Genomic DNA, 70,028 nt, shown 5'->3' on the forward strand with positions numbered 1-70,028 from the left:
CTAGCTCAGGCAGGAAAGCCCCAGGAGATTCTCCAATTAACTATTCAAAAACTAATTGGGAAAAAAAACTAATTAGAGCCAAGCATTGGTGGCTCACACCTGTAATCCTAGCTACTCAGGAGGCTGAGATCGGAGGATCGTGGTTCGAAGGCAGCCCAGGAAGGAAAGGCCATGAGACTCTTATCTTCAATTAGCCACCAGAAAACTGGAAATGGTACTGTGGGTAAAGTGGTAGAACACTAGCCTTGAGCAGAAGAGATCAGGAACAGCAAGCGCCCAGGCCCCAAGTTCAAGCCTCATGACCAACAAAAACAAAAACCAAACCAAAACAAACAAACAAAAAAGCCATAAGTGGACCTGTGGCTCAAAGTGTTAAGAGTGCTAACCTTAAGAAAAAGAACTCAGAGGGTACTGTGGCTCAAGTGGTAGAGTGCTTGCCTTGAGCTGAAGAGCTCAGGGACAGTGCCCAGGTCCAGAGTTCAAGTCCCACGACTGACCAAAAAAAAAAAAAAAAAAAGAGCTCAAGGGCTGGGAAGGTAGCTCAGTGGTAGAGTGCTTGTCTTGCACGTGTAAGGTTCGATTCCTCAGCACCACATAAGCAGAAAAAGCTGGAAGTGGCACTGTGGCTCAAGTGGTAGTCCAATAGCCTTGAGCTGAAGAACTGAGGGACAGCGCCCAGGCCCAGAATTCAGGCTCCACTACATGGAGAAAAAGAAAAAGAAAAAAGCCCTGAATTCAAGCCCCATTACTGACAAAAGAAAAAAGAAAAGAAAGAAAATTTGAAAGGGGAGAAATTTCTAGGCTTAAACATGAAAAATGAAATTTCAAAGAAAGCAATAGGGAAAGTGACATTATGTGCATATATGAACATATCAAAATGAAGTCCTTTTTTTTTTTTCTTTTTCTTTTTGTCAGTCATGGGACCTGAACTCTGGGATGGGGCACTGTTCCTCAGCTCTTCAGCTCAAAGCTAACGCTCTACCACTTGAGCCATAGTGCCACTTCTGGCCTTCTCTATTTATGTGGTACTGAGGAAGTGAACCCAAGGCCTCATGTATGCAAGGCAAGCATTCTACCACTGAGCCATCTTCCCAGCCCCCAATAAAATCCCTTAGACAGCTAATTGATGCTAACAAAAATATGGAGAGGCTGGGTACTAGTGGCTCACACCTATAATCCTAACTACTCAGGAGACTGAGATCTAAAGATTACAGTTCAAAGCCAGCTTGGGCAGGAAAATCCCGGAAACTCTTATCTCCAATAAGCCACCAGAAACCGGAAATGGCACTGTGGCTCAAGTGGTAAGAGCACTCACCTTCAGGTGAAGAGCTCAGGGATGGACAAAAAAAAATTTTTTTACGGGGGGTGTGGGGGTGGGGAAGGGGGAGGGAAGGAGAAGGATTGGGATTGGGGGGGAGAGGGGAGGCTGGGAAGGGATGTGAAGGGTAAACAAGGGAGGAGGCTGCAATGCTTGGTAAGAAATGTACGCATTATCCTGCCCATGTAATTGTAACCCCTCTGTACAGTATGTTCACAAATAAAATAAAATTAAATTAAAAAAAATTTTTTTCAAATTAATATTGGGTTGGATGTGGTGGTGCATGGATATAATCTCAGTACTTGAGGACGAGGACAGCTTGTACTACAGAGTGAGTTTGAAGCTAACTTGGGATATGTGGCTAGATTGTCTCAATAAAAACAAACAAACAAAAACAACAAAAAACCTAAACTGTGAAGTAATAGGCACGGGGATTGGGAGGGATCATTTGCATGAACTGAATACTGCTGGAGGTCCTCAATATTTTGGAACTTGCTTTGTGATTAGTGTTCATGAGTAATTAATGGCCTCCCAGAGGACTCTTGTGTTAAAGGCTTGGTTATTAATTGGTAAATCCAATCACTGACAAGCGACTGGATCCTACCCAGTGTATTAATCCCTTAATGGACTCATGGTAGGACAGCATCATTGGGAGGAGAGCACTTGGAGGACATAGGTCACTAAGAATGAGATTCCATCCTGTCAGCCCTGAGTGAGAATGTTCTGCCTCCCCATAGCCCAGAAGCAATGAAGCCAACCAACCACAGACCTCGCAACTCTGAGCCAAAACACATCTTCCTTTCTTTTAAGTATTTGTCACATTGATGGTAGAATTAACTAGATAAATATAATATTTTTTTAAAAGTTTGTACTGGGTGCTGGTGGCTCATGGCTGTAAGCCTAACTACTCAGGAAGCTCAGATCTGAGGATCGTGGTTCAAAGTCAGTGAGACTCTCATCTCCAATTAATCTCCAGAAAACAGGAAGTGGTGCTGTGACTCCAAGTGGGAGAGTGCTAGCCTTGAATGGAAAAACTCAGGGACAGCAACCAGGCCCTGAGTTCAAGCTCCATGACTGACAAAAAAAAAAAAAAAAAAGTTATATGTTGCCAAACAATGCATTCTTTTCTTAGGAATTTGAAATGTCAAAATCCTCTCTAAGCTTGGAAAATTCAAGGCTCAAACTTTCACTTTCCTTCTCTTAGAATTCTGACATCAAATCCACCCTGTGTGCTGGAATCTATGAAACCTGATCTCCACTATCACCCCTCTTCTGAACTCACCCCAAACCCACATTTACTGGGGAAGCACTCACTATAACAGATATTACACTAAACACTTTAGGGTTACTCAACAAGTTTTCAAGAATTATGTGCAACAATTCTATAAAGTATTTGTGAGTGTGTGTCCCAACATCCTCTGTCTCCTATTCAAAAACAATTAATTGTATGGAGGAGTATTCTCTTTACAATAAACTAAAGGATTCCATTAGTGTTGGCACATTTATGAAACCATTGTCACAAATAAGCAATGGAGTATTCTCATTACCCCTAAATGTTCCTTGGTACTCTTTTCAATCTACCCCTTCCTCTATGTCCAGGCCCAGGTAACTGACCTAAATACATATTTCCTTTATAAACTCTTATCTTTTTTTGGGGGGAGGGGTGGTCATGGGGCTTGAACTCTGGGCCTGGGTGCTGTCCCTCAGCACTTTAGCTCAAGGCTAGCGCTCTACCACTTGAGCCACAGCACCACTTCCAGCTTTTTCTGTTATGTGGTGCTGAGGAATTGAACCCAGGGCCTCATGCATGTGAAGCAAGCACTCTACCACTGAACCACCTTCCCAGCCCCTATAAACTATTTTATAAAAGCCATACAGCATGTTCTGTATGGACATACTTTCATTTCACATTGATAAATACACATACTTTCACTTCACATCAATAAATCTAGGTAACAGATGGGCTTTATGGTAAGCAAATATTAATAAGAAATTGGGCCGGGCGCTGGTGGCTCATGCCTGTAATCCTAGCTACTCAGTAGGCTGAGATCTGAGGATCGAGGTTCAAAGACAGCCCAGGCAAGAAAGTCTGTGAAATTCTTTTTTTTGGGGTCCGGTCGTGGGGCTTGAACTCTGGGCCTGGGCGCTGTCCCTCAGCTCTTCAGCTCAAGGCTAGTGCTCTACCACTTGAGCCACAGCGCCACTTCTGGCTTTTTTTTTTTTTTTTCCTTTTTGCTTATGTGGTGCTGAGGAATGGAACCCAGGGTCTCAGGCATGCAAGGCAAGCGCTCTACCACTGAGCCACCTCCCCAGCCCAGTCTGTGAAATTCTTATCTCCAATAAACCACCAGAAAACCAGAAGTGGCGCTGTAGCTCAAGTGGTAGAGTGCTAGCCTTGAGCTGAAGAGCTGAGGGACAGCGCTCAGGCCCAGAGTTCAAGCCCCATGACCGACAAAAAAAGAAAGAAAGAAAGAAAGAAAGAAAGAAAGAAAGAAAGAAAGAAAGAAAGAAAGAAAGAAAGAAAGAAAGAAAGGAAGGAAGGAAGGAAGGAAGGAAGGAATTGTCTACAAGCCAGTCGCCGGTGGTTCACGTCTGTAATCCTAGCTACTCAGGAGGCTGAGATCTGAGGACTGAGGTTCAAAGCCAGCCCACAGGGCAGGAAAGGCTATGCGATTCTTATCTCCAATAAACCACTAGAAAACCAGAAGTGGCACTGTGGCTCAAGTGGTAGAGCACTTGCCTTGAGCTGAAGAGCGCAGGGACAGCGCCCAAGCCCAGAGTTCAAGCCCCACGACAGACCCAAAAAAAAAGAAAAAAGAAAAGAAATTGCCTACAAATCACTGAGTGCTGGTGACTTACATCTGTAATACTAGCTACTCAGGAGGTTGAGATATGAAATCATGGTTTGGAAGCCAGCCCAGACAAATTCAAGAGACTCTTAATTGCAATTAACTAGTAAAACACCATAAGTGGAGCTGTGGGTCAAGTGGTAGTGCCAACCCTGAGTGAAAAAGCTAAAGGGAAAGCATGAGGTCCTGAGTTCAAGTCCCGGTATTGGCACATACATGCAAAAAAAAGGGTAAAATTATTTTTACATATACAATGCATAAAATTACTGTGTCAAGTTAAGAAATGGAAACATCTAAGCTGTTTTCCAAAGTGTTTACATTTTTTAAAACCTACTAGCAGAGCCGGGCGCTGGTGGCTCACACCTGTAATCCTAGCTACTCAGGAGGCTGAGATCTGAGGATCGCGGTTCAAAGCCAGCCCGGGCAGGAGAGACCGTGAGACTCCTATCTCCAATAAAGCACCAGAAAACCGGAAGTGGCGCTGTGGCTCAAGTGGTAGAGTGCTCGCCTTGAGCTGAAGAGCTGAGGGACAGCACCCAAGCCCAGAGTTCAAGCCCCATGACCGACAAAAAAAAAAAAAAAAAAAAACCTATTAGCAGTAAATGTTCCAATTTTTCCATAACTTTGCCAGCACTTGATGTCAGTCTTTTTCATTTTAGCCATTATAGTGTTTATTGATATTTTCTTGTGATTTCTTGATTCACAGATGACAAATGATGTTGAGCATTATTTTACATTCTTTTAAAAATATGGGGTATATATTGGAAGTTGTCTTTTTTTTTTCAATGGTATGAATTTGGGGCCTTGAGCTTGTTAAGCAAAGGACTATACCACTTGAGCCACATAGCTAGTCATTTCATGTTCTTATTACCAAGTGTTAATCTTCTGGGGTGGAGTGTCTGTTAAAAACATTTACATGGGGCTGGGAATGTGGTTTAGTGGTAGTGTGCTTGCCCAGTATGTATGAAACCCTTGATTCCTCAGTACCACATAAGCAGAAAAAGCCCGAAGTGGAGTTTTGGCTCAAGTTGTAAAGCACTAGCCTTGAGCAAAAGCAGCTCAGGGACAGAGCGCAAGCACCCAGTTCAAGCCCCAGAACTGGCAAAAACAAAAAACAAGTTTACCTTCTGGGCACTGGTGGCTCATGCCTATAATCCTAGCTACTCAGGAGGCTGAGATTTGAGGATCGTGATTCAAAACTAGACCAAGCAGGAAAGTGGTGAGGCCAGAAGTGGCAGGAGGCAGAACCTGTTTTTTAGTTGGTTGTGGGGCCTGGACTCAGGGCCTGGATGCTGTCCCTGAGCTATTTTCCTCAAGGCTAGCACTCTTATCACTTGAGCCACAGTTCCACTTACAGCTTACAGACTTTGCTTCCCCAGGCTGGCTTAGAACTGTGATCCTCAGATCTCATCCTCCTAAAAAGCTAGGATCACAGGTGAGAGCCACCATCGCCCTGCTTACATGTTTTTTTGTTTTGTTTTTGTCTATTGTGGGGCTAGACCTCTGGTCCTCCACATGAGCTCAAGGCAAGTGCTCTACCACATGAGCCACATTGCCACTTCTGGATTTTTTTTTTTTTTTGGTAGTTTATTGGACATAAGAGTCTCAAAGACTTTTCTGTCTGGGCTGGCTTTGAACTGCAATCCTTAGATCTCAGCCTCCTGAATAGCTAGGATTACAGGCGTGAGCCACCAGCGCCTGGCAAAACTCTGATTTCAGCCTCAGTGGCCTCCTTGCTGTCTTTTTTTTTTTTTTTTAACCAGTCCCAGGGCTTGAACTCAGGGCTGAGCTTCTTTTTGCTCAAAGCTAAGGTTCTACCACTTAAGCCACAGTGCCACTTTAAAAAAATATATATTTGTTGTTATTGAGCTTTAAGTATTTTTTGTATGTTGTGAACAGACAGCCCTTTGTTAAATCTATAACTTACAGATTCAGGATGAAGAAACTTTTGTCTGGAGAAAATTAATATGACATAGACTCAAATCCAGACAGAGAAACTTCAGTGCCTACAGTTTTAATGCTATTCCAACATTGTCTCTCATTGCACCTCAATGCACAAAAAGTCACAAGGAAACTATTCTCATGATATTAATAGATAAACTTGAAAGGTAGGCAGGGTCGATTTACTTAAGCTTTTAACGTGTTCAGTAGGTAGGAAGACCACAGCAGCTAGTTACTGAGTTATGGATCTGGAATCAAACCCCATTGCCAGCCAGCTTCTCTTAAGTATTCTCAATGGTTTGCGTGTGTGAAAATACCGTACAGAGGGTTACAATTACATGGACAAGGTAATGAGTACATTTATTATCAAGCATTGTTGCCTCCTCCTTTGTTACCCCTTTCCATCCCTTCCTATCACCCCCCTCAACTCCCCCCCCAAAGTTGTAAAGTTCGTTTTTCAACATATCTCATTGTTGCAATGGGTCCACCTGTATCCCCATTTAAATAATGTTTTTTCCCTTCCCCTCCACAAATTATACCAACATCAAATACAGTGAAAACAGGGGTTATACTGTGGGGCAGGGACATACAAAGCAACAAAGAAATCATTTTATAAATATGTTGGAAACAATTCTAAGAAAGAAAAGCATTTGAATACTTATCTTGGGGTTCATTCCCCTAACATCAACTTATCTGACCGTCTCTGCTTGTCTCAGACATATACTAGTAATTGCAAATAAGGGAAACCATGGGACCTATGTTTCTTTGGGCCTGGCTTACTTCACTTAATATGTTTTCCTCTCAATGGTTTTTCAAAATGTGAATCCGGCTGGACGCCCAGTGGCTCACACCTGTAATCCTAGCTACTCAGGAAGCTGAGATCTGGGTATCATGGTTTGAAACCAGCTGGGGCAGGAAAGTGTGCGAGACTCCTATGTCCAATAAACTACCCCCAAAAAAATCCGGAAGTGGCGTTGTGGCTCACATGGTAGAACACTTGCCTTGAGCTGAAGGACAGTGCGCAGGCCCAGAGGTCTTATCTCCCATAAACTACTCAGAAAAGACCGGAAGTGGCTCAAGTGATAGCGCTAGCCTTGAGCAGAGAGCTGAGGGACAGCGCCCAGACCCTCAGTTCAAGCCCCAGGACCGAAAAAAAAAAAAAGTGATCCCGGTCAGGAGTGATGACTCCGACGGCGGACGGACTTCCTCGTTCCAGCCACCCTGCCCAGTGGTATCTGGCTACTCCTCAGATACACGCACAATGCAGCAGGTCTCGGGTCTCCCCGCTCCCCGTCGCCGGCCGGAAGCGCTCGGCCAAATGCCGGGCCCCACCGTCTCCCGTGAGCCACACGCTAGGTGCCACTCTTCCCCACTTCCGGGTACTCCTAGCTACTTCACCCCGGCCGCCGGAGACACAGCCTGGGGCTGTCCCAGCCCCCACCCCGGGAGGACGGCCAGGAGCCCCAAGGTCTCAGTAGAAAGGAAAGATACGGATCCTGCAGAGTACGAGAAGAGCGACCCGCTGCGGACAGCAAGACGCCGCTCGCACCACGCCGCCCCATAGGGCGCAGAAATGACGTCACCTCCGCGCCAGCCGCCGTGGCGAGCGGGTCTTCCGGCCGCGAGGCCGCGGCGGGTGGGGCGGGGCGACGTCATGGGAAGCCGCGCGCCGGAAGCGAGCCGGACTGCGCGGAAGCCGCGGGGGCGGGGCCCGGAGGCGATGGGGGACGGCGGCGGCGGCCGGCGATGAGCGGCGGGAGCGCGTGAGGAGCCGGCGGGCGAGGCTGGGGGGCCCCGGAGCGCGAGCCGCAGGGCGGAGGGCGGGGGCGCGAGCACAGCGGGCGGCGGCGAGGCGGCAGCCGAGAAGATGGCGGACGGCGACAGCGGCAGCGAGCGCGGCGGCGGCGGCGGCGGCGGCGGCGGCGGTGGTGGCGGCGGCGGCGGCGGCGGCGGCGGCGGCGGGCAGGGAAGCTTCCAGCCCGCACCCCGCGGTGGCGGCGAGCAGGAGACGCAGGAGCTGGCCTCGAAGCGGCTGGACATCCAGAACAAGCGCTTCTACCTGGACGTGAAGCAGAACGCCAAGGGCCGCTTCCTGAAGATCGCCGAGGTGGGCGCGGGCGGCTCCAAGAGCCGCCTCACGCTGTCCATGGCGGTGGCGGCCGAGTTCCGCGACTCGCTGGGCGACTTCATCGAGCACTACGCGCAGCTGGGCCCCAGCAGCCCCGAGCAGCTGGCGGCGGGCGCCGAGGAGGGCGGCGGGCCGCGGCGCGCGCTCAAGAGCGAGTTCCTGGTGCGCGAGAACCGCAAGTACTACCTGGATCTCAAGGAGAACCAGCGCGGCCGCTTCCTGCGCATCCGCCAGACCGTCAACCGCGGCGGCGGCGGCTTCGGCGCAGGCCCCGGGCCCGGCGGCCTCCAGAGCGGCCAGACCATCGCGCTACCCGCGCAAGGTCTCATCGAATTCCGCGACGCGCTCGCCAAGCTCATCGACGACTACGGAGGCGAGGACGACGAGCTGGCCGGAGGCCCAGGAGGCGGTGCCGGCGGCCCCGGGGGCGGCCTGTACGGGGAACTCCCGGAGGGCACCTCTATTACGGTGGACTCCAAACGTTTCTTCTTCGATGTGGGCTGCAACAAGTACGGAGTGTTTCTGCGCGTGAGCGAGGTGAAGCCGTCCTACCGCAATGCCATCACCGTGCCCTTCAAGGCCTGGGGCAAGTTTGGTGGCGCCTTCTGCCGGTATGCGGATGAGATGAAAGAAATCCAGGAGCGGCAGAGGGATAAGCTTTACGAGCGTCGTGCTGGGGGCAGTGGCGGCGGTGAGGAGTCCGAAGGCGAGGAGGTGGATGAGGATTGAAACGGCAGCTTTCCCCACTGGCCTCCCCCACCCTGTTACCCGCGCCCCCCACCCCCCTACCCCCCTGGCTAGTTCCCATTCTTGCTCATTCCCCTGTGAGCTAGTGGAGAGGGAGCCCGGGAGGCCACCAAGGGAGAAAAAAAAAACAACAAAATTTAAAAAAAATAATATAGTTAAGAGAAATAACCATAAGACAACAGTCTTGGACAGTGAGTAAAGCAGTAAAGTTCCAGAAATTGACAGCAACCTGCAAAGAGAGGACAACAGCGTCTCCTCACCTGCAAGAGTCTCAGCTTCTATTTCCCACCCGAGGTTCCTAAGCTCATCTAGATAATCCTGAAGGGGATAGATTTCGAGTCTGGGCCCCTAAACACATCTGACTTACCCAGATCCATCTGTGGATAACAGTTGAATTTGTGTTGTACCTGGGTAAATCTAAAGTATCTCTCCAGGCCTAGCCGCCGTTGCAGTGTCTATCCTTCACCTTCATTGTAATCAGCCTTTTGGATCGAGATCTTCACGGAAATTCTTGAGACAGAGAGACCTTTGCAGTTACCCAGTCCTGAGAGTCCAGGTTTATGAAAAGGAATGCAACTTTACACAATCATGGACAAGGCAAAAAAGAATTCAAGAAGCCATCAGCGAATCAAAACAAATTGGATTTTTTTTTTTAATGGTTTTGCATGGAACCTGGCCCCATGTCTTTTCTTTGCAGAATTGTTTTCCGGGATGCGAAAATTCAAAAGCCAATGCTTGAACTAGAGAATTCATTACTAAAATGGTTTAAAAGTTGGGCAAAAGGATTTTTTTTTTTTCAGAAAATAAAAGCAGTTTTACATTGGGGGTTGCTGAGGTAGGCACAATAAGTCAGGCATAAAGCACAAGGCAAACTCGTTGAGTGGATGGGTTGCTGCTCACTAAAGTTCTTCCCTTGATCTCTAAAGGTGGAGGTCATTACCAAGAAGTGGCATTGGTGTGAATGAGAGCCAGATCCCATGGCTCTACCATATGAGCCAGTGAATTATGGCTAATTTGGCTGTTACAGCCACTGGTTGGCTGCATTTTAAACTGTAAAACTTGATGATTTTCTGCAAAAGGAACAGTGTGGCTACAAGCCTGAGCTTTAATGGAATATGCATCCTCACAGAAAAGTTGGAAATAACTAAAACTGAAGTCTTAATTCACCTTCAGTTTAATCTGTGGATTTGTTCAAATACTAAAGATCCTCAGGTTCAGAATTCCAGCATCATTTATTCTTTAAAACAAATTTTTAAGAACTTGATCCATCTTATTAGTACCTCACAATCAAAGTTGGCAAATGATGGATGAATGATTCAAGCAGTGCACCCGGTGGAAGCTGAAATCCATCTGTGAATGGAACTGATGTGAACGTGAATATGCTGACTATATCCTGGAAGCATTTTTATACCATCTTGAAATTGCAACATACTGGCATTGGCCAGTTTATCCAGCTGTCTTTCAAGAATAAAAGTTGGGGTTTTCATGGATCGCCTCTTCTATATTTTAAATGGATTTTCAGTAGAAATGATTTTTATTAATCAAGTTAATCCCACCCCATCAAAAGGTATTTCTAGAAATGTCACAGGCCTAGGAAACTTTGAATTGAATGGGAGCTAATGTTCTTTCCAAAGTTTTCAGGTATTCTTTGTGTGACACCTTCTCAACCAGGAGGCAAGTAACCCCACCTCCACAATCTTAGTATTTTTTTTTAACTGCATGCCTGCCCTTTATTTGAGCTGCCTTTTTAATTTATTGCATATCCTTTTTATTATCTTATTTTGGTATTCAATCTATACAATCTTTTTGTATTTATTGGGAAATAAGTAATATACAAAAAGGTCATTTTCATGTAATTGTGGCTGAGAGGGAGGGAGATACTTGTGTATATAAAATTAGGCTTTTTTTTTAAAACTAGACTATTGATTCAGAATAATGTTGATCTTAGGTTCAAAGAAATAGAAGAGCCACAAACATTGGTGCCCTTTTCAGACTATTTCTCTACTCACATCATTCATAGTAGAATTTTTAAACATTTTTTAAAGCTTTTCTTTTCAATTTTTCTCCGTTGCAAAGAATGTTTCCTAAATTGTATGGGAGCAATAGTATTTTTGATGTTTTAATGACATCCGTATACTTGTACTGTATTTTGTACCACAAGGCAGCTGTTTTCAATAATGTCCTGCTGTATTTACCTATGTGTTTTGAGTGTTTTGTTTCTTTGCTGCGGAGAACAAATTCCTAGTTTTAGTAAAGGAGATGAGAAGCTAGCATTAGGCTTGCAGAAACTGTTTAAGTTTCAACTCTGAGGCAGCAATGAAAATTAAGGTTGCAGCTATTAGTTGATCGCTGTAACTTTTTCATTTTCAAATCATGTACAATTCCTGTATAGACCAACTTGTTTTCTTGCTTCAGTGGTGATTCTGTTGCTCAGCTGCAGTGAGCCAGTTCAATTTTGCAAAGGTGCAGTACCTCTCCTTTTCAAGGGAGTGGTTTATTAATCTTTTTTCTTTTCTTTTTATTTGGCTGAATTGCAGTAACTAGCCTTGCCTTTCTATTCTGTAGAAATGACAGGGTCTTCACAATCCTTTACCAGTGGCTACTAAGCTATAATTAGCTGAATAGAAAGAATGTGGAAGTGGTCTGAGGCGTATAGAGTATATGCCAAGAACACTACCATATATGGCATCAGCTTTGGTTACCAGAGAAATTTTCTTAGTCATTAGACCATATAACAGTTATATATCATATGTAAGTCTTTAGATATCAATTTGAGAATCCTCCAAAAAAAGGAGCAAAGAATGCGTAAGCTATGTGTTGGCAAAAGTAATTTATATTAAAATTTTGACCTGCCTGTGTAAGATTAAGTGGTGAATGTCCTAGTGGTGGGTTTTTAAGTCTTAAACCAATCTCTGAGGTTTATTTTTCCTGCAGGGGTGTTTCATGGCCTCTCTTCCACTATAGGAAGATTGCAGAAGGATGTGGATTAATTGTAGCATTTCACTGATCCTCATTCCAGTGACTAGGGACAATAGAAATCTGCAGAGCATGGAGATTCATTCATTAATACTAGCTTATTAAAGGAAATAGTCTTTGTTCCAGTTAGATAATGGCATTATACAAACGCTGGGAAGCAACTAACTTTTTTGTTTTGTTTTTAGCTGCTTACTACAAACACTTTAGAAGTTGTTTTTAAAATTTGGCAAACATCCCAGCTAATGAAAATAGTTACATTCCTTAGAAATAGGGAACTAAAAGTCCTTTTCAAAAAATTGAGTTTTATTTCAAACTAGCTACAGAGATAAGCCTTTTATTTTTTCAAACAGTCAAAAGAGTCAGTCTCTGTGAAGAGATGTTACTCTTTAGGTTTCTATTGTCCCTTCTCATCATTTCAGCAAGTGAAATGGCAATTCTGGTGAGCAGATCTTTCAGTGCATATGCTGCACCAAACAAAATGTCAGTCTGTATAGCACCAAAAATCAAACTGAAAAGTAAACCAAAAACCCAAATACCCTATGGAACTGTTGGAGGCATATAGGTGGTACAACTGGCTGTAGCTGTGGTACACACATGGCTACTTGTCATGTCACTTTCCATAATTATTTACTGCAGAATGATTGAGAGGCTTTTGGTGCAGGCAGCCATTAACCTCCTGCTTCCTTTGTTACCTCTGGGTCACTTTGCAGTAAATTGCAGGTCTTTTAAGAGATTCAAGCTTCGGTTTTCTCAAAACAAAACAATTATCTTGTCTTATCTGAAAATGCAGGGTTGTGGGCAAAAGAGGCTGGTTATAATAATGCCCTCATATTGAGTGGTCTGTAAATGGCTGCACACTTCAGGCACTGTAGTTGCTGAAGATGCTTAAATATGACCTTGACTGGCTTTACAGGGGTGTAGAATGTAATCTACACAAGGTGACTGTGCATCTACCTTGCTCTTGAGGTGGATAAAATTAAGAAGCTGGAGTGTGTAAGCCATGCACATAAGTATTCTTCACTGTAAATTTTGTTTTCATTTTTAACCCAATTATGGTACTTTGTCCAATGCACAACTGATCTCTCAGTAGATATTCATTTGAAAATCGTGTGGCCTTGATCAGTGAGAAGGGAGAAGAAAGAAGTGACTTTTTGCTTATATGAAAATGACTTGTTTGCTGAGAGTTGTTCTATAACACTCTAGGTATGTTTTTGATTGTATCCTTTTTGATTGGGGAAAGTTAATGTTTTGATCCTGGAGCTAATTCAATTGAGTTTTCTAAGTATCAGAATTGCTCTGATGAATAACAAAGTTGACAGCTTTGATGTCCAATCTCAGGTTTTTAAAAATATAGTGGAGTGAAATCCCCACTATTATGAATTCTTTAAATCAATATTAATTTAGGACACCTTAAAAGTCTTGTGCATAAGTAAGGCCTGTTCAGAGAGCAGACCTTTTTGCTCCTTTTCCACAATTGTACGTCACTTGAAAAAAGTGTCAAGTGATTTTTGCATTGTATATTTCCATTTTATCCCTGACATATTTCTCAAAGATAAAGCACTTTTTGATCATGAAATGCATAGGATCTTTGTGTGATGTGGATCATGGTTTCTCAGGCTCCCCTAGATATTCTGTTTATGAATATTATTCTAACCTTATGTCAGGAGAGTAGAAATCTTTGCTAACGTTAGAAAGTTTGTATTGTTGATTCAGAATACATTTTGCTAGTTTCCAATGGATGGGAGAGTAAAAAATGCTGCATTCACAATTTAATAAGTTACTTTCCCTTAAGCCTTAAGGTAACTTTTTCTTTTCTGTCAACAACAGCACTGAAGTTACAGTAAATGAATGAGATTATCAGTTTTCAGGGTTGTTTTTAGAGTACTGTAAATCAATTAGCTGTCTTCCGAAAGAGTTACAATTCCCATTCAGTATACTGGATAATGGGTGTAAGGGTGGGGGTAGGGCAGGGTGGGGGGAGATAGTTTGTAGAAAAGAAAAAAGAAAAAAAGAACCATGTTTACCTTAAAATACAGACAAGAAAAAAGTCCATATGTCCCATTTGAAATTCCATACGCAAGGTGGAAATGACAAATTACAGCATTTCCTCTGCTTTTAATTTAGAAAAAAAGTATTCATTTTTAATAATAGCCTCAGAAGTTTCTTGAGATAACTGGACTCTTGAGTAGCAGTTTCCATTGCCATATCTGACTTGACTGTGTAAGTCATCCTCAGACCTTATTCTTAAAACCTAGTTTCATTACTGGAACATGTGCAATCCACTTTTCAGTACTGAAAGTTAAGTTCAGAAAATGGAAAAATAAAATTGCATCAGCATTGTAAAGATTTCTTGTCCTGGGGATTCCCAATTGCAATGTGTCCCCCTGAATCAAGCAAGGCCTTTGTGAATGCCTTTTGTATTTCCTAATGCAGTATGGAATATGCTGTCCACTTCTGTTCACAGTCTTACTCTCGTTTGAGAATCTAACTCATGCCTTCTTGGAATTCGACATTCCAATTGGGACAGATAGAACCCTGTTAAAATGAGCAGATGCCATGTTGGTAGCTCTACTACAGTAAACTAGTAAAAGGGAGAGCACAACTTTATTAGAACCTAAGCTAGCATGATAGTGAACGTTTTTAACTCAACTTTTCTAATAGATTTTTGAATCCGGGAGCAATTTTTATTTTCCCCATGCTATATCTGCTATCCACTGACAGATAAGAGAGGGCACACAGTGAAATGAAGGTCCAGAGTTGTGAAGAGAAAGTGATAGATACATTAAGTGGCCACTAGCATTTTGCAGAAGGCATGAGTTTGTTCTTTTTTCCTACCTTCAGCATCTCTTCAATGGCTAACTTTTTCAAGACTCACTGAGACCATCTCTTAAAGGCAAAATATTTTGTCCTGTGTTGCAGGATCAGGCTGGTCAGAAAAATCTGTGCTTGGAAATAGAAGGGCAAGTGGATTGTTTCTTCCCTTTTAACATTTCTTCTTGGGAGAAAAAAGTACGAGACTCAAAGAAAATGAAAGAACAGGATTTTATCACTAAACACATTTGGAGGTTTTGTTTTAAATTGATAATAAGCATAAATCCTTTTCTTCTACCATGTCACTCTTCTGTGTAAAAAAGCTCTCTGGAGCTGGGCATGGTGTTACATGCCTGTAATCCCAGGTATTTGGGAGACAGAGATAGGAGATCGTGGCCCAAGGCTGGCCCTGGGCAATAAACAAAAGACCCTATCTGAAAAATAAAGCAAAAAATAATACCAATAATAGGACTGGGCGTGTGGCTTAAGTGGTAGAGCATTTGCCAAGCAATCACAAGGCCCTGAGTTCAAAACCCAAAGTTAGGGGGAAAAAACTTGGATTCTTAAAACCCTCTAGATTGGACAAAAAGTCTAGAAACTGACTTTCAGTTAGTGTAGACACAGTTTTACAGTCTATGGTTTTGCACATTCCAATAGGAGGCAAGTAGTATTTGAGTTATTTTTCAGTGGCGTCAGTATCAAGACTATATCAGTGTATCTGAACTTTTTTCTGAAGTCCTAGAACATCTATATTATTAAACATTTTGTTTTCCTTTTGGACTTTCATACAGATGTCTTTCTAAAATCATTTAAGATCACCTGTTCTGATACAGTGCTACATAGCATGTTTTTGTTCTGTGGGAATCTTCAGAGACAGTTCCATCTATTGGTAGCTTTGTTAGACTTGGCTCTTCACTCCAAAGCGGGGGACTCGTCCTTCCAGTAGAGAATCTACAAAGTTATTTCAATTAAAACCAAATCTTGATAGCAGGAGACAGCTTCCTGATCTAAATGTACAATTAGAGTTTAGGTTGGCAATTACTTTAAAAGGTTGTTTTTTGTTCTTTTTTTTTTTTTTTGGAGAGGGTTGTCTTTGATCTCTGTAAATACCAACAAGCTTATACATTGTAAGCCAAGTGCGTATGCCTATGTATGAATTTGTAGAGCTGATTTCTGCTTCAAGTGAAGCTGCACCTTTCATTTTATAAAGTTCCCTCCACCCAGAATCCTATAAATGTTGTAAATAGAACATGGAAATTGTAGTAGTAGGATCAATTTGAGAATATCTGCTGAGAGACCAAAAAGTTCATTTTTTTAAGTACCTTGGTTAATTAAAAAGTAAAAAGATTATTTCTCTTGCTTATTTTTGAAAAGAAGAATGCACTTTAACATAGAGCTGCATGGGCAATTCAAACAAATCCGTGAAGTGCAGTACCCATCCAGAAATCACACTTCCTGAAAACCGTTCAAAAAGCAGAGTCCAGACGGGCTGTTGATCTCACTGCCTGTAGGTTGAAGCTCAGATTCTGAACAATTTTGATACATGCAGGGCTGCTTCAAAAGAGCAATGTGAATACAGCCAGAAGCTTCGGACAGGTCTGTAAAATAGCGGGTCCCGTATTTACCACTAACTAGCAAAACTGACAGAAAACTCATAGAAAAAGTTAAGAATCCTTCCTGCTGGTGTGCACTCCTTACAATAGCAGACTTTTGCAAATGGAGTTTTACAGTCTATATTTAAAGAATTGTATGTTTGTAACAAATAAAGTATGCGGAAAAGTGAATGACAATCTTGTGCCATTGTCTCTTTTTTTAAGAGTTTGTGTAGCCATTACTGGGGGGAGGGGAATTATGATCTGTGGGGGTCACAAATGCATATGCGTTTGAGAAATTTCAAATCACTGAACATTTCATTAAACTATATAGCCAGTCTTTTGGGCTTTTATAATCCTTTAATAGTGGGGTGCTGGGTGCTCAAGCCTGTAATCCTAGCTACTCGGGAGTCTGAGATCTGAGGATTGTGGCTCAAAGCCAGCCTGGTCAGGAAAGTAATTTATTGGAGACTAATCTCCAATAAACTACCAGAAAACTAGAAGTGGCACTATGGCTGAAGTGGTATAGCGCTAGCTTTGAGCTGAATCACTGAAGGACAGTGTCCAGGCCCAGAGTTGAAGCCCCATGACTGACAAAAAAAAAACAGTGTACAGAATAAATTCAAATCCAAAATAGCTTTATACTTTGGTCTATAATCCAGACCAATCACTTCTATTTTTTTTTCTCACCGCTCAAAAACTGCTGTCCAAGCTTTCATTGTTTATCAACACAACTGTTTAGGCAAATTAGACTAGTCTCCTTTTGTCCTAATGTTAAATCAGGAAAATATAATTTATGTGTCTATATATCCTGGCCCGTAGTCTCAGTATCTCCTTTACACTTAATAACTCAAGGAGAGGCTGAGCACCATTATTTTAAGCCTGTAATCCCAGATGCTTGAGAGGCCCATGGTTTTAGGCCATCCTTGACAAGAAGTTATACTGTATCTGTAACCCTAGATACATAGGAAAATTGCAGTCCAATTTTTGCCCCAGGCAAAAAATTTTGCACTCAGCTCAAAGCAAGACCTCTGCCACTTGAGCCATAGCGCCACTTCCGGCTTTTTCTGCTTACGTGGTGCTGAGGAATCAAACCCAGGGCCTCATGCATGCAAGGCAAGCACTCTCCCACTGAGCCACCTTCCCAGCCCCAAAATGTAAGACTTATCTAAAAAATAAAGCCAAAAGAGTTGGGGCATGGCTTAAGTGGTAGATTACTTACCTAGGAACTATGAGGCCTTGAGTTCAAACCCTACATACAGATGGTAGTGTGAAGGCAGGGGAAACCTCACTACCAAAGTAAGCACAATGAAATTTTCATTCTGGAAAACACTATGGACTTGAGAAAATTAATATGAAAAAGAATTCTGTCATGAACAAAATTTTGACTTCTCAAATTCCCTGAAACCCGGGCATTTGTGGCTCATGCCAAACTAACCAGCAAAGATTCAGGCTACACACTGACTCAAGTGATAGAGCACCAAACAAGCAAGCAAGCACGGCAGGTTAAGTTTGAGGTCCTGAGTTCAAACCCCATAATGGCAAAAAAGAAAAGCACTCCCTAATAAAGCTTCAGGAGGGGCTGGGAAGGTGACTCAGAGGTAGAGTGCTTGCCTCACATAGCATGAGGCCCTGGGTTCAATTCCTCAGCACCACATAAAAGACCAGAAGTGACCCTGTTGCTCAAGTGGTAGAGCGCTAGCCTTGAGCTGAAGAGCTCAGGGAAAGCACGCATGCCCAGAGTTCAGGCACCACGACGGACTAAAAAATAAAAATCTCGGGAACAGCAGCTAAGCCCCAGGGCTGGAACACACAAAGTATAAGGAAAGGGAGCCGGGTGCCGGTGGCTCACCCCTATAGTCCTAGCTAATCAGGATGCTGAGATCTGAAGTTCAAAGCAAGCCTGGGCAGGAAAAATCTGTGAGAGTCTTTTTAAATTTTTTTTATTGTGAAAATACTCTACAGAGGGGTTACAATTACATGGGCAAGATAATGAGTACATTTCTTTCTTTTTTTTTTTTTTCTTGGTCAGCCGTGGGGCTTGAACTCTGGGCCTGGGCACTGTCCCTCAGCTCTTCAGCTCAAGGCGAGCACTCTACCACTTGAGCTACAGTGCCACTTCCGGTTTTCTGGTGGTTTATTGGAGTCTCACAGTCTCTCCTGCCCGGGCTGGCTTTGAACCGCGATCCTCAGATCTCAGCCTCCTGAGTAGCTAGGATTACAGGCGTGAGCCACCAGCGCCCGGCTATGAGTACATTTCTTATCAAGCATTGTAGCCTCCTCTTTTGTTTCCCTTTCCCATTCCTTCCCACCCTCTCCCCCCCCAACCCTCCCCCCCCCCCCGACCCCCAGTCTTGACTCCAATTAACCACCCAAAAGCCACAAGTGGAGCTGTGGCTCAAGGTGTTGAGCATTAGCCTTTTTTTTTTTTTTTTTTTTTTGGGTCCGGTTGTGGGGCCTGAACTCTGGGCCTGGGCGCTGTCCCTCAGCTCTTCAGCTCAAGGCTAGCGCTCTACCACTTGAGCCACAGTGCCACTTCCGGCTTTTTGCTTATGTGGTGCTGAGGAATCGAACCCAGGGCCTCATGCATGCAAGGCAAGCACTCTACCACTGGGCCACCTTCCCAGCCCCTGAGCATTAGCCTTGAGCAAAAAAAGCTCAGGGACAACGTCCAGGCCCTCAGTTTAAGACCCAGGACTGACACAAAAGAAAAGCTTGCAAATGGATTATTGGAGCACTGAGAAAGCTCTGAGGGGTTCTCCATAGAGAACCCCTTCACATGATCCAGTCACTCAGAGCCCAAAACAGATTTCTGAGTGAATAGGATGAATAGGCCTCAGCCAGAGAATTTGCTTTTCTAACAAGTCCCTGGTAATGCTGAAGCTGCCTTGGTTTATGGACTATATGTAAAAGACTTCACCTCACCTGGCACTGATGGATCACGCCTATATTCCTAGCTACTCAGAAGGCTGAGATCTGAGGATCGCAGTTTGAAGCCTGCTTGGGCAGTAAAGTCCTCATGAGACTTTTTTTTTCTCTCAAGGAATATACTTTATTAATCTACCTCTCAGACACTAGAAATTAAAATTCAACTGAAATAGAAGAATCTATATACAATCTATATACACAGTAGTGCCTAAAGGCCAATTGGGGCTGCTCCTAGTTCTTGAACCAACTCCTCTCCAATAAACTACTCAAAAAAGCCTGGAAGTAGGGCTGTGGCTCAAGTGGTAGAGCATTAGCCTTGAGCACAAAGAGACTCAGGGACAGTGCTCAGGCCCAGAGTTCAAGTCTTACAACTGACAAGAGAAAAACAAAAAGAATTGCCACCTCGATTGATAAAATTTGGGTGGGGCAGGGCAGTCATTACTCAGTTGTCATAAATTTGTTTTGTGATTGCTTCAGAAAGACGTGGTCTGGTTCACCTTGAACACCTGTAGGTTGTTTGGCTTCAGCTTTATGAGAAGTTTAAGGAGTAGTTGCAGACAGGCTATGTCCACAAAGAGCTTCATTAGAGCCAATACCTCATTTTGGCCTTGTTGAAGCTAGATTGTATGCCCAAGTGTGTGTCCAAAACTACTAGTGTGAGTCTGGATAAATCATCTTTCACACGTAAAAATCCATCAGGTCTGCCAGGGATTGGAGTACATGCATATAGTTCCAGAATTTTGGAGGCAGGCAAAAGGATCAGAAAACAAAGACAAAAAAAAAAAAATCTTCAGTGAGACTTGACGAAAATGAGAGCCACCTAGTGTTCATTACTAAAGTCTTTTAAGTCCATTCATCCAATTAATGATAGGACAGCTACTGTAGTCCAGGATTGTGGGAGAGATCAGGGACATGATACATGGTTCCATGGCAGGCAAAACTTGGTAAGGAGAAAAAAGTAAGCTTTTAGGAGAAATCAGTCTCCTAACAACCAAATACATTTGATTTACAGTCTCATTCTTGGCAAGAGACAAGTCCAAGTGATAGAAGATATCCTCACAAACTGTACATAACTTCTCATCCTGATACTGGCATCTCAAATAGGTAATTTTATCTACTCAGGTGATCAAGAGGATGGTGGTATAAGACAACCTGGCTAGGAAAGTCCATAAGACCCCATCTCCAACTGACCAGCAAAATGCAGAGTTAAGAGAAGTCCATGTGATGGGCTGGGAGGGTGGCTCAGTGGTAGAACGCTAGCCTTGAGCTGAACTGCTGAGGGACAGCGCCCAGGCCCTGAGTTCAAGCCCCAGGACTAGCAAAATAAAAAAGAAAACTCCAGGGGCTGGGAAGTTGGCTCAGTGGTAGAGCGCTTGCCTTGCAAGCCTGAGGCCCTGGGTTCGATTCCTCAGCACCACATAAGCAAAAAGAAAAAACCCGGAAGTGGCGCTGTGACTCAAGTGGTAGAGCGCTAGCCTTGAGCTGAAGAGCTGAGGGACAGCGCCCAGGCCCAGAGTTCAGGCCCCATGACTGGACGAAAGAAAGAAAGAAAGAAAGAAAGAAAGAAAGAAAGAAAGAAAGAAAGAAAGAAAGAAAGAGAGAGACAGAAAGAAAGAGACAGAAAGAAAGAAAGAAAGAAAGAGAGAGAAAACTCCATAGGACCCCATCTCCAACTGACCAGGAAAATGCAAAGCTGGAGTCATGATCCTTTTTTTTTTTTTTTTTGGTTGTGGGGCTTGAATTCTAGGCCTGGGCACTGCCCCTGAGGTCTTCAGCTCAACGCATGTGGTCTACCACTTGAGCCACAACTCACTTTCTGGTAGAAAGTGAGTCTCGCAGACTTTCCTGCCCGGGCTGGCTTTGAACCATGATCCTCAGAGCTCAGCCTAAGTAGCTAGGATTACAGGCATGAGCCACAGGTGCCTGGCTTCATGGTCCTTTTTATTGGATGCCAGTACTGTGCTTAAAATCAGGGCTTGGGCACTTCCCCTTAGCTTTTTCACCCAAAGCTGATACTGTACTACTTGAATTACAACTCTACTTCCAGCTTTGATACTGCTTCATTGGAGATAAGAATCTTCGATTTATCTTTGCAGGCTGGCTTCAAAAACCACAATCCTCAGATCTTAGCCTCCCTCCTAGCTAGGATTACAAGCGTGAGCCATTATCCCTGGCTCATTATCCCTTTTTGTGGGATTCTCAATTGGCCTAAGTAAGTTTATCAAACTCAGAACCAGCACCCATCTAAGCCTGTTCACTCTTGTGCTGTGAGCCTGGGATAACTCACCCAACCACAGGCTACACTCAAGGCTCTGCAGAAACTCCTGCAGGCACTGAGGAAAGAAAGTAGACTGTGGATGCTGCTAGTTCACGCCTGTAATCCTAGCTACTCAGGGGGCTGAGACTTGAGGATTACAGTTCAAAGCCAGCCTGGGCAGGAAAGTCTGTGAAACTCATCTCCAATTAACCACCAGAAAATTGGATGTGGTGCAGTGGCTCAAAGTGGTAGAGTGGCCGGGTGCTGGTGGCTCACACCTGTAATCCTAGCTACTCAGGGGGCTGAGATCTGAGGATCATGGTTCAAAGCCAGCCCGAGCAGTCCATGAGACCTTTTTTTTTTTTTTTTGGCCAGTCTCGGAGCTTGAACTCTGGGCCTGGGGGCTGTCACTCAGCTCTTCAGCTCAAGGCTAGTGCTCTACCACGTGAGTCACAGCACCATTTCTGGATTTTTCTGCTTATGTGGTGCTGAGGAATTGAACCCAGAGCCTCGTGCATGTGAAGCAAGCACTCTACCACTGAGCCACCTTCCCAGCCCTCCGTGAGACTTTTATCTCCAATAAACCACCAGAAAACCAGAAGTGGCACTGTGGCTCAAGTGGTAGAGCAGTAGCCTTGAGCTGAAGAGCTGAGGGACAGCGCCCAGGCCCAGAGTTCAAGTCCTACAACAACAACAACAACAACAAAAAATCAACATGGTAAGAGTACAAGCCTTTTCTTTCTTTCTTTCTTTCTTTCTTTTGTTCTTTCTTTCTTTCTTTCTTTCTTTCTTTCTTTCTTTCTTTCTTTCTCCCTTTTTTTTTACTCAGGGCCAGGGCACTTCCTTAAGCCTCTCAGTGCTCAAGGCTAGTGCTCTATCACTTGAGCTACAACACCACTTCCAGCTTTTTCTTTTTCTTTTTTTTTTTTTCGGTCGTGGGGCCTGAGCTCTGGGCCTGGGCGCTGTCCTTCAGCTCTTCAGCTCAAGGCTAGCATTCTACCACTTGAGTCACAGCGCCACTTCCAGGTTTTTTCTTTTGCTTATGTGGTGCTGAGGAATCAAACCCAGGGCCTCAGGCATGCAAAGCAAGCGCTCTACCACTGAGCCACCTTCCCAGCCCACTTCCAGCTTTTTCTGTTTATGTGGTACTGAAGAATTGAACCCAGGGCTTCATGTGTGCTAGGCAAGCACTCTATTGCTAAGCCACCTTCCCAGCCCCAGAGTGCTAGCAATAGAGCTCAGGGACAGCACCAGGTCCTAAATTCAAGCCCCACACCAACAAGAAAAACAAAAACAAAAATAAATGTACTCATTATTTATGTAACTTTAACCTGTCACTTTTATAATAACAGAAAAAAAATAGAAGCCCCAAAACAACAATAACAGAAAGCTGGAAGTGGAGCTGTGGCTCTAGTAGTAGGGCACTAGCCTTGAGCAAAAAAGCTCAGAGTGCCGAGGTCATGAGTTCAAGTCCCCACACATCCTTGACACACATACACACAAAGAGTATGACTCAGCAATAGAGTATCTACCCAGCAAGTGGAAGGCCCAGAGTTCAAATCCAGTACTAAAACCACCAAGTAAACAACAAACAACAAAAAAAAAAACTGTCCTTTTTCGTATCTGCTTATAGTCTAGTTTAGTCAGAAAAGTGTATTTGTCTACTTTAGGGATGAGGGTTTAGGTTAGTAATGGGGTCCCTTATAAAAATAGCCTGTTAAGCTCATGAGAAGCTTCAGGAAAAATAGCAGAGAACATTCTTCCCAGGGAAGAAGAGCTGTTGTGAATGATTGTGAATGTTCTAGGTTTAGTGGGTTCTGGTTCCTGGCAGTGAGAGCTAATTAGTGACATGGCTCAGGCAAGTGACTCACCAGGATGGCTAGGATGATCCCATTTGTCCACCAGCTGACACCACACCTCCCCTGGTGGGGATGGAAAACTGTTTTGGGTACAGCTGCAAGACTCAAACCTTCATCAGCCCCCTTATGACTTAGGGCAGAACTGTGTGTGGGATTCCTGGGGTTCTTATTGGTGTGATTCTAGACTACCTAACCATTCAGCCACCTTTAACAGAGGTGATTCCATGTGCCCTGCAAGCTACTCTCATTATACCCTCAAGTGGCCTGACCTGACATCATTCATTGCTCTGGTGTGTTCTAGAGCAGAGCTAGCTAGACACAGTGAACACTCATTCTTCAAGTCAGGAAGCTCAACAGTGAGTAAGTAGTCATAGCTGTAACTCTGGCCTCCCTCCTCATTTCTTATTGAGCCCCACCATGCCTTCCCAGAATCCAGTAACCTGGACTCTTTTTTTTTTTTTTTTTTGCCAGTCCTGGGGCCTGAACCCAGGACCTGGGCACTGTCCCTGAGCTTCTTTTGCTCTACCACTTGAGCCACAGCACCCTTTCTGGCTTTTTTGTTTATGTGGTACTGAGGAATCAAACCCAGGGCTTTATGCATGCTCTACAAGCACTCTACCACTAAGCCACTTTCCCAGCCCCCTGGAGTAATTTTTTGAGTGCACTAGTACTGAGGTTTGAAGCCAAGGCCTCAAGTTCTTACTTGGCTTTTTTTGCTCAAGGCTGGCACTCTACCACTTGAACCACAGTTCTACTTCTGACTTTTTGCTGGTTAGTTGGAGATAAGAGTTTGAGTTTCAGGCTTTTCTGTCCTAGCTGGCTTTGATCCTTAGAACTTAGCCTCCTGAGTAGCTAGGATTACAAGAGTGAGCCACTAGTGTTCAGCCTCACAGAATCATTTAAAACAAGGAGCACACTTAAGCTATACTTAGAACAAATGGTTTGGTTCTCAGAAGGTACTCTGCCTTTGCAAAATTTCAATAAACACTAAGGATTTCTGAGGAAGTCAATGTTCCAATCACAACCCTGCTGATGATCCAGAATTTCAGCAGGTGAACTGAACTGTTCTCCACAAAAATAATGTTTCAATGCCGTGGGCTAGACCTATCTTGTGGCCTAATAGACTTACTTAGGGCTGAAGAAGAGTAATAATGCAGAGTAAGAAGAAATGTCTGGTGATGGCAGTTTCTGTGTCCTTCACTTGCACCTTGGATACACAAAAGAGAATCATAAATATGTAGAAGATGGTGAATTACACCTGACATAAACAGCTTATGAGAGAGGAGGAAAGATTTATTTTGGCTGATGATTTCAGAGATCTCAGTGTATGGTGGGCTGGCTGGCTCCATCGCTATGGGCCTGGGGTAGAGCAGAACATAATAGTAGAGAAAGGGGCTGGGAAGGTGGCTCAGTGGTAGAGCACTTACCTTGCATGCATGAGGCCCTGGGTTCAATTCCTCAGCACCACATAAGCAAAAAGCCAGAAGTGGCACTGTGGCTTAAGTGGTAGAGCAATAGCCTTGAGCTGAAGAGCTGAGGGACGGCACCCAGGCCCAGAGTTCAGGCCCCATGACCGGACCCCCCCCAAAAAAAATAGTAGAGGAAGTATGTGGCAGAGAAAGGAGACTGCTCCCTTCATCAAAACCAGGAAGCCAAGAGAAGAGAAGAGGAGGGAGGAAGGGTAGGGAGGGGCAGAAAGGTCCTGGGACCAGATAAACCCTTCAAATGCATACTTTCACTATTCTACTTACTCCACCTAGGCCCAGCTCCTAATAGCCCACTCAGCTATTACCTAAAGAATAGATTCATCTATTGATGAGCTACAACACTACATCTGGTGGCACATGCCTGTAATCCCAGCACTCAGAAGACGGAGGCAGGATTGTCAGTTCAAGGCCAGCCTCCTCTATCTAGTGAGACCCTCATTCAAAAACAAACAACAAACAGCTGGTACAACTGGCTCACATCTGTTAGCTACACAGAGGCTGAGATTTGAGATTGCAGTACAAAGTCAGTCCAGGCAGAAACTCCATGAGATTATTTCCAATTAACTACCAAAAAAAAAAAAAAATTCCAGAATTGGCTTGAGGTATAGTTCAAGTGCTAGAGTACTATCCTTGAGCAAAAAAGTTCAGGGACAGTGGGGCTCACACTTGTAACCTTAGCTATTCAGGAGGCTGAGATCTGAAGACGATGGTTCAAAGCCAGCCCAGGCAGGAAAATCCATGAGACTCTTATCTCCAATTAACCACCTGAAGTGGTGCTGTGGCTCAAGTGATAGAGTACTAGCCTTGAGCTGAAGAGCTCAGGACAACACCTAGGCCCAGAGTTCAAGCCCCAAGATGAATCAAAAGAAAAAAAGAAGTTCAGGGACAGAGCTCAGGCCAAATTCAAAAACCAAAAATAAATAAATATGTATATATATATATATATATATATATATATATATATATATATATTGTTTCTGTTGGTAATACAAACTCAAAGTTAAGTGGTCGTGAGTATTGTGGTCCAAAATTAAGTCCTATGACTAAACATGTTGATTGTATATTTCTGGCCAAACATCTGTGTTAAACTACTGTAATTAGGGCTGGGAAGTTGGCTCAGTGGTAGAGTGCTTGCCTTGCATGCATGAGGCCCTGGGTTCAATTCCTCAGCACCACATAAGCAGAAAAAAGCCGGAAGTGGTGCTGTGGCTCAAGTGGTAGGATGCTAGCCTTGAGCTGAAGAGCTGAGGGACAGCACCCAGAGTTCAGCCCCCAGGACCACCAAAAAAAAAAAAAACTACTGTAAGTGTATAGGTGTCCTAACCTCCTTTTCATTATTACTGTAAGCAGAGAAATCTTTTCCTTGGAGAGAAAAGAATTTCCTTTTTTTGGGGGGGGGGCCGGGGGGCGTCCGGTCGTGGGCCTGAACTCTGGGCCTGGGCACTGTCCCTCAGCTCTTCAGCTCAAGGCTAGCGCTCTACCACTTGAGCCACAGCACCACTTCCGGCTTTATTCTTTTTGCTTATGTGGTGCTGAGGAATGGAACCCAGGGCCTCATGCATGCAAGGTAAGCGCTCTACCACTGAGCCACCTTCCCAGCCCCTTATTTATGGGTTTGTCAAACCATTGTTTCACTCATTAAAGATGTAAACAAGCAACCATTTTATTATTTCCTGCTAGGCACCAATGGCTTATTCCTATAATCCTAAGTATTCAGGAGTTTTAAATCTGAGGATCCAGGTTTGAAACCAGCCCAGACAAACAAACATGAGATTATCTCCAATTAACTATCAAAAATCCAGAACTGGAGACCTGGCTCCAGTAGTAGAGTGCCAACTGTGAGCAAAAAAAGTCAAGGAAGAAGCCAGGCACTGGTGGCTCACGCCTGTAATCCTAACCACTCAGAAGGCTGAGATCTGAGTCTCATGGCTCAAGGCCAATCCAGGCAGGAAGGTCTAGGAGACTCTCCAATTAACCACCAGAAACAGGAAGTGGATGTGGCTCAAAGTGGTAGGAGTGCCAGCTTTTAGCACAAGCGCCCATGCCAGGACACACACACTCCACCACACAACACAGAAAGTGTTTCAGGTTACACTGCGAAATGCTATTGAGAGAACCACTAACTACTACAAGAAAATAAAGCAGAGGTAGGTAGGGAATGAACAGCGACACAATTAGGACGCATCTGAACCAATCAAGCAGGAAAATGCTGGAAAGGCACCTCATTTCTACTTTTGCTTCCTTTCTTTTGGTCAGACATGAGTCTCGAACTCTGGGCCTGGGCACTGTCCCTCAGCTCTTCAGCTCAAGGCTAGCGCTCTACCACTTGAGCCACAGCGCCACTTCGTGTTTTCTGATGGTTAACTGGAGATAAGAGTCTCACAGGGGCTGGGAAGGTGGCTCAGTGGTAGAGCGCTTGCTTTGCATGCTCAAGGCCCTGGGTTCGATTCCTCAGCACCACATAAGCAAAAAGAAAAAAAAGCCGGAAGTGGCGCTGTGGCTCAAGTGGTAGAGCGCTAGCCTTGAGCTGAAGAGCTGAGGGACAGCGCCCAGGCCCAGAGTTCAGGCCCCACGACCGGACCCAAAAAAAAAAAAAAAAAAAAAAAAAAAAAAAAAAGAGTCTCACAGACTTTCCTGCCCGGGCTGGCTTTGAACCGTGATCCTCAGATCTCAACCTCCTGAGTAGCTAGGATTACAGGCGTGAGCCACCGGCGCATGCTCACATACATTCTTTAGTTTTCAAAACAGCTTCCACCGGAAGGCAATTCCACATGGCAGCTTTTCCTCGGCTCTACTCCAGGGTGTTGCCCAAACTTCAGCAGCAAGGGAGTCCTCCATCGGGGTCTGCCGCCGCGCCGTCAGGAGCTCGGCTGCCAGACTGCGGCTGCGCGTAAAACCTTAAACTTCGGAGACACATGGCGCTGGTCCTACCAAAGACCGAGGCAGCACGCCGACCCAGCGGACAGCGCGGGAGCGGCTGCCTCCCGACCTCCCCGGAGCGGCCCAGAGCCCGGAGCCAACGCGGCTGAGAATGCGCAGGAAGACAACAGCCGCCAGAAAACACTCCACCTCATTGGCTAACCCTGCTGTCCTTCCCGGCCTCCCGCCCACTTTGCTCGCGGGCAATGTTTTCATTGGCTCTCTTGCACTCTCATTGGTCAGTTCTTCTGTTCGTTACATTCTGCGTGTGAAATAAGGCCGAGAGGGCTGGGAATGTGGCTTGCCTAACATGCTGGGAGCTCTGGGTTCGAGTCCTCAGTATCACATCCACAGAAAAAGCCAGAAGTGGCGCTGTGGCTCAAGTGGTAGAGTGCTATCCTTGAGCAAAGAAGCTCAGGGACAGCGCCCAGGCCCTGAGTTCAAGCACCAGGACTGGCAAAAAAATAAAAATACAAAACAACAACAAGGCCGAGCCGAGAGCTCAACAGTATTGGAGCTAGAGGCTCCGCCTCCCCAAGCCGTGTGCAAAAACAAACAACCGTTGAGGAGGCGTTGCCACGGGGGCGGGCTTCTAGGTAGAAGAAGGCTCCCGATTGGCTAACCTCTAGAGTTCAAACCAGCAAGTCGAGCGGCTATTGGTTGTGATAGTACTAGGCGGGCCTTGGGCATTGTCCGGTTTTGGCGGCGGCGGCGGCGGCGCGGGGTGGTAGTGGGTGGTCTCGCGGCCGAGCAGAGTCTGCCGTGACCATGGTAAGGGGCGCCGAGCGGGCGGACTGGAGGCCGGGCGCGGCGCCCGGGCGTCGGTGCCGTTACTTGTGGAGTCGGGAGTTGGCGGCGCCGGGGCAGTCAGCGTCCCGGGGCCGCCGCGCCCTGCGTGAGCGTCGGGCTGGGTCGTGGGGCGGAGAACTCTGGGCCTGGGCCCCGTCCCTCAGCTGTTCAGCTCCAGGCGTGCGCCCTACCACCCACAGCGCCACTTCCGGCTTGTTCTGCTATGTGGTGCTGGGGAATCGAACCCAGGGCCTCTGGCATGCGAGGCCAGCGCTCTACCACTGAGCCACCTTCCCGGCGGCGAGCGGTGCTGCCTGCACCGGCTCTGCGAGGCGGTACCGCCGCGGGCCCCGAGCGGGGTCGGGCGCTGCGCCCGGCCGGCGGGGCCGGGGTCGGGGCCGGGGCCGGGGCACGGCTCCGCTCCTCTCCTTCAGGCCCGCCCGCGAGCCGGCGATCTCCTCAGCCCTCTGCCTCCGCCCCGGCTGGAGACTTGTTCTCCTCCTCCTCCCTCACAGCGTCTTCCTCTCACTCTGAAGAATAGCGTGCCTTTGAACGACTCAAAGGCGACTGAAATCCGATCCCCAGCCCCCAGCTGATGGAAAGGACGTGCCGGTGGCAAGGTCACAGTCAGTGTCGGTGCAGTGGGTTTGACATAACCCAAACCCGAGCCGCCAGCCTAAAAGTTAACCCGAAGCCAGTACTTCTCATGCCCGACCTGTGTCAGATTTTATTCTTTCTCCTGCTCGAGGATAGCACGGATGGGATCTGTAAGCAGACGCCTAAGCCCAGAGGACGCGCGTGTCGGCTCTTGTAAATTATACAACTTCGGTAATTTTTAACAATTTGTATTTATTTGGTGCAGTATTGAGGCTTGCACTCGGGGCCTGGGCACTGTCCTTGAGCAAAAAAGCTTGAGCCACATAACCCAGCTCTGGCTTTTTGTTGGTTAGTTGGATATAAGTCTCATGGACTTTCCTGCGCAGCTTGGCTTCAAATCATGAATCTTAGATGTCAGTCTCCTGAGTAGCTAGGATTATAGATGCCATTAGTACCCGGCTTAAAATTTCTGTGACATAATTATTGTTACTGTTTGTAGTAAAATAACTTTTCCAGATGGAGGAATAGGTTGACAACTAAATTCATTTGGTCAAGTTGATGATTTTACTGATCCTCACCAGTGCTAAGATGTTTCTCAGACTCCAATGTTATACTGTGTTGTATATCCATTTAGTAGTAATTAAAACTCAAGCCTTAAGATAAAAATACAAGAAGCAGGGCTGGGAAGGTAGCTCAGTGGTAGAGTGCTTGCTTTGCATTCATGAGGCCCTGGGTTCGATTCCTCAGCACCACATAAGCAGAAAAAGAAAGCCGGAAGTGGCGCTGTGACTCAAGTGGTAGAGTGCTAACCTTGAGCTGAAGAGCTGAGGGACAGTGCCCAGGCCCAGAGTTCAGGCCCCATGACCAGACCCCCCCCCCCCAAAAAAAAAAAAAAAAGATTTTTAAATTTGATAGGAGGTGAGCTGTATCTGTTAAATTAGTATGAAGATAGGTCAGTATCTGGTTTCTACATTTATCTGTGTGTGCACATACATACACACACATATATACACATATATGTACATATATTAACAAAGTTGAAACATCTACACAATAACAAATATAGATATGTAGATAACTAACTAGATATATCACAGTTTGAGAAAGTGATTGGGAAAGTAATTGGCCAAATACAAGTTTTTTGGTTTGGGAGAGGTTTTTTTTGGTGGCAGTCTATGGCTTGAACTCAGGACCTGCACGCTGTCCCTCAGCTCTTCAGCTCAAGGCTAGCACTCTACCACTTGAGCAGCCGTGGCACTTCCAGTTTTCTGAGTGGTTTATTGGAGATAAGAGTTTCTGGGCAGCCAAGCACTGGTTGCTCATGCCTGTAATCCTAGTTACTCAGGAAGCTGAGATCTGAGGATCACGGTTCAAAGCTCACACCAGCCTGGGCAGGAAAGTCCATGAGACTCATCTCCAATAAACCACTAGAAAACTGGAAGTGGTGCTGTGCTGAAGAGCAGGGACAGCGCCCAGGCCCACAGTTCAAGCCCTACGATCGAGAGAAGAAAAAAAAAAAAGTTTCTGGGCCTTTCCTGCCCAGGCTGGCTTTGAAATGCTATCCTCAGATCTCAGCCTCCTGAGTAGCTAGAATTATGGGCGTGAGCCACAGATGCTCGGTTCACCAGACTGGTTTTTTGCTGGTTATTTTGGAGATGGAGTGTCAAGGACTGTTCTGCCTCTGCTAACTTTCAACTAAGATCTACAGATCCCAGATTTGATATCTTTTTCTTTTTTTTTTTTTTTGGTCAATTTTTTTTTTTTTTTTTTTTGAACTCTGGGCTTGGGCACTGTCCCTGTGCTCTTCAACTCAAGGTGAGCGTTCTACCACTTGAGCCACAGTGCCACTTCCAGTTTTCTAGTGGTTTATTGGAGATAAGAGTCTCATAGACTTTCCTGCCTGGGCTGGCTTTGAACCATGATCCTCAGATCTCAGCCTCCTGAGTAGCTAGGATTACAAGCGAGAGCCAACAACGCCTGGCTTGATATCTTTTAATAGAAATTCATGGAAGTTGATAGGATACCAATGAGGCAGGAGATCACCTAGATAGCTCTTAATTACCTAAAATAAAAATAAAACCACAAGTTTTGTTGTCTGTTATTTTTTGAGGTAGTATTCAACCTTTTTTTTTTGTCTTTTTTTTTTTTTTGTCGGTTATGGGGCCTGAACTTGGCCTAGGCGCTGTCCCTCAGCTCTTCAGCTCAAGGCTAGTGTTCTAACCACTTGATCCACAGTGCCATTTCTGGCTTTTTCTGTTTATGTGTGCTGAAGAATTGAACCCAGGGCCTCATGCATGCAAGGCAAGCACTGTACCACTGCGCCACCTTCCCAGCCCAGTATTCAACTTTTAATCCAAAACTTTTTTTTTTCATCTAGGCTGGAGGCAAAGCCGGGAAGGACAGCGGGAAGGCCAAGGCTAAGGCAGTGTCTCGCTCACAGAGAGCTGGTCTACAGGTAAAGAGGCTTACAGTATAAGTTGAATCATTTTCTTTTACTGTTTCTATTCGTGACCCATAGATATTAACTTCAGAGATGTCTTATTACCAAGGCCTTTAATAATGAGGTTGATTGATCAAGACTTAAGTCATAAGATTAACCATTAATTTTATATTCTTTTGTATGAGAATAAATTGTAAAGAGGCCTGAATGAATTTTGTAATTTTATTCTATTAAAATCTGCTCTTTTAAGATTTTAGTTATGTTCCTGATTGTTACCAATTGTGTGAAAGCAAGTGTGCTATGGTTTTTCTTCAGAGGTGTTTGCAGGGTTGCATTAACTCTCTGGGTGAGAATTGGGGGTAGGGAAGGAAGGAATACTTGTTTTAGTTCTCTGAATATTTCCCTACTAGGTCAATTATGGGCTGAATGAACACAAACCACTAACCATTTTCAAACTTCATATATTGTTGCAACTTAAACACACTCAAAATTTTCTGGAATTATTCCCTGCCATTGTGCCACCCAAGAGACACTTCTAAACAAGAAAGTTGGAAAGCCAAACTATAAGGGTTTTTGTTGATTTGTGTTTGTAATCTCCCACCTCAATCTCCTAAATTCTGGGATTACAAGCATTGTACATGTGGCAAGATTTAGATTTTATCCTTACAGTAATAGTGAGCTTGGGCAGGTAATAACATGGTCTAGGTGACACTGAAAAATGGGTAAAGGGAACTTCTATTTTGTGTGTGTGTGTGTTGTTTACTTTTTTATTTTTTTAAATAATTTGATTGTAAAGATACTATAAAGGGAACTTCTTAAGCTTGATACTTTGTATATTTGAGGGCACTATGACAATTCCTTTTAGCAAGTTTGAAGTGTTGTGCAAAATGACATGGAGGTTACTGCCATTGTTTAGAAAGTGACCACATGCACATGAATTAGGGTGGTTTGGGGGAAGGATACAGGAGTGGGAGGAAGTCAGAGAAGGCCTCTAAAACTTAGAACTTAAGGGACACATGTGCAGAGGAGCATGCTATGAGATAAATTGAAGTAAGTAGTCATTTTGAAGTTTACCAGACTTCCATGTGAAAAGATCCAGAGTTGGAAACATGAATGAGACGTTTTTGAGAGTAGTGATGAACAGAATTACAAATTTGAGATCATTTGTGGAAACTCAGTAGTTAATACTGTGGGCATGAGTGTAGCCAAGCCTCTCAGAAACTGAGATTGCCAAGTCCTCAGTATGAATCAGCCAAGCACAGCAAGCCTTCAGACCACAGTGAAGCTGTGAAATGCTATATTCTTCTCTACCCTGTCCCCAAATTTCTTTTTCCTTCTTTGCTTTTCTGTTTTTCTTTTCCTCTCTTCCTCCCCTTCTCTTTTTACCCCTCCTGTTTTTCTCTTTTCCACTTCCTCCTTTTCTTTCCCTTCCTTTTCCTTTTTTTTCTTTCCTAGTAGTTCCACTAAGTAGCTCCAGCTGGCATCAAACTTGTACTCCTCAGTGGTGGCATTGCAAGAGTTAATGTAGAGCTCTGCTACACTCTTGTTGCATCCAGCAATGCTTACTCTCCTATATATTGATTTTTTTTAAAAAAGGAGTCACACCTGTGATCTCATCATTTGGGAGGCAGAGGCCAGTCTGAATTCATAGAAATACCCTGTGTCAAAAAATCAATAAATGGGGGCTGGGAAGGTGGCTCAGTGGTAGAGCGCTTGCCTTGCATGCATGAGGCCCTGGGTTCGATTCCTCATCACCACATAAGCAAAAAAAGAAAAAAGCCGGAAATGGCGCTGTGGCTCAAGTGGTAGAGTGCTAGCCTTGAGCTGAAGAGCTGAGGGACAGCGCCCAGGCCCAGAGTTCAGGCCCCACGATCGGACCCAAAAAAAAAAAAAAAAAAAAATGAAGAACTTTACTGGCTCTGGTGTCTACGAAGATTTTTTGTGTATATGTGCTGGTTCTGGGGCTTGAACTCAGCCTAGGCATTATTTCTGAGTTGTTGTTTTTTTTTTTTTTTTTTTTTTGGTCCGGTCGTGGGGCCTGAACTCTGGGCCTGGGTGCTGTCCCTCAGCTCTTCAGCTCAAGGCCAGCGCTCTACTACTTGAGCCACAGCGCCACTTCCGGCTTTTTTCTTTTTTGCTTATGTGGTGCTGAGGAATCGAACCCAGGGCCTCAAGCATGCAAGGCTAGCGCTCTACCACTGAGCCACCTTCCCAGCCCTTATTTCTGAGTTTTTATGCTCAGGCTAGTGCTAGTATTCTACCACTTGAACCACTGCTCTACTTCTGGCTTTTTTGTGTGATTAATTAGAGGTAAAAGTCTTAGGAATTTTCCTGCCCATGACCTCAGGTCAAGCCTCCTGATTAGGACTACAGGTTTGAGCTACTAGTTCCCAGCCAAAGAGATATTTTTAAATTACTACTAGGAGCCAGACAACACAGTCCCCACAAGAATGTAAAGGAGAATAAGGTGTGGATCCTGCTTAAGAAACTAATGGAGTGGGGTAGCAGAGAGTGCTTTTACTCTTTAAGAATGAGATCTATGGGTCTGGGAATGGGACTTAGTGGTGGAGTGCATGAAGCCCTGGGTTCAATTCCTTGGTACCACATAAACAATAAATACAATTAAAAAAAAAAGAATAAGATCTATAAAGTGAGTAGTAGATTGGTAACCAAAATAGAATACTGTTGGACTTCAAGAGTAGTAGTTAGAAGAAGTTTGGCTTGGGAAAAATGGCAACAAGAAAGTAAGAATTTTTAAATTTTGGGGCTGGGAAGGTGACTCAGTGGTAGAGCGCTTGCCTTGCATGCATAAGGCCCTGGGTTTGATTCCTCAGCACCACATAAGCAAAAAGAAAAAAAGCCAGAAGTGGTGCTGTGGTTCAAGTGGTAGAGTGCTATCCTTGAGCTGAAGAGCTGAGGGACAGCACCCAGGCCCAGAGTTCAGGCCCCACGACCGGACCCAAAAAAAAAAAAAAAGAATTTTTAAATTTTGCCTTTGGAAAGGAAGGGGATATGTATAAGCTGTAAGCAATTGAAGATATGTGGTAAAATTTTCAGGAAGGAACCACTGAAATAAGAGAGTAAGACAGTAAGTAGTAAATAGCAAAGAAAAGCAGAGCAGCATGTACAAGGCCACCAGTACCAAAACAAAAACCCCGGGCTGGGAAGGTGGCTCAGTGGTAGAGCACTTGTCTTGAATGCATGAGGCCCTTGGTTCAATTCCTCAGCACCACATAAGCAAAAAGAAAAAAGCCAGAAGTGGCGCTGTGGCTCAAGTGGTAGAGCGCTAGCCTTGAGCTGAAGAGCTGAGGGAGGGACAGTGCCCAGGCCCAGAGTTCAGGCCCCATGACTGGACCCAAAAACAAAAACAAAACCCTGGTGGGAGTGGGAATAAAAGCACAAACAAGCCAGGTGGCTCACACCTGTAAGCCTTGGCTACTCAGGAGGCTGAGATCTGAGGATCATGGTTCAAAGCCAGCCTGGGCAGGAAAGTCCCTGAGCCTCTTATCTCCAATTAACATGAGAAGTGGTACTATGGCTCAAGTAGTAGAGTGCTTTCCTTGAGCTGAAGAGCTCAGGGACAGTGCCCAGGCCCAGAGTTAAGCACCCCCACCCCACCCCAAAAAAAAATCACAAGCAAGTAGGATTAGGATACTTTAGAGATGAAAGAATACTTTCTCCCTGCAAACCTTCCCCTTCTCCTCCCCCTCCCCCCCCATGAGGTTTGAACTCAGGGCCTTAGACTCACTAAGCAAGTGCTCTGCCACTTGAGCTACACCCCAGGCCTCAAAGGACTCTTTCTGAATAGAGAAGATAAGTGGTGCTGATACTTCTAACCATCAGGTCACTTCTTGAAACTGAAGAAAGAAGAGTTAGGATGAGAGGAAAGATGGTTGGGTATCACAGTTATGTGCAGCTTATTGGGTGGAAGAGGTGACTGGATGACATGTCACATATGCAATGGATGCTAGCCAGCATCACTTCTGTCATCTGAAAATGAAATCCTCTGTCCATATTGTGCAGAATTGACAGATTTGGAGCTGATTACCAGGGTATACCCATAGGACCTAGGAACTGTTGCCAAATAGCTTTGACTTCTGTGCACCCAGCTTATTAGTTCGTGCTTTACTTGTAATAAACCATTGATTAACCTCAATGAAGACCTTTGTCAGTACTTGCCAGTGAGACATCTCTCTTGCAGTTTCCTGTGGGCCGCATCCACAGACACTTGAAGACTCGAACCACAAGCCATGGACGGGTGGGTGCCACTGCTGCCGTGTACAGTGCTGCAATTCTGGAGTACCTCACTGCTGAGGTTTGTGGGGCAATGCAATGTCTTGTATAGGGAAGTACAGAAGGTGCTCTAAACTAAGTTCTGCAACCCACAGAGACATGTATGCTCTTGGATTTCTTTTTCTTTCTCTTTGGCTGTACTGAGGATTAAACTCAAGTCTTGCATTTGAGATATTCTACCGCTTAACCCATGCACACAGTCCCTTTGCTTTTAGTTTCTTTTTTTTTTTTTTTTTCCGGTTGTGGGGCTTGAACTCTGGGCTTGGGTGCTGTCCCTGTGCTCTTCAGCTCAAGGCGAGCGCTCTACCACTTGAGCCACAGTGCCATTTCTGGTTTTCTAGTGGTTTATTGGAGATAAGAGTCTCACGGACTTTCCTGACCAGGCTGGCTTTGAACCCTGATCCTCAGATCTCAGCCTCCTTAGTAGCTAGGATTACAGGCGTAAGCCACCGGCGTCCGGCTTTGCTTTTAGTTTTTTAGGAAAGGTCTTATTTGTCTAGGCTGATCTAAGACCATGACCTTCTTAGGTCCACTTCTCAAGTAGCTGGGATTACAGGCACCTGGTTTTTTACTTTTTCTTCTTTTGAGATAGTCTCCTGGTCTTGCCCATGCTGACCTGCCTCGAACCTGGCCTTCATCTGGTTTCTTTTCTTTTTTTGTGGGGAGGGGGGAGGCCGGTCGTGGGGCCTGAACTCTGGGCCTGGGCACTGTTCCTCAGCTCTTCAGCTCAAGGGTAGTGCTCTACCACTTGAGCCACAGCACCACTTCCAGCTTTTTTCTTTTTGCTTATGTGGTGGTACTTGCATGCAAGGCAAGCGCTCTACCACTGAGCCACCTTCCCAGCCCTGTTTCTTTTCTTTTTAAATTTAAATTTTATTGTTAAGGTGATGTACAGAGGGCTGCAGTTACATAAGTCAGGTAATGAGTACATTTCTTTTTTAATAGTTACCCCGTCCCTCATTCTTTCCCACTCAATCTGGTTCTTTTAAATAGCAGTTATAAATGCCTCTGTCAGCCTATCAATCATGCAGTGCCAGTGTTAAAAATAAAACTTGATATACCTGGTGCTGGTGGCTCATGTCTGCAGGATTGAGATTTTAAAGCCAGCCTTGGCAGAGGAGTTCACAAGGCTCTATCTCCCAAATAACCAGCAAGAAGCCAGGCTGGTGGTATGGCTTAAGCAGTAGAGTGCCAGTTGAGAAAGCAAACTGAGCAGGTGCAAAAGTTCAAACCCCAGTACCAACAAAACAAAGGCTAAGTGTGCTTATTATTACAATTAAGGAATGTCCAGTAATCCATATTTTTAAGTGACATAAGAGTGTAAAATAGTAATAAAGTGAATACTGAGGTATATGTTAATAGAGTCAAGAGACAAGTTATAGTATAACCTGTTCATTTATGAAGATTTTGGGTAGGAAAAAGCTTGCCAGAATGTTGCTCTAGGCAGGTACAGTGGAACTCACCTGTAATCCAGCCACTCAGGAGGCTGAGACAGGAGAATCTCTTCCAGGCCAGCCTGTGCTCCACAGAAAGACACTGTCTCAAAAAGGTGGCAGGAGAAAAAGAATACCCAGGGTGATACATAAAAGTCCTAAATGTATTATGATGATGTCACAGATCTTTTACTTGTTAGGTAAAGATTTTCTGGTTTTCTGTATGATTATACATAGGTTTGACATTTCAGAAGATTCGTTACTTGGGCAAGAGTTTGTGATTCTTTTTTTTTTTTTTTTTTGCAGTTGTATGGCTTGGATACTGTCCCTGAGGTTTTATGTTCAAGGCTAGTGCTATACCACTTTGAGCCACAGTGCCACTTCTGGTTTCTGATGGTTAACTGGAGATAAGAGTTTCATGGGCTTTCCTACCCAAGCTGGCTTTGAACCATGATCCTTGGATCTCAGCCTCCTGAATAGCTATGATTGCAGGTGTAAGCTACCAGTGCCCAGCTTGAGTTTGTAAAAAAAAATTTTTTTTCCCAGTCATGGGGCTTGAACTCTAGGCCTGGGTGCTGTCCCTCAGCTCTTCAGCTCAAGACAAGTGTTCTACCATTTGAGCCACAGCACCACTTCTGGTGTTTAATTGGAGATAAGAGTCTCATGGGCCGGGCGCTGGTGGCTCACGCCTGTAATCCTAGCTACTCAGGAGGCTGAGATCTGAGGATTGCGGTTCAAAGCCAGCCCGGGCAGGAGAGACCGTGAGACTCCTATCTCCAATAAACCACCAGAAAACCGGAAGTGGCGCTGTAGCTCAAGTGGTAGAGCGCTCGCCTTGAGCTGAAGAGCTGAGGGACAGCTCCCAGGCCCAGAGTTCAAGCCTCACGACCGACAAAAAAAAAAAAAAAAAAAAAAGAGTCTCATGGGCTTTCCTGTCCAGGCTGGCTTTGAACCATGATTCTTAGATTTCAGCCTCCTGAGTAGCAAGTATTACATAGCGTGAGCCCCTGGTGCCTGGCTTGAGTTTGTAATTTGGTGGTGGTGGTGGTGGTGGTGGTGGTAGTGGTGGTGGTGGTGGTGGTGGTGGTGGTCATGGGACTTGAACTCTGGGCTTGGGCACTGTCCCTTAGCTCTTCAGCTCAAGGCTAGTGCTCTGCCACTTGAGCCACATCGCCACACACTTCCAATTTTCTGAATGGTTTATTGGAGATAAGAGTCTCACAGACTGCCCTTCCCAAGCTGGCTTTGAACCACGATCCTCAGATCTCAGCCTCCTGAGTAGCTTGGATTATAGGCATGAGCCACCAGTCCTCGATGAGTTTGTGATTCTTTTTTTTTGGGGGGGGGGGGGTCTCGTAGTGGGGCCTGAACTCTGGGCCTGAGCGCTGTCCCTCAGCTCTTCAGCTCAAGGCTAGCGCTCTACCACTTGAGCTACAGTGCCACTTCCGGCTTTTTTCTTATGTGGTGACCACCTTCCCAGCCCCCGAGTTTGTAATTCTTAAACTGTGACAGCCCTGTTTATCCTAAGGAAAACTAATTGGAAGACATGAAAGTCCTTCAGCTTTATTCCATACAAGGAAAATAATCTGAATAGCAAGCCAGTCAAGTGCACAGACTGCCAAGCTAATAAACAGAATGGTCTTGATTGAGGAGTATGTGGTAGGGAATTAGATGGAGGAGTGTAGGCCTAAGTATGTGTCATTTATTGTTGCTGTCATTTTATTATCTTCTCCAAGTCACTTCGTGTCCCTTTGATTATTTAACATTGAATTATCAATAGTTTAGAGTTTATGTCATGGGCAAGTTGTTTTGTGTGGTATTATTGAAACACTTTCAGTATTATACTAGATTTTTTTTTTAACTGCAGACTCTAGAAAGGTATGTGGTTTTTGTTTGTTCTGGTTTTTTGAGACAGGTGTCTCACTACATGCCTCAAGATGGCCTGGAACTTACTATGTAGCCCAATTTGACCTCAAATTCTCAATCCTCCTGCCTCTGCCTCCTAGCTGCTGGAATTACACACTTGGGCCATCATGTCCATCAAGGTATTCTTTTTTATTTTATTTTATTTTTGTTTATATGGTACCAAGAATCAAAGCCAGGACCTCATGCATGCTAGGCAAGCACTCTATCAACTAAGATACATTCATAGCCCAAGTTATTCTTTTTTTTTTTTTTTGTCAGTCATGGGCCCTGAGTTCACTCAGGGCTTGGGCGCTGTCCCTCAGCTCTTCAGCTCAAGGCAAGAGCTCTACCACTTGAGCCACTTCAGCTTTTCTAGTGGTTTATTGGGGATAAGAGTCTCACGGACTTTCCTGCCTGGCTTTGAAACATGATCCTCAGATCTCAGTCTCCTGAGTAGCTAGGATTACAGGCATGAGCCACCAGCGCCCGGCTAGTTATTCATTTTTGTTCATGCTGATGCAACATAGTATTTTAGATTGTAATGCTTTAGTCTCATCTACATTACATTTTAAATTTTTTTAAATTTTTTATTGGATTAAGTGATTGCATAAATTTCACAAATTTCACAGTATTCTGAGATAGTGGTACTTAGTTAAAGTCACAAACACAAAACCTTTACAAGGCAAATTGTCATTATCATGGTCTTTAATTTTTGTGAATTCTATGAGCTTTGACAATACTACTATTTCTTCTATATGGGGTGATATGTAATGTACATTTCTTTCCTTTTGCCTTAGTATAAGCTGTTCCCTCTCATTCCTTCCCTCCCTTAATTTTTTAAATTTTTTTTCCTTTTTTATTGTTTTAAAGGTGATTTACAGATGGTTTACAATTATATGTCAGGTAAAGAATACATTTCTTTTTGTACAATGTGGTTTGTTTTGTTAATTTTTATTTTTCATACCAGTGCTTCACATATGCTAGGCTCTACTACTTACATACCCCCAGCCTTTTTTGCTTTGATTTTTCATGTGGGCTCTCATACTTTCCCAGACTCGTATCTAATCCTAATGTTCCTACCTCTGCCTCTTGTATAGATGGGATTGCAGGTGGCTTATTTTTTGTTTTGTTTGTATGTTTGTTGGTGGTGCTGAGGTTAGGAATTCTACCATACTCCCAACCCTTTCAGCCTTTTTTTTTTCCCTAGTAGAGTTAGTTTGTTTTGTGTTGGTTGTGGGACTTGAACTCTGAGCCTAGGCACTGTCTCTCAGCTCTTCAGCTCAAGGCAAGGGCTCTACTAACTTGAGCCACAGTGCCACTTCCAGTTTTCTGGTGGTTTATTGGAGATAAGAGTCTCATGGATATTCCTCCCCAGCTGGCATTGAATCATAATCCTGAGATCTCAGCCTCCTGAGTAACTGGGATTACAGGTGTGAGTCACGGGTACCCTGTTAGAGTTGAGTTTTTGCCTGGGACTTGCCTCAGCCTGAAATCCTCCTACTTATGGACCCCAGAATAGCTAGGATCACTGGCTCATATCACCACACCTGGCTTATATATTATTATGGGATCATCATTTCTTCTTGCCTGAATTTCCTCAAACCCAGATCTTCCTGCTCTCCCAAGACATCTCCTGAGTAGCCGAGATTGGTTTTGGATAAGGTGTAGCTATCTGTTGTTGCCTGGATTTGCTTTAAATCACTATTATTCTATCTCCTTGCATTTTTCTGCTTTTGTTTTTTGGTGGAATAGTATCTGAGAACCTCATACTAGCCAGCTTGCTCATCTGGTGTTCTTCTCTAGCTCACCTTTTTGCTGTTGTTTTTTTTTTTTTTTTTTTCGGGGGGGGAGTGTTTTTTGTTGGTTTGTTGGGTTTTTTGCCAAGCCTGGGGCTTGAACTCTGCGCCTGGGTGCTATCTCTGAACTTCTTTTTGCTCAAGGCAAGTGATCTACTGCTTGAGCCACAGCGCCACTTCCAGCTTATTTGAGTAGTTTGTTCCTACCCTGGCTGGCTTCAAACCACAATCCTCAGATCTTAGTATTCTAGTATCTTAGTAGCTAGGGTTATAGGCATAAGCTGCCAGTACCCAGCTTGCTGGTTATTTTTTTTTTTTTTTTTTTTTTTTGCCAGTCGTGGGGCCCGAACTCTGGGCCTGGGCACTGTCCCTCAGCTCTTCAGCTCAAGGCTAGTGCTCTATACCACTTGAGCCACAGCGCCACTTCCAGCTTTTTTTTGCTTATGTGGTGCTGAGGAATTGAACCCAGGGCCTCATGCATGCAAGGCAAGCACTCTACCACTGAGCCACCTTCCCAGCCCCTTGCTGGTTATTTTGGAGATGAAGTCTCTGGTATTTTTTTCCTCAGGCTGATTTTAAACCACATCTTCTGGATCTCAGGCTTTTAGAGTAGGATTATAGATGTGTGAGCCAACAGGGCTTCTTTCTTTTTCTTTTTTCTCTCCCTCTCTCTCTTTGTTTTAATTACATGGTCTTAGAGTTGACCAGCAGTTCTTACACTTGTAATACTTCTGCCTCAGTCTTCCAAGTGACAGATTATAGGTATTATTCTAGTACCATAAATTAAACAGAGGGTACAGCACAGAGAATAGAGTTAAGGACCTAACAGGCCCTAGATTCAATATCAGTACCATAAAGAGAGATGTGGGATTTAACAGCACATACAGTTTTGGGGGTTTTGTTGTTGTTGTTTTGTTTTTTTGCTTGTCATGGGACTTGAACTCAGGGTCTGGTTACTATCTCTGAGCTTCTTTTGGCTGAAAGCTAGTGCTTTACCACTTAAGCCACAGCACCCTTCAGGGTTTTTTCTGTTTATGTGGTACTAAGGAATTGAACCCAGGGCTTCATACATGCTAAGTAAGCACTCTACCACTGAGCCACATTCCCAGCCCCAGCACATACAATTTTTAAAGTGGTACATTGCCTACACTTAAATTTGGAGTTAGTCGTTTAGTAGTCTGCACCCTTAGCCAAGACAGTAGAGAGCAAGGATAAGCACTTTTTGATCTTGGCTTGGAACTAGAACCATTTAGAAAGCTTTCAAAAAATGCTGCTGCTATGTCTCATCCCAGACCTGTCAGAGTCCCTGGGAAGGATGGGCAATGTCAGTTTTTAAAGCTCAGGTCAACATTTGATTCTGATGTACATTCAAGTCTTACTTCTGCTCTACTTATATATTTGAGAAGGTGGCTCAGGGGTAGATTGCTTGCCTTGCATGCATGAGGCCCTGGGTTCAATTCCTCAGCACCACATATGCAGAAAATGCCAGAAGTGGCGCTGTGGCTCAAGTGGTAGAGCATTAGCCTCAAGCTGAAGAGCTCAGGGACAGCGCCTAGGCCCAGAGTTCTGGCCCCATGACTGACAATAAATAAATAAATAAAATAAATAAATAAATAAATAAATAAATTTGAGAAGGCTTTGAGGAGTGATTTTTATACTTATTGATGCCAATGGAGTTTATGAAGGTAAAAACCAACAGTACCATGTTGTAGCTAAGTGGACTTGAAATTTGAGGATTCTTCCAGGTGCCAGTGGCTCATGCCTATAATCCTAGCTACTCAGAAGGCTAAGATCTGAGTATCACAGCTTGACACTAGCCTGGGCAGAGAAGTCCCTGTGAGATCATTATTTGTAATTAACCACTCAAAAACTCAAAGTGGCACTGTGGTTCAAGTTATAGAGTGTTAGCCTTGAGAACAAAGAGGCTCAGGGAGAGAATCCCTGCCCAGTTTAAGCCCCAGGACTGGCAAAAAGGAAAAAGAAATTTGAAGATTGCTGCTGTGGGATAAAAGATTTATTGTTTGTAGCTTTTTTTTTACTTTTTTCTTTTGTCAGTCCTGGTGTTTGAAGTCAAGGCCTGGGCACACTGTCCTTGAGCTCTTTTGCTCAAACCTAGTGTTCTACCACTTTGAGCCACAATGCCACTTCTGGTTTTCTGGTCTCATGGACTTACCAGCCTGGGCTGGCTTTGAAATGCAGTTCTTAGATCTCAGCCTCCTGAGTAGCTAGAGTTTCAGATGTGAGCCACCAGCACCTGGCTAGTTTTATAGTACCCACTAACATTGAAAACCATGAATCAGAAATTTCAAATTACATTTCAAATTTTTTTTATGACATTAAGAAGTCATAGTCATTGCTGGGCACCAGTGGCTCATGCCGTAATCCTAGCTACTCAGGAGACGGAGATCTGAGGATCATGGTGCAAAGCCAGCCCAGGCAGGAAAGTCCTAAGACCTTTTTTTTTTTTTTGGTCAGTCATGGGGCCTGAACTCTGGGTCTGGGCACCGTCCTCAGCTCAAGCTAATGCTCTACCACTTGAGCTGCAGCGCCACTTCCAGCTTTTTTTTTTTTTTTCCTGCTTATGTGGTACTGAGGAATTGAACCCAGGGCCTCATGCATGTGAGGCAAGCACTCTACCACTGAGCCACCTTCCCAGACTCCCCTCCCCCCCTCCCCCGTGAATAAACCACTCAGAAAACCCTAAGTGGTGCTATGGTTCAAGTGGTAGAGTGCTCGCCTTGAGCTGAAGAGCTGTGGGACAGCATTCAAGCCCCACAACCAACAACAACAACAAAAAAGTCATAGTCATTAAGGAAAATGCACTATATCGGTATCAAAAGTACTATATGGATTTATTAAAATATATGGCCTTTATAAATGCTCACATTTAGAATCATAGATAAGAGGTGATAATATACATTGTAGTTTAGTTTTTTTCTTTGTAATAGTAAGTTGTTTATATTTTTGTTTTCATGTGTCAGTATCAGGGCTTGAACTCAGGGCTTGGGCAGTACCTTACTTAGCTTTTTTGCTCAAGGATGGAACTTGAGCCATATCTCTACTTGTGGCTTTTTGTTGGTTAATTGAAGATTGTCTCAGGAATGTGTCTGCTTGGGCTGATCCTCAGATCTCAGCATCCCTGACCAGCACCTGGCTTTGTTTTAATTGTATGGTTGGTTTGGTTTGGTTAATTTTTTTTCTTTTTGATACCAGTACTGGGACTTAAACTCAGGACTTTTGTGCTCTTATTTAGCTTTTTTTGCTTAAAGCTGGTATGTACCACTTAAACTACCCCTATTTCTGAATTTTGGCTGGGGATTGTCTGCCAGGCTGGCTTCAAATGGTTCCTCAGATCTCAGATGCTTGTGTAATTAGGATTACAGGTGTAACCTACCATCTTTCCAGCTAGAAGTAGGATTATTGCCCAAGTTTCTTTCTTCATTGTAGAGAATGAATATAAAAAGCATCAAATGAACTAAGGAGAGCTGGTTGTTTTTATTTTTGTTTTTTGTCAGTTGGGCTTGAACTCTGGGCCTGGGTGCTGTCCCTCAGCTCTTCAGCTCAAGGCAAGCGCTCTGCCACTTGAACCATAGAGCCACTTCCGGTTTTCTGGTGGTTTATTGGAGGTAATAGTTTCATGGCCTTTCCTGCCTGGGCTGTCTTTTGAACCATGATCCTCAGATCTTAACCTCCTGAGTAGCTGAGAGTTTTTATAAAAGTATTATAATAATATAAGAAAAATAACATCATTATATGTAAATTACACATGTGTCATATGGACAGATACTAGAAGGATCTTTTTTAAAATAATTTTATTTATTTTTTGTATTTATGTGGTACCAAAAAATTTAACCCAGGGCCTCACGCATGCTAGACAAGCACTCTACCACTAACTAAGCCACATTCCTTGCCTTTAGAAGGATCTTTTTAGTTCTAGCTGAGAGACTAGCTAGAGGAACGTGTAAGGCTAAAACCTTGCACTGTTCATCCTTTATTTGATATGGTTTTCCTGGATATTTTGTAGGTCCTGGAACTGGCAGGAAATGCTTCCAAGGATCTCAAAGTAAAGCGTATCACTCCCCGTCACTTGCAGCTTGCAATCCGTGGTGACGAAGAGCTGGATTCTCTTATCAAGGCTACCATAGCTGGGGGTGGTATGTATTATTAAGCCTAGATGATTAGTAGCTTTTTGTTTTGTTTTGTTTGCTAGTCCTGGGGCTTGAATTCAGGGCCTGGGTGCTGTCACTGAGCCTCTTTGTGCTCAAGGCTAGCTCTCTACCACTATGAGTCACAGTGCTACTTCTGACTTTTTTTGGAGTTAAGAATCTCAGGGACTTCCATGCTCAGGCTGGCTTCAAACCACAATCTTCAGATCTCAGCTTCCTTAGTAGCTAGCATTACAGGCATAAGCCACCAGCATCCAGCTTGTTTGTCTAAATTAAAAGAAAGAAAAAAAAAAAAAAGCTGGCGCCAGTGGCTCACCCCTATAATCCTAGCTACCAGGAGTCTGAGATTTGAGGATCATGGTTCAAAGCCAGCTCAGGCAGGAAAGTCCGTGAGACTCTTACCTTCAATTAACCACCAGAAAACTGGAAGTGATGCTGTGGCTCAAGTGGTAGAGTGCTTGAAGAGTTGAAGAGCTCAGGGAGAGTGCCCAGGCCCAGAGTTCAAGCCCCACCACCGACGACAAAAAAAAAGCTAAGAAAAAAAATTATTACCTTTGGGCTGGGAAGGTGGCTCAGTGGTAGAGCACTTGCCTTTGCATGCTCGAGGCCCTGGGTTCGAGGCCCTGGGTTCGATTCCTCAGCACCACATAAGAAAAAAGCCGGAAGTGGCGCTGTGGCTCAAGTGGTAGAGTGCTAGCCTTGAGCTGAAGAGCTGAGGGACAGCGCCCAGGCCCAGAGTTCAGGCCCCACAACCGGACCAAAAAAAAAAAAAAAATTTACCTTTAAGTAGTTATACAAAGGAGTTGCCATTTAACAAATCAGTTTGTGAATCCAATATATCTTTTTTTTTTTTTTTTGTCGGTCATGGGGCTTAAACTCTGGGCTTGGGCCCTGTCCCTGCGCTCTTCAACTCAAGGCGAGCACTCTACCACTTGAGCCACAGTGTCACTTCTGGTTTTCTAGTGGTTTATTGGAGATAGGAGTCTCAGAGACTTTCTTGCCCTTTCCTGCCTGTGCTAGATTTGAACCGTGATCCTCAGGTCTCAGCCTCCTGAGTAGCTAGGATTACAGGCGTGAGCCACCAGCTCCGGCTTTATTCTAAATTTTATGTGGAATATTTCAAGCCTGATTTTTGAAGTAATTCTTGCTTATCTTCTAAACTGTTTGAGAAATGATCTTGAGAAATCTTCTAGTCAATAACCCTAGAAGGGCTGAAGGTAGTGGAAGTTGATCAGGATCAATGAATGTTTGGATGTAAATTGAAGGTTTATGAAAGCTATTGGTAACTCTTTGCTTAAAATGCATATAAACTCAACAGTTTCACCTACATTAACTTTTGGGAAAACCCTTGATGTACTTTCAGGTTTTTGGTGGTGGTGGTAGGCTGGCACTCTACCACTTTGAGCCACAGCATTATTTTCTGTTTTCTAGTGGTTAATTGGTGATGAGTCTCACAGACTTTCCTGCCTGGGCTGGCTTGGAACTGAGATCCTGAAATCTCAGCCTTTTGAGTAGCTAGGATTACAGGAGTGAGCCACCAGCACCTAGCTTGTTTGGTTTGGTTTGGTGCTGGTACTGTGTCTTATACTTGGGGTCTTGTACTCTTGCTTAACTTTTCACTCAATGCTGCTGCTCTACCACTTGAGCCACAGCTCTACTTTTGCTTTTTGTCATTGATTGGAGATAAGTGTCATGGACTTTCCTGCCTGGGCTTGCTTTGAACCTCTATCCTCAGAGCTCAGCCTCCTGAGTAGATGGGACTGCAGGTGTGAGCCAATGGTGCCCAGCTTAGATAGAGATAGGTTTAATAGGATCAGAATGTAAAATAGACTTGAGTAAATTTTATTCTTTATATAATTCTTTTTTTTTCACTTCAAGAACTAAAGCATTAAGATTGACCAATGGAAAGACTGTTTTAATAACTTTTTTTTAAATTTCATTCTAGGTGTGATCCCTCACATCCACAAATCTCTAATTGGAAAGAAGGGACAGCAGAAAACTGCTTAGAGGGTTGTTTAACCCTTTTCCTTTCCATCACTGTACTGTAACTGGGACAGACGAAAACAATGGAGATGTATGGAATTTTTTTTAATAGTTAAATAGAAAAGCATAGAAAATTACTGAAGCCATGACAGAAAAAACATTTGTACATTTTTAGACTCAAAGTTTGATAAAAAGAACCTTTTCACATCGTGATAGTTGTGTAGATTGGCCAGCTTTCTTCCATGTGTTTTATACCAAAATGGAATTGATAAACCATTTTCTACAAAACTAATTTGTCTCCAAACTGTTCTGTTCATGATATATTAGAAATATTTTGCTCAAAAAAAAAAAAAAAAGAAATATTTTGCTCAGACTTGAAATATTTTGTCTCAAGTTAGATCCTCAAAATAATCCTGAAACAGAAATGAGGAAACTAGCTTTAGCATGACTGATATCATGTGAATGTTCAGTCTTTGATGTTATTACTTTGTAGTTACTTAATTGCATATCTCTAATAACTGAACTAATGCCATCAATTAGGAGTTATCTCTCCATTTAGATTATGGGAAAATGTGCATTTAATACTGAACTGGGGAAATGGAATTACTGGAATCATTTACTGAGCACTTAGCATGTGCCAAACCCTGAGCTAAGTACTTTGCTGATCAAGAAATATTATTAATTACCTTGCTTTATGGGCCTGGACCCCAGGCTCATGGAAATTAAATGATCTGCCAAAACCCGGGGAGCCTAGGGGATGGGAAACATCAGAACTAGGACAGATGCTTACATTGACCTCCGAAGTCTACAGACTTCTCTGCTTTCAGCTTCCCATGGTCTTGTATTGATACAATGTCTTTCATTTATTATCTTTTAAAAAGTGGAATATTTCTTTGTCAATTTCTAAGTAACTTGATTGAAGATAATGTAATACTTAGTGGTCCATCAGAAAATGCTATTTTTCTTCCTGGAAATGGATATTTGTAGTATAGCAGGATCAAACTAATTCCTTTTAAAAAAAATATTTTATTACAGAAATATTCACATGTACACAAAAATAAAGAGTATAGTACTGTGTGAAGCCACATGTACCCATCCCCCACTGTCAACAGCTCTGTCTTCTTTATACGTGTCCTTACATGCCCCCAGCTCAGGAGTGGTTTGAGTCCCACCACATAATATTTTCATATCTGCATACTTCAGAGACTTATTCAAAAATATTCATAAATGTGGAACTTTTTTTTTTTTTTTGTAATGAGGCATGGGCACTGTCCTTGAGCTCTTTTGCTCAAGGCTAGTGCTCTACCACTTTGAGCCACAGCACCACTTCTGGTTTTGGTGGTTAATTGGAGGTAAGAATCTCATGGACTACTCTCTGGGCTGGCTCATGACCATGATTTTCAGATCTTAGCCTCCTGCATAACTAGGATTACCTGTGTGAGCCACCAGTGCAACTTGTTACATCATCCTTTCTCAAGACCATGCTAATCTCTATATGCTTCCAATTTTACTATATGTGCTACTGAAGCAAGCACAGATGTGGCGGTTGGGAACAGAATTACAGTACCAGTGTCATACTCTTTTTTTTTTCCCCCAGTCATGAGTCTTGAATTCTGGGCCTGGGCGCTGTCACAGAGCTCTTCATCTCAAGGGGATCATTCTACCATTTGAGCCACAGCACCACTTCTGGCTTTTTCTGCTTTGTGTGGTGCTGAGGAATCGAACCCATGGCCTCACGCATGCAAGGCAAGCACTCTACCACTGAGCCACCTTCCCAGCCCCCTAAAACACCTTTTAACATCAGATGTTCTAGTCAGTATTCAAATTTTTCCAGTTCTTTCTCTTTTTTTGTGTGTGTATGTGGGTACTGTGACTCATAGCCTGGACATTGTCCCTTAGCTTTTTTGTGCAAGCCTAATGTTCTGTTAACTTGAGTAACAGCTCCACTAACAGTTTCTTATTAGTTCATTGTCCACACTTGCCTCAAACTCAGATCTCAGCCTCCTGAGTAGCTGCCCAGCTTGAATGGTTTATCTTAGGCAGGTATTGGTGGCTCTCACCTGTAATCCTAGCTACTCAGGAGGCTGAATTCTGAGGATCACGGCTCAAAGCCACCTAGGGCAGGAAAGTCTCTGAGACTTACCTTCAATTACTTATCAGAAAACTGGAAGTGGCACTGTTGCTCAAGTGTTAGAGCACTTGCCTTGGTCTGAAAAGCTAAGGGACAGTGCCAGGCCCAGAGTTCAAACCCATGACCGACCAAAAAAAAAAAAAAAGAAGTGCCCAGTCCCTGAGTTCAAGCCCCAGGACTGGCAAAAAGTTTTTCTTAAACTGTCAGAACTAGAAGAGTTCCTGGTGTGTGTGTATGTGTGTGGGTGTGGGTGTGGGTGTGGGTGGGTGGTATGTGTGTGTGTTCATGTTCTGTGTTCTGATAAGATTGGTGGTGGGCGCAGTGCTGGTGCCTCATGCCTATAATCCTAGCTACTCGAGACTGAAATCTGAGGAATGTGGTTCAAAGCCAAGCCTGGGCAGGAAAGTCTTGTGAGACTCTTACCTCCAATAACACTACTCAGAAACAGCTAGTAGTGGCACTGTGGCTTAAGTGGTGAGTGCTAGCCTTGAGCACAGAGGTTTAGGGACAGAACCCAACCCTGAATTCAAGCCCCTGTACCAGCAAAAAAGAAAAAGATTGATGATGTAGGTCAAAAGGCCAGTCAGCACAAAGAAATTATGAGACCTTCAACCAATAAAAAGCTGGTTGTGCCAGGTGCTGGTGGCTCATGCCTGTAACCCTAGCTACTCAGAAGGCTAAGATCTGAGCATCGCAGTTTGAAGCCAGCATAGGCAGGAAAGTCCCCTAAAGACTCTTACCTCCAATTAACCACTGAGAAACTGAGAGTGGAGCTGTGGCTGTAATGGTGAAACACTAGCCATTACTAGTACAGAGGCTCAGGGACAGTTCCTGGGCCCTGAATTCAAGCCCTATGACTGACAAAAAATGAAAGCTGATTGCAAGTGCTTTTCATCTTAACTATGAGGGAGAAGCAAATAGGATCCCAGTCTAGGCCCACTGTGGCATGAAATCAAGACAAACCAAAATAACTAAAGCAGAAAAGGGTGGAGGCCTGGCTCAAGTAGTAGAATACCAGCCAAACAAGAGCCTTTTGCTTAAGTACAAACCCCAGTAACACTAAGCAGGAAAAGATTGATAATGGAAGCTGAGCATGCCTGTGCATGCCTGTGATCCCAGCACTTGGAAGGCCAAGGCAGGAGGATCATTTGAGGCTAGCCTGGGCTACATAGTGAAAGCCTGTCTCAGAAAAGGTAATATATGGGTTTTGATTCTGAAAAACCATTGTAAGTGTAAAGTTCTCAGGGTTTTTTCTTTTCTTTTCTTTTCTTTTTTTTTTTGGGCGGGGGGGTTGGTCATGGGGCCCGAATCTGGGCCTGGGTGATGTCCCTCAGCTCTTCAGCTCAAGGCTAGCGCTCTACCACTTGAACTGGCCACTTCCAGCTTTTTTCTTTTTGCTTATGTGGTGCTGAGGAATCAAACCCAGGGCCTCATGCATGCAAGGCAAATGCTCTACCACTGAGCCAACTTCCCAGCCCTCAGGGTTTTTTCTTAATTTTATCTATTAATAGCTTGCCCAAATCTAGGATTCTGTTAAAGGTTATAAAACAGTGAATCCTGTCCTGTATTCTGCTGGAAGTGGAACTGTGACTCAAGTTATATAACAGTATTGAGTGAAGAAGAAATTATACAATGAATGTTCTTTAATTTTTCTTTCTTTTGTTAATGCTGGTGCCATTAAACTCTGGGCCTAGCACTCTCAGCTTGCTTGCTTCTGCTGTTTTGTTGAGCTGTGCCTCTGTATCAGCATATTGCTAATTGGAGATAGAGTCCTGCAGAAGTATCTGCTCAGACTGGCCTCAGACTTCAGTCTTCTGATCTAAGCCTCTTGAGTAGCTAGTAATATAGGCCAGAGCCACAGACTCCCAGATTACAGGGAATTTTTGTACTTACTACAAAGTAGCGTCAAATTGTTGTGTGCAGTTCTAAGTTTTCAGAAACAACGCAGCAGAGGGCTAATAATCACATCTCCCTTTGGCTAAATCACCTGAAAAAAGAATACTTAAGAGTTTTTTGGCCAGGTGCCAGTAACTCATACCTGTAACCCTACCTACTCAGAAGGCTGAGATCTGAGGATCACGGTTCAAAGCCAGCCCGGGCAGGAAAGTCCGTGAGACTTTTTTTTTTTTTTTAGTCCAGTCATGGGACCTGAACTCTGGGCCTGGGCACTATCCCTTAGCTCTTCAGCTCAAGGCTAGCGCTCTACCACTTGAGCCACAGCACCACTTCCGACTTTTTTCTCTTTTTTTTTTTTTTTTTTTTTTTGCTTCTGTGGGGCTGAGGAATCGAACTCAGGGCCTCATGCATGCAAGGCAAAGCATTCCCACCTTCCCAACCCCGTGAGACTCTTATCTCCAATAAACCACTAGAAAACCAGAAGTGGCGCTGTGGCTCAAGCAGTAGAGCGCTTACCTTGAGCTGAAGAGTGCAGGGTCAGCGCCCAGGCCCAGAGTTCAAGCCCCACAACTGACAACAACAACAAAAAAGAGTTTTTTGGTAAAATACTTCCTTTGGTGGTGTAGTTACTTAATTACTATTATCCTCAGAAGTGTATTTTTTTTTTTTGGGGGTCCAGTCGTGGGGCCTGAACTCTGGGCCTGGGCACTGTCCCTCAGCTCTTCAGCTCAAGGCTAGTGCTCTACCACTGGAGCCACAGCGCCACTTCCGGCTTTTTTCTTTTTGCATATGTGGTGCTGGGGAATCGAACCCAGGGCCTCAGGCATGCAAGGCAAGCGCTCTACCACTGAGCCACCTTCCCAGCTCCTCAGAAGTGTATTTTTGTTTGTTTATCTCCAAGCCATCTAACAAAGCCACACCTAGTATAACACTTTCCACAGCCTGCCATTTAACATGTTTTTGTTTTTTGGTGGGGTTTTTTTGTCATGGGGCTTGAACTCTGGGCCTGGCTGATGTCCCTCAGCTCTTCAGCTCAAGACTAGTGCTCTACCATTTGAGCCACAGTGTCACTTCGGGTTTTTCTGGGGGTATATTGAAGATAAGAGTGTCACAGACACTGGGAAGGTGGCTCAGTGGTAGAGCGCTTGCCTTGCATGCTCAAGGCCCTGGGTTCGATTCCTCAGCACCACATAAGTAAAAAAGAAAAAAGCCGGAAGTGGGACTGTGGCTCAAGTGGTAGAGCACTAGCCTTGAGCTGAAGAGCTGAGGGACAGTGCCCAGGCCCAGAGTTCAGGCCCCACAACCGGACCCAAAAGAAAAAAGAAAAAAAAATCAGCCTTTAAATGGGGCTGGGAAGGTGGCTCAGTGGTAGAGCGCTTGCCTTGCATGCCTGAGGCTCTGGGTTCAATTCCTCAGCACCACATAAGCAAAAAGAAAAAAACCGGAAGTGGCGCTGTGGCTCAAGAGGTAGAGCACTAGCCTTGAGCTGAAGAGCTGAAGGACAGCGCCCAGGCCCAGAGTTCAGGCTCGTGACCGGGACCCCCCCCCCAAAAAAAAAAAAAAGAGTGTCACAGACTACCTTGCCCATGTAATTGTAACCCCTCTATATGGTATTTTCACAATTAAAAAAAAAAAAGTGTCACAGACTTTACTGCCTGGGTTGGCTTTGAACTGTGATCCTCAGATCTCACAGCCTCCTGAGTAGCTAGGATTACAGGCGTGAACCACTGGCACCTGACTACTCCGCTGTTTTTTTCTGTGTGTGTGTTTGTTTTGTTTTGTTTTGTTTTGTTTTTGTGGGGGTTTTTTGGTAACTTTTCTGGGGCTTGAACTCAGCCTGTGTAATATCATTGAACTTTTTCACTCAAGACACACTCTACCACTTGAACCACAGCTCTACTTTTGGCTTTTTGGTGGTTAATTGAAGATGAGTCTCACAAACTTTTCTGCCAAACTTGCTTAGAACTGGGATCCTCAGATATCAGCATCCTGAGTAGCTGATAGCACCTGACTTACCAGCTAGAGGGTTTTTTTTGGTTTGTTGCTGGGTTTTGTTTGTTTTTTTTTTTGCCAGTCCTGGGGCTTGAACTCAGAACTTGGTCACTGTCCCTGGGCTTCTTTTGAAGCTCAAGGCTAGCACTCTACCACTTGAGCCACAGTGCCACTTCAGCTTTTTCTGTGTATGTAGTACTAAGGAATTGAACCCAGGGCTTCATGCATGCTAGGCAGGCACTCTACCACTAAGCCACATTCCCAGCCCTGTTTCGTTTTTGTGGGTTGTTTTTTTTTTTTTAATACATGGTAATTCCATTTCAAGTGAGACCTAGTCTAACTGCTGGAACTGGTTGGACACCTGTCAGAGGGCTTTAGAACACAGGGCATTTTGTCTTTGGAGTGAGTAGCCAGTGGATATGCAGGGCAGAGCTGCCCTTCCCATGGCCTCCCTCCGTTCCCCTATAACACTTGGGTGTTGCTTTATGTGGTAAAGGGGCTTTATAATGTCACTGTCCTGGTCTTTATCTGCATAGCCCCAATGTAGGAAACCCCAGCCAGATTGGACTGGAGGTGTCATAAAGAAAGCAGAGGGAGGGCCTGGGAAGGTGGCTCAGTGGTAGAGCGCTTGCCTTGCATGCATGAGGCCCTGGGTTCGATTCCTCAGCACCACATAAGCAAAAAGAAAAAAGCCGGAAGTGGCACTGTGGCTCAAGTGGTAGAGCGCTAGCCTTGAGCTGAAGAGCTGAGGGACAGCGCCCAGGCCCCACGACCGGACCCAAAAAAAAAAAAAAAGAAAGCTGAGGGAAATGAATCCTGCTGCCAATCCTCTGGGTCTTAAGAGAGGATTTGAGACCCAGGTAATAACCTCTGCCTTGGCACTACTTTGAGCCCAGTGAGGCTATAAGAATAGAGTCAGCCATGCAGTACTAGAGTCTTGACCCATTTGTCTTAGCAAAAGCCACTTACTTTTTGGTAATTTGTTACAGAATAGAAATTAAGTAGATTTGGAGGGGGGGGGTTCAATCCATTAAAGGATAGAAACGGACTTGGCACATGTAGGAGAGGGCTAGGAGTGGTGACAATCCCCTGTAATCCCAGCTGTACTAGGAGGTTGGAGGCAACCTAGCATAGTGATATGTCTAGGCAGAGTCATCAAAACTTTTTGTCGAAACAGAAGGGCTAGAAGTTGTAGCTCAGCTGGAAGAACACTTGCCTAGGAAGTACAAGGTGCTTAGGTCAGCCCCCAATACCATTTTAAAAAAGAGATGTTAAGGTTATCCCATTGTATATCACTTCCAAAACAATAATTAAAGAGAAACCCCAACTTATCTTGTATCATTACTAAATGACCCCATGCTGCTGACCACATATATGGTATATGTGCTCACATCTGAGGGAAACTAGGAGGAAGACATAGAAACAGAGGGAAACGGTAAAACATACAATAGCAGGACCCATCAGCTGCACTGGACATTGATGAAAAGGAACTAAGCAACTCAAGGGCAGCGATGGGAGGGAGGGAGTGAGAAGGACAGAGGGAACAGCTAACACTAAGCAAAGGAAAGAAATGTATATATCACCTGATGTGGAAGAAATAGCTGTATTGTCAAGGCTCAGAGAATTCACAAACTTTATAGATGACAATAATGACCATTTACCTCATGAAGGTTAGAATGTGCTTGTGATTTTCAGTGTCACTATCTCACAATACTATGAAATTTGTAAAATTTAATCACAAAAAAATTTTTTAACCTCATAGAAAAAAAAAATTGGGCTAGGCAGGTGGCTCAATGATAGAATGCTTGCCTTGCATGCATGAGGCCCTGGTTCAATTCCTCAGCACCACATAAACAGAAAAAGCCGGAAGTAGTGCTGTGGCTCAAGTGGTAGAGCTTTAGCCTTGAGCTGAAGAGCTGATAGTGCCCAGGCCCAGAGTTCAAGATCCACGACCAATAAAAATTTTAAAAAATTAAAATTTAAAAACTAATTTTTAAAGAGAAGTGAAGCTTTGGAATTATTTTATTTCAGGGGGGGGGGGGGTCCGGTCGTGGGGCCTGAACTCTGGGCCTGGGCGCTGTCCCTCAGCTCTTCAGCTCAAGGCTAGCGCTCTACCACTTGAGCCACAGCACCACTTATGGCCTTTTGCTTATGTGGTGCTGAGGAATCGAACCCAGGGCCTCATGCATGCAAGGTAACTGCTCTACCACTGAGCCACCTTCCCAGCCCCGAGCTTTGGAATTATTTTAAAAGTGATTGAACAGGTCTGGAGTCTAGTCCACTGGGATTCAGCTCCTCGCTGGGCATCTCTTGGCTGTATGGCTTCACTTTGTCTTAATCCCTGAAATGGAGTTCATGTACCTACCTTAGCCTGAAATGATTGAGAGTACCTATGCACCACCTGTGCACAATAGCTGGCATCCACAAAACCCCAAGCTCCCTAGGTTTTCAGTAAGCATCCTTAAACAGTCTGGATTACTGGAGACACAGTCAGAATGTGGGTGGAGGTATTAAACTTAAAATACAGAATATGCACCTGGAGGTCAGGTGCTGAGGACTATACTGCAGAAAGTACCAACACTGAGATGCTGATAAAACAAGCAGGCTTGGAGAAATGTATGTTCTGTACCCCCAGATTGAAAATATGTCAGAGCCAGTTATTGGTGAGTGATCATGTTAAAATTGGATGCTTAGCAATCAGTTGTTTGTTCATCTTGCCCTCTATCTTTAAAAACCAGATTGAAATTTTGCACCTAGAAAACTGCTCATTGCCTTTGCATATATGAAAATTATTGAAAACAAGAATGTGAATTTTTTTTTTTTTTGGTTGGTTGTGAGGTTTGAACTCTGTACCTGGGCACTGTCCTTGAGCTCTTCATCTCAAGGCTAATGCTCTACTGTTTAAGCCACAGCGCCACTTCTGGTTTTCTGGTGGTTAACTGGAGATGAGTCTCATGGACTTTCCTGTAAACCGCTATCCTCAGATCTCAGCCTTCTGAGTAGGATTACAGGTGCAAGCCACCAGCACCAGACCTAGGCTTTTTTTTTTTTTTTTTTTGGGTCCGGTCGTGGGGCCTGAACTCTGGGCCTGAGCACTGTCCCTCAGCTCTTCAGCTCAAGGCTAGTGCTCTACCACTTGAGCCACAGCGCCACTGCCGGCTTTTTCTTTTTGCTTATGTGATGCTGAGGAATCGAACCCAGGGCCTCATACCTGCAAGGCAAGTGCTCTACCACTGAGCCACCTTCCTAGCCCCTAGGCTTTTTTTTTGTACGGTATATAAGCAAAAACATGAAACCTACAGATACATGGAAATGCTGTTTAGTTGGCATGAGCTTTTCCATGGATCTTTGTGATTTGTGTAGTTCATGATCGCATCTGTTGGTAAGCACTTCTAGTTTTACGATGGAAATATATTCTGCATAAAGAGGTAGGCTGGACTAATTTTTGGATTGCTTTTTGTTTTTTCTTGAGAGCGGGGCGGTTACTGGAGTTTGAATTCAGGGCCTCATGCTTGCTAACACTGCTTGAGCCACATTCTTCAAACCCTTGGCTTTCAGCTTTTAAAAAGTAGGCATTAGATCTAACATGTTCCTGAGATGTCATCCTGAGAACTCATGATATTGAACTCAGGGCCTGGGTGTTGTCCCTGAACTCTTTTGCTCAAGGCTTCTCTACCACTGAGCCCCAACACCCCTTCTGGCTTTCTAATGGTTAATTGGAGATGTCTCATAGACTTTCCTACTCAGGCTGGCTTTAAACTGTGATCCTCAGATCTCACTCTTGAGTAGTTAGGATTACAGGTGTGAGCCACCAGTGCCCAGCTAGCTTCATTTCATAAACAAGGAAATTGGGGGGCAGCGGGGGTAGGAGTTAGAGAGGAAAGGGATGGTAGGAGAAAAAACAAAGGAGGGGGGTAACAAGAAATGTACTCAATACCTTACTCATGTAACTGTAACCCCTCTATACAGTATCTTTACAATAAAAAAAAATATAAAAAGGTGTGGGGCTGGAAAGGTGCCTCAGTGGTAGAGCACTTGCCTTGCATGCATGAGGCCCTGGGTTCGATTCCTTAGCACCACATAAGCAGAAAAAGCCAGAAGTGGTGCTGTGGCTTAAGTGGTAGAGCACTAGCCTTGAGCTGAAAAGCTGAGGGACAGCGCCCAGGCCTAGAGTTCAGGCCCCATGACCACCACCAACCAAAAAAAAGGAAATCCAAGCATGATTGTCAGTATCCCAAGGCAATATATCCATTAGGAAAGAACATTGTGTTGACCTGAAATCATTTTTTAGTGTATTTGTTTTTTGCCTGGTACTGGCAATTGAAACTCAGAAATACTTGGCTAGGGGCTGGGAAGGTGGCCCAGTGGTAGAGTGCTTGCCTTGCATGCATGAGGCCCTGGGTTCGATTCCTCAGCACCGCATAAGCAAAAAGCCGGAAGTGGCACTGTGGCTCAAGTGGTAGAGCGCTAGCCTTGAGCTGAAGAGCTGAGGGACAGCGCCCAGGCCCAGAGTTCAGGCCCCACAACCGGACCCAAAAAAAAAAAAAAATACTTGGCTAGTAACCTACCACCAACTTAAATCCCAACCCTGATTTGTTTATATTAATAAGGCCACAATTAACCTGCCTTAGGTGGATCTATTTAATTTGATCCTGATCAATCTGAGAAAAACCATCCAACCTCACTGAACAAAATTCAGAAATTAGTGGTGCTGTGGCTCAGGTGGTAGAACACTCACCTTGAGCTGAAGAGCTCAGGGGAGCTGCCCAGACTGAGTTCAAGCCCCATAACCAACAAAATCAACCAACCAGAAATTCAGAAATTTTTTTTGTCCTTCAGTTGTGGGGCTTGAACTCTGGGCCTGGGCACTGTCCCTCAGCTCTTCAGCTAAAAAGGTGAGTGCCCTACAACTTGAGCCACCGTGCCACTTCTGGTTTTCTGGTGGTTAACTGGAGTCAAGCCTGATTTTCCTGCCCAGGCTATCTTTGAACCACAACCCTCAAACCTCAACCTCCTGAGTAGCTAGGATTACAGGTGTGAGCCACTGGTGCCCAGCTAGAAATTCAGACTACAGATGTGAGATTGCCTTCCAAATGTCATATAGCTGCAGTTGGAATTTGAATCTGTACTATTGTAATCTGGAGTCCAGGCTGTCAGAGCAAAACCTCAAGTGCAATCTGGAGGCAGCAGAATGCACAGGGGCACCTAAGACATTGTTCTTGGAAGACAGAACTATAAACTCATTTAGCCAGGCACTAGTGACCACACCTGTAATCCTAGTACTCTGCAGGCTGAGAGTTGAGGACCACTGTTCAAAGCCAGCATACAGGTAAATCCATGATACTTATTTCCAAATAGCCACCAAAAGAAATCAGAAGGGGAACTGTGGCTCAGTGACAGTGTTGAGAAAAAAGTTCAATGATCCGACCAATAAACTTTCATTCTAAGCCCCCGTAGCTTTCATGGTTTAAATTTTGTGGCAGTTCCCTCGACTTTTGTAATTTATGATAGATATGCATTAGACACACACCTCCTGGATGGACAAGGAGAGCCAGCAGCCTTAATTATGGATATAAAGAGATAAAGCAGTTGTACTTGAGCCAACACTGTTCTGAGCCCAGCCTAACTACTAGTGTTGAGATCTGAAGACCAAGCCCTATCCCTTAGCATCCTTGTACTTAACGTTAGAGGTCTCCTGCTTCAGCCACAAATGTTTAACTCCAATTAACCACCAAAACACTGCCAAGTGGAGGTAGAGTTCCAACCAAGAGCAAGAAAACCAGACTCTAGGCCCTGAAATCAAAGTACAGCGTTGGCACAAAGTCCTTTTTTTGCCAGTGGTCCAACCATTTGTGCCATAGCACCACTTACAGCCTTTTGCTGGTCATGTCTTACTTTCCTGCACAGGACTGGCTTTAAATGAAGACCCCCCCCAGATGTCAGCATTGTTACAGCCATCAGCCAACCCAAGAGGATTTCCCACTCACTAATCCTGTCTGGTTACCCAGATGTTTTTTGTGAAAATACTGTACAGAGGGGTTATACATGAGCAAGGTAATGAGTGCATTTCCTATCAAGCATTGTGTTTCCCTTACTATCCCTTCCCTCCCACTCCCATCCTTATTCTTCACCCACTTTTAGAATTCTGTTGACAAACTCACTTTGGGCTATTTTCAGTAAGATCTTCTGGGTTGTGAAAGGAAAATTTGAGCGTATCTGGACTTGCTCCTGCTTAAAACAAAACATCAATACCCTAACCCAAAACAAGGAGAGACACTGTTTAGTTTTTATTCATAATCATAAACTTAACTCTGCAATCCAGCTAGATTTGGAGGGGAGGTAAGGAAAACATGGAACCCAAAGAACTGCAGTGAGAGCACAAAGATTACAGGATATTGCAAGCAGATGGGGTGGAAGGGTGCTCTCCTGAGCTACAGAAGGAATGGTCTGGTGGTTATGGTAAACCAAATCAAATGTATTAGAGTTGTCCGCAGTCGGTAATGGTGACCTTCTTGCTGGTTTTGCCATTCCCGGACCCAAAGCCCTGCATGGCTTCCACGACTTCCATGCCCTCTTTCACCTTCCCAAAGACCACATGCTTGCCATCCAACCTGAAAACAAAAGTAATCATTAATCCAGTAACCATGTGACAGGCTGTTACATAACTAAGATGGGAAGTTTCCCTCCAAACCAATACAGCACAAAGAGATAGATGTCTTCCATTAAATACTGGCCATTATGCCATCTAAAAAGAAAAGATGGCTTAGTTTACATGTATGAACTAACCCCAATCTTAGCTCAAGTGCCCAGTCTCTTTCTTACAATACTTTTATTCTGATCACACTAAATTTTTAACTTCAGATGGAACTAGGTTGAATTAAGTAGTAACTTTCCCCAGTGCAACAATCCTTACCAATCAGTCTTGACAGTGCAGATGAAAAACTGGGAACCATTTGTGTTTGGTCCAGCATTTGCCATGGACAAGATGCCAGGACCTGTATGCTTCAGGATGAAATTCTCATCCTCAAATTTCTCTCCGTAGATGGACTTTCCACCAGTGCCATTATGGCATGTAAAGTCACCACCCTATAAACATAATAGAAAATGATCACTATTGACAATGTAACCACACAAAATATGCCAAGCCTACAGGACTCAAATTTGAGTAGAAGGGCTAAGGGGAATTAAAGGAAAATAACAGCTGGACATCGGTGGCTCATGCCTGTAATCCTACCTACTCAGAAGGCAGAGATCTGAGGATCATAGTTCAAAGCCAACCCAGGCAGGGAAGTCCATGAGACTCATCTCCAATTAACCAACAGAAAACCAGAAGTAGCGCTGTGGCTGAAGTGGTAGAACACTCGCCTTGAGCTGAAGAGCTGAGGGACAGTGCCCAGGCCCAGAGTTCAAGTCCCATGACCAACAACAAAAAAAAAGGAGGGGGGGGGAATAGTGTATTTTGCCTCACCCCCAAACTAAGAGGCTCACATCTGTAATGCTAGCTACTCAAAAGCTGAGATCTGAAGATCTCCACTGGAAGACAATCATCTATCTCCAATTAGCCACCAAAAACCAAAAATGGAACTATGGCCTAACCTGTAGAAGAGTACCAGCCTTAAGAAAAAAATGCTTTTGGGGGCTGGGAAGGTGGCTCAGTGGTAGAGTGCTTGCTTTGCATGCATGAGGCCCCGGGTTCGATTCCTCAGCACCACATAAGCAGAAAAAGCCAGAAGTGGCCCTGTGGCTCAAATGGTAGAGCAATAGCCTTCAGCTGAAGAGCTCAGGGACAGCATCCAGGCCCATAGTTCAGGCCTCACGACCAACAAAAAAAAGAAAAAGAAAAAATGCTTTGGGACAACACCCAGGACATGAGTTCAAGCCCCAGAACTGGCACACAACAGATATACTTACAAACACAAAGGTTTTGGCAGGCACTGGTGGCTCACACCTGTAATCCTAGCTACTCAGGAGGCTGAGAACGGAGGATTGCGGTTCAAAGCCAGCCAGGGCAAGAAAGTCCCTGAGACTCCAATAAACCACTCAGTATACCAGAAGTGGTGCTGTGGCTCAAGTGGTAGAGTGCTAACCCTGAGCTGAAGAGCTCAGGAACAGTACCCAGGCCCAGAGTTCAAGCCCCACAACTGACAAAGTTTATTTCGTACCTGGCACATGAATCCTGGGATAATCCTGTGAAAGCAGGAACCCTTATAACCAAATCCTTTCTCTCCAGTGCTCAGAGCACGAAAGTTTTCTGTTAAGAGAAAAAACTTAAGTATATACATACATAGTTTAATTTTTTTAAGTAACTAGATCAAAAGAAAATGGGACCAACCTGCTGTCTTGGGAACTTTGTCTGCAAACAGCTGTAAGAAAAAAATGAGTTAATTAGCAACATATGCTTACGTATCTTGTTGCTCAGTACCCATCTGATTATCAGAAAGCTCTTCTTACCACAACGAAATAGCTGTTCTTTTTAGTCACTGGTAGGGAAAATGCTACCATCAACTTACTGATTTGACTTTACCAATGAGCTGTCACTTCTTGGTTCACTAGTGGAATAAAGACTGGTTCTAATTTATCTGCTCTCAACTTTCCATCAACATTCAAGACAGTTATAAGGAAATGAAGTTTAAATACTACACAATATATTTACAAGCCCTTTCACAAACACATCATTTAAAGAGATTTTGTCAACATTTCCAGTTGTAATTCAACTTAATATCTATGTATATTTCACACTCTAAAGAAATTAATTATTGTGCTTATATTGTTTCCTTAGCAGCTCTTCCTCCATTCTTACCAACAGACCTGCAGATTGGTCTCAAGTCTACTAAACTGATCCTAACTTGGTGCCCAGCATTAAGTACAGGCAGTTTCCACAAGGAGCCTTGTCAATTAATAAGCCTGGGCTACAGATTATTAAAAAAGTGAAAATTGATTAACATCTAATGTCTCTTAAGCACATGTTTAGGTGACTACCATGAAGCAGACAGTATTGACAGAAGAGCAAGGAGAAGCCCTCCTGCCTCAAGTGCAGGAAGGGTAACTGGATTAAGATGGTAAAACGTGCCAGGTGCTAATGGCTTACACCTGTAATCCTAACTACTCAAGAGGTTGAGTTCTGGGGATCACAGTTCAAAACGCCAACCCCGGCAGGATTGTCCCTGAGACTCATCAATAAACCTGCAAGAGCTGTGACGTTAGCGGTAGAATGCTAGCCTTGAGCAAAATAGCTCAAGGATTGCCGCCTAGGCCCCTGATTCAAACACCAAGACCGAGACACGCAAAAAGAAAACAAAAAAACCCTAAAACCCAACCGCCAATAAACATATCTAATTTATTCACTGTGCCTAGAGATCCCACTCGGTAAACAATGTCTAATCCTGTTTAACCTCGTAAATGCACGCCAAATTCTGGTGCCTTCGGCTGCAGTCCGAGGCCTTGGGGCCGGTGAGAGGAGGGCTAGGACCAGGCTGCCTCGCCGGCCGGGCCGCCAGGAGGGGCTGCAGTCCGCGGCTTTGGGGCTGGTTCGGAGGGGCGGGCCGGGTCGCCGGGAGGGGCTGCGCTCCCCCGCCCGCCGGCGCCGCGGCGGAAGGCGGTCCCCGGGCGCCGGCGCGGGCCCAGCCCACTTTCCGACTTCCGCCTGGGGGTGGGGGGCGCGGAGGATGTTGGGGACCGTTTCTAAAAAAACCTCCTTGAGACCTGCGGACGCATCCAGGCCAGCCAATCACCTCCTGCTCTGGCGCCCTCCATCTTTAGCACGGCCAGTCCCTGCGGCCCGGCCGAGCCTCGGCCGCGGAGACCGCGGCGCCCGCGTGCACAGCGCCCGGAGCCTGCCGGCGCCGCGCGGGCCGACGCAGCCCATCTGGCTCTGACCGCGGCCGCCCAGGCCCCGCGTGGCGGCGCCAACGGCCCGCGAGCGCGGGCGCAGCACAGCCCCAGAGCACGTGCGCCGGCCGGGCGCGGCCACGTGGGCCGGCAGCGGGCGCCCCCTCCCCCAACGGCCGCCGCCCCACCCGCCTTTGTCCTCCCGCGCTGCCGCCTTCGTCCTCCCGCACCGCCCAAGATGGCCCCTTGTCAGGAAATGGCGCCGCCACCAGCCGCGCTCAGCCCGTAGGAGGGTCAGCCCGCCCCCGAAGCTTCGGGGTCTTCGCCACCGCCTCACTCTCCACCCACTCCCAGGGCCCACCCTGGCACGCCGCCTCCCGCCCGACCTCGAAGCAGACGCGGCCCAAGGGCTTGCCGTCGGCGGCAATGTCGAAGAACACGGTGGGGTTGACCATGGCTGGCAGCTGGTAACCACAAGCGACAGCGGCGTCTGCAAAGCGGCACGAGCCTGGCCGCCCGCCCCTTTTATATTATCCTCGGGCCCCGCCCACAGCCCGGTCGCGCGGTATAGTCCTAGCCAATCGGAACTGTTGCCCAGCTGGAGTGAAGGTCTATCCGGCCTATAGACAGAGGCTAGGGAGGCCGGGGGGGGGGGGCGAGGGGACGCGCGTGCGTCCTGACGCGCGGAGGCAGATTCCCGCCCGCGGGCTACGACGCAGAGGCTGCGGCGCTGGGCGGCGGCGAGGTTCGCGCGGGATTGTCCGGGCAGACCTCGCAAGGGTGGCTTGGATTGCAAGCTGAAGGCTCAACGCGGGGGCCAAGAACTCGAGTCCTGCTTAATGATCCTACGCATCTCCCCATTGTACAGAGGGAGCAAGTGAGGCGCACGCAGGCCTCAAGGTCGCCCCGCACGTCAAGGTCGCTGGGGATCCGCGTCCGACCCTGCGTGCTGCGGCGGAAATGCGGATGGATAGGCTGGGGCCGGAGGGCCACACCCGGGCCTGCTTGCCTGGGAGCAGCCCGGCCCTTCCAAGACCCCGCGGGGCGGCAGCTGTCCCCGTAAATGGGGTATCGCTTTCAAAACGCCCCACTTTCCCAAAATACCTCTCATACTCTGCCAGGATGTTCTGCCGTAGGAAGCCATTTAAATAGGGAGCCAGGCCAGGGCCGTTCCTGAGAAGATATTTGCACGTTCCAAGTTTCAGCCCTCCTCCATCCTAGTGGGATGGTTGCATCCTGATTTCTCAGTGACAGATAAGCCACCATGTAAAAGTGAATTCCTTCAGGCAAAGGTATTAATAGTACTTATATTGAACGTCTTGAGAAAGGGAATCTGTTATGTTCTGAGCTGTCTCCTAGTTGCAATATTCTGAATGTTACTTAATATTGAAAACTCAAGTCTCATTGACAAAATCAGAATAGCGTTGTGGTGAGAAGCAGATGAGAATATGGTAGTTCAAGTCTAGTATCTGACCTCTAGTCATTGTTTCTCATGTTGAGCCTGCTTGTACAAGAATTTTTATTTTATTTTATTTGGGGGGGGGGTCTGGTCGTGGGGCCTGAACTCTGGGCCTGGGCGCTGTCCCTCAGCTCTTCAGCTCAAGGCTAGCGCTCTACCACTTGAGCTGCAGCACCACTTCCCACTTTTTTCTTTTTTCTTATGTGGTGCTGAGGGATCGAACCCAGGGCCTCAGGCATGCAAGGCAAGTGCTCTACCACTGAGCCACCTTCCCAGCCCCTTGTACAAGAATTTAAACTGTGTTTTACAAGTAGGGAAAGTAAGGCTCTAACTTCTCAAAATAGTCATTTTCAGAATGTTAAGCCAGCCAGGCACTGTTGCCTCACAATTATAATCCTAGCTACTGAGGAGATCCCAGTTCCACACCAGCCAGGGCAGCACAGAACATGAAACCTTTACCTGTAACCACCAAGAAATCAAAAGTGGAGCTGTGGCTCAAGTGGTAAAACACCATCCTTAAGCAAAAAAGCTGAAGGGCAGCACCCAGACCTTGAGTTCAAACCCCACTACACATAAAGAGTATAATACAAACTGGAGCTAGTGGCTCACATCTGTATGTAATCCTAGCTACTCAGGAGGCTGAGATCATGGTTCAGAAGCTAGTCTGAATAGGAAAGTCTGTGAGACTCTTTATCTCCAATAAGCTTTTTTTCTGGTGAGAAAACTGAAAGTGGAGCTATGGCTCACAGTGGTTAGAGCACTAGCCTTAAGAGCAAGAGCTCAGGGAGAGCACCGAGGCCCTGAGTTCGAGCCCCACAATTGACACACACACACAAAAAATTTGTGTTAAGAATGGTAAATTAGGTGCTGAGAAGGTGGCTCAGTGATAGAGTGCTTGCCTTGCATGCCTGAGGCCCTGGGTTCGATTCCCCAGCACCACATAAGCAAAAAGAAAAAAAGCTGGAAGTGGCACTGTGGTTCAAGTGGTAGAGTGCTAGCCTTGAGCTGGAGAGCTGAGGGACAGCGCCCAGGCCCAGAGTTCAGACCCCATGACCGGACCCCTCCCCCAAAAAAAAAAAAAAGGTAAATTATTTTTTTTGCTAGTCCTGGGCTTGACCTCACCTAGGTGCTGTCTGAGTTTCTTTTGCTCAGGATAGTGCTCTACCACTTGAGCCAGAGCTCCAATTCTGGCTTTCTTAATCATTTATTGGACATTCCTGCCCAGTTTGGCTTTGAACTGAGATCTTCAGATCTCAGCCTGGTGCCCAGCTTCAATGAGTTTTAGTTAATACAACATTGCACAAAGTCACCCACATCCAAATTCATCTTACTCCTCCCAAGAAAAAGAAATCTATGGGCTGGGAAGGTGGCTCAGCAGTAGAGTGCTTGCCTTGCATGCATGAGGCCCTGGGTCCGATTCCTCAGCACCACATAAGCAGAAAAAGCCAGAAGTGGGTGCTGTGACTCAAGTGGTAGCCTTGAGCTGAAGAGCTGAGGGATAGTACCCAGGCCCAGAGTTCAGGCCCCACGACTGACAAGAAAGAAAGGAAGAAAGAAAAGAAAGCTATAAGCCAGGTGCTGGTGGCTCATGCCTATAATCAAAACTACTCAGGAGGCTGTGATAAGAGTATCACAGTTCAAAACCAGCCCAGGCAGGAAAGTCTGTGACACTTTTTCCCCCGTGGGTTGTGGGGCCTGAACTCTGGGCTTGGGAGTGCTCTACCACTTGAGCCACAGTGCCACTTCCAGATTTCTAATTGTTTATTGGAGATAAGAGTCTCATGGACTTTCCCACCCTGGCTGGCTTTGAACGGAGATCCTCAGATCTCAGCCTCCTGAGTAGCTAGAATTACAGGTGTGAGCCACCGATGCCATGCTGTGAGACTCTTAGTTCCAATTAACCACCAGAACCAGAAGTGGTACTGTGGCTCAAATCATAGAGTACTTGTCTTGAGCTGAAGAGATGAGGATCAGTGCCCAAGCCCAGAGTTCAAGCCCTATGAGGACAAGAAGGAAGGAAGGAAGGAAGGAAGGAAGGAAGGCAGGAAGGAAGGAAGGAAGGAAGGAAGGAAGGAAGGAAGGAAGGAAAAAAACCTATGCCCTTTTTTGGAAAATCATTGTTTCCAGCCAGTAACTTTATCTTAAGATGCATCATTAAAAGTTCAGTTTTGGAAAATCATTGTTTCCAGCCAGTAACTTTATCTTAAGATGTATCTTTAAAAGTTCAGTTAGCCAGGAGCTGGTGGCTCACGCCTGTAATCCTAGCTACTCAGGAGGCTGAGATCTGAGGATCGCGGTTCAAAGCCAGCCCGGGCAGGAGAGACCGTGAGACTCCTATCTCCAATAAACCACCAGAAAACCGGAAGTGGCGCTGTAGCTCAAGTGGTAGAGCGCTCGCCTTGAGCTGAAGAGCTGAGGGACAGCACCCAGGCCCAGAGTTCAAGCCCCACGACTGACAAAAAAAAAAAAAAAGAGTCTAAAAGTTCAGTTAGCCAGAAGCCAGCCAAATCAACAAGTACAAATAAGGCATTCTTGGGATGTAGCACCTATCTACATGGATTAAAGAAATGGAAAACACTACAGGCACCGGTGGCTTACGCCTGTAATCCTAGCTACTCAGGAGGCTGAGATCTGAGGCTCCCTATTCAAAGCCAGCCAAGGCAGGAAAGTCCTCAAGACTCTTATCTCCAATAAACCACTAGAAAACGGGAAGTGGCACTGTGGCTCATGGGGTAGAGCCCTCACTTTGAGCTGAAGAGCACGGGGACAGCGCCCAAGCCCAGGGTTCAAGCCCCATGACTGACAAAAAAAAAAAAAAAAAGGAAAACGCCACCTTCTCTGTTCTTAGTGGATTGGTAGCAGAAAAACAAAAACTAAGCCAGATGCCTACCCGTGGTTTATGCCTACAATTCTAGCCACTCAGGTGGCTGAGATTTGAGGATCAAAGCTCAAAGTCAGCCAGAGCAGAAAAATCCCTGTGAGACTCAGCACTGGAGCACAGGAGCTCAGGAATAGCACCCAGACCCTGAGTTCAAAATCCCAGCGGATCCACCTTTCCCCTCCCCCTCAAAAATTGTAGTTTTAATTAGATCTGGCCCCTGGATCTAATAAAATAAATATCAGCTGTTAACATATAACAAGATAATTAGTTATTCTCTATAAAAAAAAAAAGACACAGGGCACAAAAATCACTTCAACAGGAGTACCCCAAGGTGTGGCTCTTCTCTTATTATAGCACACAGGTTCAGAGTCAAGGTTTTTCTGACAAACTAGGAGACGAGATAAAATGAAAGAAGAGAAAAAGACAAGAAGTGAATTGACTCTGTCAGGTTTTAAAACCTCCCAGGAGCCACACACCAGACTTCCACCTTGGCTGTAGGAATCTAGGGGAGGTGTATTTTGATTGGACTCTTGGCTGCCCACATTGCCCTGAGGCCCTGTTAATAAGAGTGAACTCAGAGTGGACAACAGCCCTGTAACTGCTACAAAGAGATTCACTAGGAAATGGCCCCACCAGAGTACAGAAAGAGTCTAAAAAGACCTGGGGTGTACCTGAATGATTCCCAGGGGCCCCCTGGCATTAGCCTGGAAGCATTGGCTGGTACTGAGGTTGAGGAGGGATCTGGGAGCACCTGCATGTTGGATCAGCCCATCCTCCCTCCCCTTACTTGTTTTTTTCAGACCTTCAGTATCTGTTGCCACATTTTGCTTCCTATTCCGGGGCCTAAGATGGACATTTCCCTAACAGGAACGGGCAGCATGGTAACCTAAAGAACAGGAATAACCTTAAATTAATGAACACAGAATTTTAGAAAGTGTTACTTGCTGCTATTTAGGTCGTGTGTGTGTGTGTGTGTGTGTGTGTGTGTGTGTGTGTGTGTGTGTGTGTGTGTGTGTGTGTGTGTGTGTGTGTGTGTGTGTGTGTGGTGTGTTGGGGCTTGAATTCAGTGCCTGGATGCATGCAGCCTCTGCATCCAGCCTCTGGGTTTTAGTACTCAAGGCTCTTGATTAGATTATTTGGACTTTGCCAAAAAAACCACGCAGACATCCAGATACAGAGAACAAAGAAAGGTTTATTGCCAGGAAAGGGGCTGGTAAGACCCCTTCTCACAAGGGAGAAGTGAAGAAGCATCGACTATTGTCTGAGGTGGCCTATATAATCTAGGAAGTTTAGGAGGAGACAGAAAGGGCGAGGAGGCAGAGACCCTTGTGTGGATGTGAGGGCCAGGGGCTTCATCATGGTGGACTATGATTTATGGCTGCTGTCCAAATAGTAGATAAGGGTCCTGCAGCTGCCCAGGCCTGAAGGTCACTCTAAGGGGCTCTTGTTGCCTTATATGGTGGTAGCTGCCCCAGAGAAGTGCCATCCCAAGGTAAAGGGGGTTGGAGGCTGATTATTTACTGACTTTACTAAGTGGGCCTCGTGTTGCCTAGGAGGGGAGCATGCTAAGCTGTGGAGTACGAAAGCCATGTATTAAGCTATTGGAAGGGAGCTACTACCCTAACAATGGTTAATTGGAGGCAAGAGTCTCATGGCCTTTCCTGCCCAGACTGGCTTGGAACTGTGATTCTCAGATCTGGAGCTCAACCTCCTGAGTAGAGATTAAATGTGTGAGCCACTAGTGTCTGGATCTCGTCTGTCTGTCTGTCTGTCTGTCTATCTATCTATCTATCTATCTATCTATCTATCTATCTATCTATCTATCTATCTATCTTTTTCCTGCCAGTCCTCAGGCTTGAACTTAGGGCCTGGGCACTGTTGCTGAGCTTGTTTTGCTCAAGGTTAGCACTCTACCACGTGGGCCACAGAGCCACTTCTAGCTTTTTCTGTTTATCTGGTACTGAGGAATGGAACCCAGGGCTTCATGCATGGTAGGGAAGCTTCCTACCACTAAGCCACATTGCTAGCCCCTGCATATATATTTTAAAATAGGATCTTGTGTTGGGATTGGAGGCATGGCTCAGGTAGTAGATTGTCAGCCAATGAGTGAAAGCATTAGATATGGAGTTTGAGTCCCTGTCTCAAACCAAAAAACAAAAACAAACAAGGCTCTCATCATGTTTATAGAAGCTTGATGTACAGGGCCTGAATCACAGTCTTCCTAGTAACCCTTCCCACATCCCTAGGATGACCAGTGCATAAGCCACCATGCCAAGCTTTTTTTTTTTTTTTTGCCAGTCGTGGGGCTTGAACTCAGGGCCTGAGCACAGCCTTTGAGTTTATTTTTCTCAAGGCTAATGCTATACTACTTGAGCCACAGAGCCACTCTGGATTTTTTTTTTTTCCTTTTTGAAGAGTCTCATAGACTTTCCTGCCCAGACTGGCTTCAAACAACAATCCTCACATCTCAGCCTCCTGAGTAGCTAGGATTACAGGAATGAGCCACCTGCGTTGGCTTTGCTTTGCCATTTTATATAAAGGATTTAAGCATTTGGGTATTTAGTATTCTTGGGAATCCCGGAACCAATCCCCATATACCAAGACAAAACTGCAATATAACTTATTGT

General features: G+C 45.1%; 3 protein-coding genes and 1 non-coding gene across 6 annotated transcripts; 2 read left to right on the forward strand and 2 right to left on the reverse strand.

Annotated features, from left to right (window-relative positions):
* The first annotated feature begins 7,839 nt into the window (after positions 1 to 7,839).
* Positions 7,840 to 16,560, forward strand: Purb (purine rich element binding protein B). The gene has a single exon (XM_070014531.1). It carries the CDS (start codon positions 7,976 to 7,978, stop codon positions 8,963 to 8,965), a length of 990 nt encoding a protein of 329 aa, XP_069870632.1. The 5' UTR covers positions 7,840 to 7,975; the 3' UTR covers positions 8,966 to 16,560.
* An 11,939-nt stretch (positions 16,561 to 28,499) lies between these two features.
* On the forward strand, positions 28,500 to 47,427 carry H2az2 (H2A.Z variant histone 2). 3 transcript variants are annotated; one of them, XM_070014594.1, is made up of 6 exons: positions 28,500 to 28,583; positions 31,576 to 31,653; positions 35,840 to 35,953; positions 39,371 to 39,409; positions 45,090 to 45,219; positions 47,177 to 47,427. In XM_070014594.1, the coding sequence occupies exons 1-6, from the start codon at positions 28,581 to 28,583 to the stop codon at positions 47,236 to 47,238; spliced, it is 426 nt and encodes a 141-aa protein (XP_069870695.1). In that variant the 5' UTR covers positions 28,500 to 28,580; the 3' UTR covers positions 47,239 to 47,427. The 3 variants fall into 3 exon arrangements, with proteins under 3 accessions (XP_069870695.1, XP_069870696.1, XP_069870697.1); XM_070014595.1 differs by lacking the exon at positions 39,371 to 39,409; XM_070014596.1 differs by lacking the exons at positions 35,840 to 35,953; positions 39,371 to 39,409.
* Positions 28,828 to 28,892, reverse strand: Trnaa-cgc (transfer RNA alanine (anticodon CGC)). Its single transcript has one exon. It is a non-coding gene; the product is annotated as a tRNA-Ala (tRNA).
* A 12,070-nt stretch (positions 47,428 to 59,497) lies between the features above and the next one.
* On the reverse strand, positions 59,498 to 63,583 carry Ppia (peptidylprolyl isomerase A). The gene is made up of 5 exons (XM_070014562.1): positions 63,448 to 63,583; positions 61,566 to 61,596; positions 61,396 to 61,484; positions 60,147 to 60,319; positions 59,498 to 59,844 (listed from the first exon to the last, which is right to left on the reverse strand). Exons 1-5 carry the CDS (start codon positions 63,514 to 63,516, stop codon positions 59,712 to 59,714), a joined length of 495 nt encoding a protein of 164 aa, XP_069870663.1. The 5' UTR covers positions 63,517 to 63,583; the 3' UTR covers positions 59,498 to 59,711.
* Positions 63,584 to 70,028: the final 6,445 nt, after the last annotated feature.

This window comes from Dipodomys merriami, unplaced genomic scaffold, assembly GCF_024711535.1.
Source record: "Dipodomys merriami isolate MVZ:Mamm:240054 unplaced genomic scaffold, mDipMer1.0.p SCAF_98, whole genome shotgun sequence".
Classification (NCBI taxonomy): Eukaryota; Metazoa; Chordata; class Mammalia; order Rodentia; family Heteromyidae; genus Dipodomys; species Dipodomys merriami.

Coding starts and splice junctions, on each gene's coding strand:
- Purb (XM_070014531.1), top strand. CDS start 7,976: ATGGCGGACGGCGACAGCGGCAGCGAGCGCGGCGGCGGCGGCGGCGGC.
- H2az2 (XM_070014594.1), top strand. Junction 31,654..35,839: donor CACAGAGAGCTGGTCTACAG/GTAAAGAGGCTT, acceptor TCTCTCTTGCAG/TTTCCTGTGGGCCGCATCCA. Junction 39,410..45,089: donor GGGCCATCATGTCCATCAAG/GTATTCTTTTTT, acceptor GATATTTTGTAG/GTCCTGGAACTGGCAGGAAA.
- Ppia (XM_070014562.1), bottom strand. CDS start 63,516: ATGGTCAACCCCACCGTGTTCTTCGACATTGCCGCCGACGGCAAGCCC. Junction 61,597..63,447: donor TGGGCCGCGTCTGCTTCGAG/GTCGGGCGGGAG, acceptor TTTTTCTTACAG/CTGTTTGCAGACAAAGTTCC. Junction 60,320..61,395: donor TCCCAGGATTCATGTGCCAG/GTACGAAATAAA, acceptor TTATGTTTATAG/GGTGGTGACTTTACATGCCA.